The 65,639-nt window shown below is 36.1% G+C and overlaps 1 protein-coding gene across 1 annotated transcript; it reads right to left on the bottom strand.

Annotated features, from left to right (window-relative positions):
* Window positions 1–4,923: 4,923 nt before the first annotated feature.
* LOC113233846 (ETS-related transcription factor Elf-3-like) lies at window positions 4,924–38,326 on the bottom strand. The gene is made up of 2 exons (XM_026469065.1): window positions 37,359–38,326; window positions 4,924–6,373 (listed from the first exon to the last, which is right to left on the bottom strand). Exons 1-2 carry the CDS (start codon window positions 38,279–38,281, stop codon window positions 6,136–6,138), a joined length of 1,161 nt encoding a protein of 386 aa, XP_026324850.1. The 5' UTR covers window positions 38,282–38,326; the 3' UTR covers window positions 4,924–6,135.
* Between the last annotated feature and the right edge of the window lie 27,313 nt (window positions 38,327–65,639).

Below are 65,639 nucleotides of genomic sequence, written 5' to 3'. Positions count from 1 at the left end.
GCATCCCCTTATACCTTGAAAAGGATACCCATATTGCATTTTTTTTGAAAAATCGTGTCCGCCAGCTTGGGTTTACAAATAAGTGCCATATTTATATTGAGCATCACCAAATACCTCGAAAAGGATACCCATATTGCATTTAAAAAAAAATCGTGTCCACCATCTTGTATTTACAAATAAGTGCTATATTCGTAATGAGCACCCCCAAATACCTCGAAAACGATACCTAACTTGCCATTATTCGAAAAATCGTGCCCGCCATCTTGGATTCAGAATTTGCCTGATGACTTGCCAGGGATGGATTGCCCTTATTTGGTCTCTATTTCTGGTTATATACTCGACAACAACAAGCACTACAGCAAAAGTTTTCATTTTATAAGTAAATTTTAGAACAAACTATGATCATGTTGATTGACACCTTTTTGCTTATCAGCATCCAATTATTTAAAGTACTAACTTTTCATTCCTTCATTTGTCTTGTACCTATTAATTATTATTGTTCTTTTGTTTATTAAAAAGGGGAGTCATTAATAAAACAATAGTTAAATTCACATTCATATTCGTATATTCTGTCTGTAACGACAAACGCTCGTTGAATCTACAGATTTCCTTATGACTAACAAAGTAAGAAGACAGTTAAACAGATAGAAGTAACTTTAGTTGTTATGACTTTTCCATTTTGTCAGCTTACACTTGGATTTTTTATACAAAATAAATCAATTTCGAATTCGTATCCCTTTTGATACAAATAGGCGACCAGTTAAGATGAAAAAAGTTATTTACACAGTTAAATTTTCAGTTTGATTTAATTTTAATCAATCTCGTGAAATTGCCAGTTACGTCAATTTTTGTGTTGAAACTTGTTAAATAGTTTGGTTAAATATTATTATTCCTAAAGCTAGGACGTCAAAATAAATTAAAAATAATGTTATGAGTGTCTGTATACATTATACAGACAGTATTATGTGCGTCATAACAATTTTGCTTGAAAAAACAATTATGTATACATGATTTTTTTTTCCCAACATTATCACACGACAAAATCATATACTTATATTTTGAAAAAAATAATAAAGCAATCTAGTTCACATACAATGCTATTGTAATTCATTAATTAAATGTCCCATTGGACATTGGATGTCTTTCCACGACAAAGTTAATAAATTGAAATTTTCACCTAGAAAACTTATTATTATTATTATTATTATTATTTTTTATAGTATAAACTTATTATAGTACAACCTACAACACGAAATTTTAAAACGTAAGTACTATGTAAATAACTTTTTTCCGCCTGTTTTTTTAAATATTCTCTGTGGTTTAATAAACCTTGTATTTGTTTATTTGTCTAAAGTAACTTCTATCTTTTATATATATATATAAAAAAGTTTTAAAACAATTGAGAACAACACTTACATCTATTGTACTGGATTTGAACAAAAAATAAATCCTTTTTTAAATAACAGGGAATCAGGACTGACCATAAACTTATTTGTATAGTGCAATTTTTGATATTTCCTTTTGTAACAAGAAGTCAGTCTTAACTCCGTCAAAATAAATTTTTTAGATTGTTATTTTATATTCGAGTCAAAAAAGCAGAGGACTGAGAACCACAATAACCGAAAAATAAAAACACCCGAAATTTAATTTTTTAAAAAATCATAGATGCAAATTTTTTTTTCACGCTGTATATTATGGTACATGTATGCTGCATGAAAAAATATTTAACACAAACTAAAGAAAGTATAATTTCACGATGTAAACATGTCTTTAAAATTGTAAGAACGTTTCAAACTCAAAATTTAAAAAAAATCACCATATTCAGGTATCATTATCCATATAAACTCGTTGCATAGTAAGACACAGTATTTGTACTGTAAGTTCAACACGATTACGGTAATATAGACTTTAAGACTCATGGTTATTTACTAAACTATTGTCATTAGTCACAGGTTTCTTCTGAATTTTTATTCTTCAACCGATATGGTTGAGCGGATATACGCTTCATGGACAAGTGCGTGGATCCGGTGCTTTAAGTTTAGAACAGCAATAATAAAACAGAAATGTTACCACTTCAATTTGCAGTTAGTACTGTGTTGCGAAAATATAAGTTACAATGGTAACACCGCAAGATGTCGAAATGAAATGTCGTCGACAACGAAGTGTAAGAAACGTATACGAAGACATGTAGCGCTTTCGCATACTACATCCGATTCGTGTTCTTTCCGAATCCGAGACTGTACACATCTAGAAAACTTCGGGCAAACAACGGACACACTTCGGATGTCGCTTGTGCACAAATACCGACCTAGAGATAAAATGATCTTGTGACATTTCGTACCGTCATTTCTCGGATTCGGAACTGGGGTCTACTCTGTATCTCCGTCCGATATCCGTCCGAAACAATTACTGCCAAATAAGCAATACTTGACCAAATGAAAAGACGCGTGATGCGAATGAAGCTTCATACTTGATACTTGTCTTTTAATTTTGTCGAATATTACTTATTTGACAGTAATTGTTTCGGACGGATGTGGGACGGCGATCGAAAGTAGACCCCCTGATACGAATTGGACTCAATCAGATGACAGAAAATATAATACCTGCCTTCCGTATCATAACTAACATATCTAACAAAATTCTTTTTTATGTCAAGGAGCGCAGATATCTGTCCTAAAAGCTATCAACTACCGCTTGCCAGTCTAGAATGGAATCATACTGTGATAAGAAACCTGTAGCTAGTGATAATTGATAATATTACGGTAACTTAAGGGATTGTGACCAATAATACTTATCTTTACTTACTTTACAATTGCCTTAACAATACAGATGAAAGGATTTTCTTATAATACAGAAATAATAAATTCATTCAATATAATATCTTACATCACAGCAATTGCCTGAGAGTCCAAACTTAATTCTAAAAATACAAATGTGGTAACATTGTAAATACTATGAAGGATGTACTTAAATTTTTTATTGTTTTACAAAAAAAAATTTTCGTTTTTTCGTTTGCTTTAAATTTGTGACAGCCTGTAGATCTATCATTGGGATAGTCAAATAGTAAAATAGGGCTACCCAAAACTGCGTAATGAAAAAATCGGCTTTTCGGTTTTCGCACACTTTTGCCGGTATCGTTACGAGAGCTGCGAGTTTTTCCATAAAAAACTATTCGAAAATCTCTTCACAGTATTCACGTTAAAATAAAAATATGTTACACCTTTCTTACAATAAAATTGTCGAAAAATTATATTTATTTCATTTCTCAACCTTACGAATAAAAGACATTTTTGAAACTAATCTTTGGCCTGCAGATCATTTACTTTTTGTCATTTTTTTTTTATTGCACATTTGCGCCTTTTAATCTTCTATATTATTTTAATTAACACTGAGAAGGAAATTTAAAATATAAATATAAATAACATATTATCAAACTCGTACAGGACGACATCTTATTATGCTACAGTTAAATTATTAGGCAATGATGCGCTCAATTTAGGATTAAAAAAATCTTGGCCCTGTAAACTATCAATAACCAATCAGTCATCACCTTTTGTACGCTCTAGTCGTTTCGCTTTGGGAATGGAATAAGAAATTCGAACTAACCAATCACATCGTTTTAATCAACGTGAAAGGAAAGCAGAAAAATCAAACGGACCAATTACACGGCATTAGGACAATCACTTACTGGACTCGCTGCGGTAAAAGCTAATTCTGACTTCGTAACCTCTATTGAGCGTATCACCAACGTCAAACATTGTTGCATTTTCATGAAATAAGATAAAATTAAGTACATTAACTATCCAACTAAAATTATGGCATCTTCAAAATACTTACAGTACCTAAAACTTACAGTTTACGTATAAATAAAATCGGAATGTTTCTTTTGTTCGACTATGCACTAGAGTTTCCACAAAAATGGTAACAACAATCGAAAATATTATATCAAAAACTCCTTAGATGAATCTCTTCGTAAATTGAACGATTTCAGAAAAATACTTAGAAAATAATATGGACACTTTGACAAGGACCTCAAACATTACCACCGTTAATTGACGGGACATACCAACAATATTCAACACCGTACAACCATCTAAATTTGTTCTTAATTTTTAAATCACTTATAATTACACACAACAAAAAATTAAAGCATACGATTCATTTTCCGAATTCGGCCAGGTTCATCTATCTAACAACTCTATATGCCTATAATGGGTACAAGAAATTTTGTAGTTTTCAGATCAGAAAGTGTCTGTCCCTGGCCGTTAATAAGGCGCATTTTGTGTAGAAGACACAAACTCAAGCTATTGGATGCCTCTGTTATACGTTTTTATATTCATACATACTCATGGACACTTATAGAAATGCTAAAAAAGGTTGAATTATGATAATATAAACAACTTCTAAACCAGGAGGTCTACAACGAAATACGAAACAACGCTAATCGTTTTAGCTTCTATCGGACCGGAGGTTACCACAAAACGCATACGAAGATCGTGATTTGACATAAATCCTCACTCCGAAACGTTAAATGACAACTTTCGTATCGAATTTTGACATTACTTTCATCGTAAAACTGACATAATATGTAGTACTTATGAGCTTCGTTGCGAACGCAGTCATGTAATATCGTATGTCGTAGTAGACTTCCTGAACGTTTAATTTGAAAAAAGAATGACTGCAGTCGTCTTTTGATATCGATCTCTTTTTTAGAGTTTCACTAAACATGTGCATAAGTACCAATATGTCGACACTATACTAAATTCTAAAACAAATTTGAAATTGGACTAAAAGGTTTTTAACTACATGAACTATTACCATTATTATAATTTTTTATTTAAAATGTCTATTTAGCGTAGCTTTAGTTTGTGACTTCAATTGAGCAGTAGAATAATCACATCTATTTTTTTGTTTAAAAAAAAGTACATTACAATAATCTAAAAAAAATGGTAATCATAAGTAATTTAAAAAGAAATACTAAATATATTTGAACGAACATCAACTTATGCTAATCACACTCATAATAACATTCGGAAAAACACCTATCTATTTTATCGGTACACGAATAATCGACTTGCCACAACTCTATCTGTTTTCCGTGTCAAAACAACTTTCGACTTTCCTACAACCACTTACGGTTGACCGAAATTTTTTTGTGGTTGAAAAGGTTTTATTTATTACGCTATTTCGCTCTTTTTTCACCGGTCACTATACGGATGTTATACACTTACGTAATCCTGTCGGTTAGTCCTACTAATTGGACTATGTTGCCATTATTTTTCTATTGGTTCGATTATAGAAACAAGACGGAACAGTGTAGAGGACGTTGTCAAAAAATAAGTAGTTAGAATTCAACAACGACAAAAACCTCATGTAGTCCAATTTGAACTAAATGGCAGGACTACGGTGGTATATAGATTATTTTAATCCCAATTTAATTTTAAATTGCTTTTAAAGTCAACAAACACCTACATTTGGCACCTCTATTATTTACTTCCTACCATACACAAGGTGTAAAAATAATGTGTTTTCACCTGTATTATGATCGAGAAAATGAGAAATAACTTTCACTTTCACTAGAGGGCGCTATGTTTAAATATCAAAAGTAGCCAATAAGACATTGCTATTTTGGCGTTACTGACTTAAATACATCATTCGCCCTCCGGTTGGTAAAACTAGATCCGTTTGGACAAGCGAAATTTAATCTTAATACAACCCCAGACAGATTCCAAACTTTAACTATCTATAACTAACTTAGTCGTAACACCGCCATTCGTGAGCTTTACCGACTTCAAAAAAATGTAGGTATCTACTCCGACATGTTGTAGTCTTAAGTAATTTGGATCCATTACAAACATTGAGTATAAATAAATGATTTAAAAAGACACTGTTTTGTTTGCAGTCCATATTGCAACTACATCGCAGTTGCATCACAATTAATTCAACGTGCAACAACTGCACCGAAAATTTCAACTGCACTTTTGAAAAACTCAATCACGAATTGTTCTTACGTAATTCAGTTTCGTACATTCACTAAAATGCAAAAGAGCTCGATATAACATACGAAGTCGGTATAAATATTTAAAACATTAATTAACGACATTTAAAGCTAACCTAATAATAATTTAAGTATAACTAGGAGTAAATATCGTACGTATCTAATTCAGATTTGACTTTGAGGAAGTTGGGATTGTCGGTTTTAAAGTCAGGACCCTTGTGACCAAATTGGTATACGAGACGGGCGGTCGGCACTGAGACTAGGACCGATTGTCTGTAGTGGTACCTCATGGCCCGGCTGAACTTTTCAAAGGTCATGTTGTCATTCTGCTTCAGTCTGCCCCACAATTTGGCCACTTCATCTGGTTTCACGAATCTGTGAACAATGTAAATGGAGTTAGAATACGAATCACATAATCTATTTGCCTAATAGCATGCTCCCCGGCATGACGTAACAAGTGAAGCTATATCTCACCATACCTTCCATAACCTACCATAACCTTTCCAAAAACAATCTTATTTCAATGTAAGCTTAAAGTAAGCTTATTATAATATTACTCATATTCGTTGCTAAAGTGACTGAAAGAACGAATGATTTCCCAATATTGTCTATTCCTTACTAAAAATAGGAAAGACATAACGCTATGCGAACTATATAATGCCATCTCTTTCTTTTTTGATGTTCCAAATCGTCTTATTGTAGTATAATGTTAAGTACGTAATGTTATTTACATTCAGAGAATTTTGACTGTTAAAAAAAGAAAAGATGAGAAATATAATAATAAAATCTATTAATATTACGTTGTTTTCAATAATTATTCCGCATTTCCATCAAAAAAAAATAAATAAAAAAGCTGAGTCATGATAGTCACGTCGTGAATTCGGAACCAAAGTCTAGTGTCAACTGTTAGTTTCGCCAAGGAGCATATAGATGGCGCTGTTATAATTTTACAAAATAAACATCGTGTATTTTTGTGATATAGTATACGTAAATAAATAAGTTCAACTTAACTTTTAATCATTACAAATCAATATTAAGACAATAAAACTGAAAATAATATTGTTTCAATTGCATCCGTGTCATTATTTTAAGATTGCTAAATTTTACATAAGAGCAATATTATTTTAATGTTAAAGTCGCTTCATAGTACGAACTGAGTGAATTAATAGTCACAAAGCTGCCAATAAAACATCATAGTTTTAACATTACAATAAGCTTACTTTAAGCGCGTTACGATACGAAAAGTCAATTTAAGGTAAAAATAATATTGTTTTAAGAGGTTGTGGTAGGCTCCCAGGAGGTCGATTCAGAACTTTATGATAACTCAGTTGTCGATCGATTTGTTTTCTTTATTATTCACAACACCCGAATCGAACGTAAAACTGTCGTATTCGAAACCGAACCGAAATGACGTCACACCCGTACGATTACTCAAACTTCTCGACCGGCAAAGGCAAAGTTACCGAACGTCCTATTGTTTACAAAGCAAGAATGTAATATGGAATTTTCTTATTATTTTAAAGTCTGGATTTCGTTAAATTTTATTAATTTATTTTAATGCAAGCCTATATTTTAGGCCTTTAAACTCTTAAAATTGTATGTAAAAGGATTTCATTTTTCTTGTAATCTATTTCGCCGACTAACTCCGTAAATGCTGTTGGATAATGATATCGTATCCGAATCTAGTTTAACTCGGAATGTTCGGAATAGTTCGGAAGGCGCCCTTCGATTCGAGAACAATACCTATCCAATCGAATGGTTCGGTTAAAATATCAAAGAATTCTGAATCGGGGTCCAGATCCATATCTTACAAAAAGAATTCATGATATTTCATAAAACAATAAGGTGGATAAATTTGGAATATTAATTATCGCTCATTTTTGTGCCAATCTAGGACCAGAAAAGGGCTATAAAATCGGCAATTAAAAGAGATTTCGTCAAAAATTCGTAACCTAACTCCCTGCTCAAAAGTTTCCATTATACTAACAGCATTGCCTCGCCGGATGGCAATAGATGACTGCTGAACCAACCACGACCTAAAGCGATGATCGCAGCTCTTTAAATAAGTCCCGAGTTTCCGAGTCCCAGAGTACGAAATCGACATCGTCTCCTGGGCAGAATATATTGCGTGCCTTCTGCCAATTATACGCCGTTTACAAGACCATGTAAAAGGTGTAGAATTGTGCTTGAGTAGAGTCCCAAAGAAAGGTGCAAAAGTGTAGGTAAACAATCGATGCGCTGGACTGAAAAATTGGATGAGGAAGGCACTAGAAGGAAAAAAGAAACGTATTTTCCGTTAAGCACTTTAGATCTTTAGCCGTTGTTCGTGTCAGTCGTGTATCAGCATAGCAGCTATCCAAACTTCAAGCACAAAGGACTCGTTGCCTTTGTCTCAGGGTGATGGGTGCAGTGACCGTGCTCCTCAGATCATTGCAATTAATAAGACTGAATAATGGCACTGCAAGTGTTATGGGTACGGGTGTCGCTTGCCACCAGACGCACGAGTTATTCGTTCCGTTATCGGATATTATTATATTTGTTGTGTAAGTTCCTTTACAACGGAGAATGTTCGCTTTTGAAAGCTAGGTAAGGTCATACGTCATACGCAATACGACAAAAGTTTCAAATGCGGCAGTTGAGGCACGATATGTCTACAACCGTTCTATCATCACTAGGCCGTTTACCGTATGTGGCTACTTATGTATAAATCCGTTTTAGATTATCAGACAAGTTTGCTTTCTCATTTTTAAGTAACGTTCCTATAGTTTCAATTATTATAAACTTCTATCTTTTCAATTTATCTATCTATCATTTTACCATATTGTGTTATGTAAATATTTTCAATAAAAAACGAATAATCCTCACAAGGTTTCAATGTAATAAAATTCTATCAAGGCTCTTGGTTTTAATATTAAAAAAATCTAGTTATGAACCTGAGTACATAGTGTATTATAGCTAAATAGGAAGTGATTGAAAAACACAGAAACAAATAAAGATTACATAGTACAAGTTCAACCGGCTGCTAATGACACAGCGGCTGGCTCAATTATAAATTATTGGTTTGTTTCTGATAAACATACGAATAGGTATATTGCGCATGATTTTTCGTTATTATTTACTTCTAAACTCGACGAACTCACTCCTTCGAGTTTTTCAGAATTTATGTGCGAAATTTAATAAACTAGCATTTCGGTGATGAAACCGGCATGTAGCAGTAGGTTCACAACCCTCGGATGACGTGTGAAGTCCCCAACCCGCATTGGGCCAGCGTGGCGGACTATGGCCTAAACCCTCGCCTGAGATGAGACCCCTGCTGGGCAGAGGTGTCGTCTCTATTCTACAACATATTCTATTCTATTCATAGGGGTAGCAAAAAAATTAGTTATTAACAGCCGACGGCATTGCAATTGCAAAACAATTACAGCTACAAGTGCAATGGCAGTGCTGTCAACGGCCAGTTGACGTTCCAATTTGTAGCAATCCTGCAATTTTACAATTGTGATTCGAAATTACTCTTACATATTTAAACTGCAAATTCGAACGCTAAACGCCGGAAGGTATTTTTAACAATGAAGCATAATACATTATGTATTATTAGACATAGCCAACCATTACATTACTCACGTAATCTTGCTTTATTACCATATTGTATTCTTACAATTTTTACCCAATCTATGTGGGGCCTATAAAACAAAATGTCATCTGACTTTTTGATACAAAACGTCAGTTGACAAGTCGAATTCGGTCGTTAAGTTGACATTCCTTACCATTATTTTGACTAACAAGGGGAACGTGTTGGCTAATGAATGGATCGCCTAATATGTCGGACCGGACATTACGACGTGTAAATAATAATTGGTGTTGTAAGTGACAATACATACACAAATTCCAAAGACAACGCACCGATATAACTAAAGGCTTTACTAGAGGTAGTATACTATAGTAACTTTGTTTTTCCTACGCTTACTTGAGAAAACAATGTTGCTTCGTTACATTGAGAATGTACTACGATAACTACTTTACTTCTATAACTGGTCATAAAATTATTTTGCAGCTTATTGAATGGTCTATTATTGTCTTGTCTGTTCAACTTCTGGGTCGCATATTAATTACAAATAAATACTTAGTATTAATTATAAATACTTTGTAATACTGGCAATGGATGGATATTTGACTAAGATAAACTGATGTGGAAGGCAATTGAAGGTACCAATATATACTTCTAGAAATATAAATTCAAAATTTGCCATTTACGAGAGTTCAAACTACTTTATACTAAAGGTCATAGTAATGACGTTCAGCTCATTCAGTTTCTGTCTCAACGGAGCTAAAGGTTTGAAAGAATTTGTTCAGGGAAGTACTGCTACCTTACCTATTTCTACACCGCCACGTAGCAATGGAAGCATTACGTTCCGATTTGAAGATTAATGGAGAAATTACAGGCACGTGGGACTTGTCAACTTCTGTCAGTGTCCCTCAGTTCTTTGCGATCAAGGCGCCGCGCAAACGTGGCTTGTGTTGGATACAATTGCTATGAAATCGACACAGTCGCCGGTTGCCGCGACCGCAATAGAATGTTCGCTTCTATTTGCCGGTTGCTTGTATACAACAAAAGACACGCATTTACCCGACGCTTTAAAGCTCCGAGTGGCACTGCAACTACTACACACAGGTCGGTAACACCAAGCGCACAACTTGTTCGTCCCATCATTCACTTGTTATAAAAAAAGATATTTGAAATTAATATGTATAAATGTCTCATTGTTCTCAGGAAAATCTATCTTACCAATGAGTAGTGGAGTTTAATCAAATGTACCGATTTGAAGTGTAATTTGGCTACCTATGAAATAGAGATGTATACATGTTCAGTTAGAGAATAAAGTCTTAGACAATTTTGAGTTCCAGGCATGGCCCGCCCTGCGCCGCTACTTCGTATGATTATCAACTTGCAAATATTGTTATGTGAAAAAATCCAGACAGACTTGTAGAAAGTCTGAATCAACAATTTTTTTCATCTCATTCATAATACATTTTGAAACTTGATTCGAGTCTCATCGACATGAGCAGGTAAAATATTTATTTACACAAGTTTTACAACACGTTTAACGAAATTTGAAATTTTTTATTTTGCGTCGTGTATCTGTGTGATATCACTCTTTGACTCTCTTTTTCTCTCTCCATATTTCGTGCCCCTGGTAAGGCCTGGTATAATAAAGTCACATATCAAAAGTGCTTTTATCACATCGAAGTCATAAAAATAACAAATTACGACATTTTAAAACTCTCGCTATTTTAGCAGCAATTACCTGAAAATTTGTCATTTTACAGTTGTGACTTTTTACGATACAGAGTTGCAGTGCCTCACAACTTTAAATCACAAAGATCTGAGGGGTACTGCCACTGCGCCCGTCACCTTGAGACGTAAGTTGACAAGTGTCATGTGCTTGTCTCATCAAGCCTTATAACACCGCAGCGCAGAAGCGATTTTTAGGTCAGGATTTCTATCAGATGTATACTCATAGAGATAAAAAGGAACATTTATATTAAAAAGGTTGAATTCATCGTCACCAACAACTCATTAAACGTCCCAATGCTGGCACAAGGGATAGATAAAATTAGCGAAATTGAATCCCTGGGACAGGGTGTCCAAAACGACAGCGATCTTCGAAAGACTATGCTAATTATGTCGGGCAACTACCAAGCCTTAGCATTCCATGTCCAATTATCCAAAAATGTCCATTAGGAGGTTTTTAATACGATAGTTTTTTTTGTGCGTATGTTGCGCGATTTCTTCGACGTTTGTGAACCAATTTCGATAATTCTTTTTATGTTAGAAAAAAGGTGCCTCAGGAGTCTGTCATTCAAATTTTAACAAAATATTACACCTCTAATGGTGGCAAATTAGAGGATAAACCCGGTTTATTGGATTTCATCCACGTTCCTTTTTTTCCACTTCCTTATCCGATTACAATAAAACCTGTCAAATAATTGTTAGTACCAGTAAAGCTCCTTGTGAAAGAGTTCGTCAAGGGAAGTACTGCCACCTTATTTATTTCTGCGCCAAGCAGTAATGTGAACATTACTGCGTTCAGTGTCGACGGTAAGGGTGCTGGTGAATTACAGGCACATGCGACTTGTCAACTTATGTGTCAGGGTGTCGGGCGCAGTGGCAGTACCCCTCAGATCTTTGAAATTAAAGCTCTGAGTGGCACTGCAACTGTTAGGGATAGGTCTGTCGCTTACCATCACTTAGTATTATAAAAAAGCTATGTTTGATAGATACACGTTCACCTTAAAAATCATTAGCTCTTTATTCAGTTAGTTTAAGGATGTCAGATTTAAAATAATTTATTAAAAGTGACATCTTATTTATTTCATACAACCCCACCCATGTAATTTCACAAAGTTTTAAGGTCGATTTAAAAAAATATATAATTATTTATTATCTACTATTTATGCAACTTTGCTTTTTAATCCACGACATTACAATGCGGGCCTAAAATTATAAATCCTTGGAATTTATCAACCATGGCATTGACATAGCGTGTTTAGTCTCCACTTTTTGCGGCGCAATTGTCGCGTTTTTTTTGCACGCCATCCAATCGATTGCCTCACTGGCCGTCTGTTGCTGTAGCCGCGTAATGCTTCCTACTGATGATGACGGTTGTCTATTTTTTATGTTCTGTAGTAATATTGCAAGTACTTTTGATTTCATTTTAGTAAATGACAGCAGAGAAGGAATTCTGATACGCTGCCGGAGAAACCTTATTTTAGTGAAAGAGATGCCGCTCTTCCTTTCATAATAAATGGAACTTGATTTGTCTCCTTTTTTTTGTTTAGGCCTAATGGTTTACACAACGGGCGCTAAAAGAGGAGGTCCCGAGTTCGACTTATTGGCACAACAGTTGCAGTGCCGCTTTAAATCGCAAAGATCTACGAACCGCTAGGTCACCGAGGTCGTCAAATCAAAAAGTCGAGGTCAACAAGTACATTTACAAAAAAATCAAACACACGACCATCACTTCAGAATATTCTGAAAGCTGATGTTGAAATTGCGACAAAGATATTAAATGCTACCGTTATGACATCGAGGTAGGATACATCGGGGTATCCCTGACAGATTCCGCGCTACAGCGGCGACCTAACACAATTATAGTTGGAACCAATTATTGTCAACAATACTTATAAACGTTGTTAATTTAAATATCTTATTTTAATTACATTTTACGCTACATATGATTTTCAAAACACATTGTAAGTTAGAAAAAAAAAATTAGAAATAAAAGATTTATTAACCGACTTGAAAAAAGGAGGAGGTTCTCAATTCGACAGTATATTTTTGTGTGCATGTTACGCAATTTCTTGTGAACCGATTTTAATGATTCTTCATTTGTTGAAAAGAGGGTACCTTAGTACAGGTTCCATTTAAATTTGAAGAAAATGTTCCACCTCTAAGGGTTGCAAACTAGGGGATGAATTGGGTTTCACGCACTTTCCGGTATCCGATTTCAATAAAACTTCGTAAATGGATGCAATTCCACAAACTTTTGAGGGAGGTGTTTCTTTTTTTATAAAAATGTTACGATTTATTATTATTTATAATATTAATATGTTTGTATACAACTTATAACCACATCATTAGTTACAAAAAAGCAGCAATTACTGGCCAATTTTGAGTTTCGTGGCCGCGTCGACGTCGTCAAAATTGCCATTCAAATTAAAAAAACAACGAGTGTTCAATTTTTTTATTTTGACTTCGGTATTAGCAATCAAAATGGAAACCAGTTCATAAACCAGTTAGTTTTTGTTTAATGCAAATTATTATATTTTTTATTATAATTTCTAGGCAATGTTAACCTTCCGAGCCAGTTTAAACAACAACACAGTTTTTTCTTTGTCATATGATTGTATCAGTAAATTCATTAACCTTCTCTGTACCGACACATAAAAATTGTGATTCATACGAATTTGGATGCCGTACGCGTGCGTCGTTGGCCTCGCGCGATATCGACTCCCGCGCATCAGGTAGGCCAAGGCCTCGACCCTACGTGACAAGCTGCCGCCGCCACTGGACATGAGCAGTATTTAGGGTGCAGTTTCATGTCCTAAGGTCTTGGAAAAGGTCTCGATGGCAATGTGACAAGAATTATTTTAATATCAGTTTATATTCCAAACGTACAATTAAGTTGTCGCTTTTATTGACATGGTTACATTTTTCATTTTGTTCAATTTAATGTAAAAAAAAGGTTAAAAAATTCTGACAAAAGTATTTGTTGTAGAAGTAAATGTTCCATTTCAGTGAGACTTGTATCCGGGGCTATAATATACTTAAAAAACAAAACTAGCTTAAAATTACTCGGTTAGAATAATGTACCCATGTGCAACTAAAACTGCACGTGAGTAAATTCAAATAATAATACCTGTTACGTTTTTTTTAAGATATAGCACTTGCAACATTTTTTGAAGTTGTAAGCACTATATAGTGTAATTCGGCGTGCGTAAATTCAGCCGTGTTTCCTCGAGACTTGTAAACTTCATGTCCTAGGGAGATGGGCGCAATGACAGTGCCCCTAAAAATCTATGCCATTTAAAGCTCTGACTCGGGTACCACCAGGCGCACGACTCGTTCGTCCCGTCATTTAATATAATAAAAAAATATTGATACGTAATTTTGAGATGATTAACATAAAAGCGCGAGCAGAACTTTTGCAAAATTCATATAGCCAACGCTACAAAAGGCGTTCAAATTGAAAAATCGGGGAAATACGTTAATTCTGACGTAACTTGACGGTACAAGCAATTAAGTTAAGTGACACAAATTATCGTTATAGACTAATCACCCAATTTGAGAATCACACTGTCTTTGTCAAGATGATGAGGTATAAACGACTTTCTAATTTGTTAATTTATATACTGACCAGTTAGCTTTGGAACCTGATATGGATGCGCTAGCATTCATTTTCGATATATTCTTCGTGTTCTTGAAAAAAGTTAGTTCCTTAGAATTCTACAGACAGAGGTCCTATCTAGATTGTCGCTTGACTTAGAGTTGTATTACATATATTTCAAATGTAGAGTATATACAACGTTATTTATATCCTAGGGAAATTGACGTTTCATAGTATTGATGTGTGTAAGTAATTTGGCCATATTAAACATCGTCATTTTCAATTTACATAGGAAGATTTCAGGAAAAATTACTGTTATAAATGAATAACTCGTTGTTACGCCAACAATAACTGCAATTAATGAGTAACTCATAAGTTAATACTTACAATAAATTATGATAAAACGCTTGCGCAGAGTGTTAATAAACCACAAGTATCAAGAATGTCGAGTAAACGACGTTATGCTAAGTGTTGCTATAAAGAAATTACCTAATTTACCCATTTATTATAAGATTTTGGTCGGCACACCCCTAAATCTTATTATATTGGCGTATTAGCCTTCTAGGTCCACAGACAGTTCAAGACTTTTGCCTGGAATTACACCTGCAAATCAGCGATCACAAAGGCACAGATAAGGTCATCGCTACTTGTTGTTAGACTTTATTGTTTTACGACTTACTCTGCACGTAGAACTGTCAAAATAAATAATGACTATATCGCCTCTCCTCTTTATATGCAGACGACGACAGCACGTCAAGTTGCACATTGACGGATCGTATTTCGTTGCATTGGAGGCGATATTCAAACAAAAGTGTATACGACGATGGAAAGGTAAAACTAGAAAGTTTCAGCTATAAAATTAGAGTTACGATTATTTTTTTCTTAAAAAAATTACTTAAAATCGCTTTGCCTTTCCAGCGTGGGTATCTATATATTTTGATGTGTTATTAGCTGTAATTGAACCAAGTGTTTTCAATAATACTTCAAATATATATATAAAAAAAAATATAGGTACCTTTTTTAAACAAACTCGCACTAGAAAAGAAAGACCTTATAATCCTAATGACAGTTAGACACGAAATGATAGCATCATTAACTATAGTTTACAATTGTAGTTAAAACTAACTATAGTAACGATAGTTAAACTGCAGTAAGGTCGTGTCCTTAAACAGGATCGATCGTTAGAATTAATTATGATACTTGACCACGAGATGTAGCTGTTGCAAAGTGAATCACTAATTGAACTTAATAGTTGAGTTTTTAGACATTTTTTATGATAGCAAATAAAAGCGAATAAGTCATGCTCCTGGTGGTAAGCGACATGCCTGTCCATAACAGTTGCAGTGCCGCTTCGCACACACTCAATATAGCCCCGCACTAGGGAAACCCTGTGTCGTGGATACCATGGATACATACATAGACAACCACAAATTACACCCAAATTTGCGAGAAAAATGAATATAGGCCATGCAAATATTTCTCCCGGCTCAAGAATCGAACCTGGAACCTTTGCGTGACAGTCACCGAACGAAGGTAGTTAAAATGAGGTAGAGTTTTAAATGGCTGAGATTTGAGAGGCACTGCTTCTGGGCCTGTCACCCCGAGACGTAAATTGAAAAGTCACGTTTGTCTGTAACTGCACCGGCACACTTACCGTTCAAAACCGAAACGCAGTAATGCTCACAGAAATAGGTACCGACGAACTCTTTCACAAGGGGACCTACTGCTACTGCTAAATATCAGAGTTCTTACGATTGAAAACGCATGTTAAATCGAGAATGTTCTTTAAAAGGCTGGCGAATGTATTGAGAATGATAAATATTTATTGAATATAACTGAAGCAACAGAAATAAGTCGAAATCGTGCGTAATGACGATAAAATGAACACTATTCTGTACGTTATAACATCAGTTTTTTCACAACTTTTGCTTTACTGGCTTGACTAAATACAATTTACATATAAAATGTTAATATACTCTACACAATCTGACGAGGAATGATAGCAAACAAAAGATAAAGATGCTTATCAGTTATTACAATCAAGCTACGCCAATGACATACGATTGCACACACTTAGTTTGATAATGTATTTAAACTTTACAAGATATTTTTATGTAGTCATTGTGTAACAAACTATGAAGCTATACATCACTTTGAAGAAGCAATGTAATATGAAAACAAAAATAAATCCAAATGCAAAATAGACACATTTTTGGCAAATGATATGTATCATGACTCTGGCATCACAGTACATTTACTCAAATATTTTATATGCCCGTAAATAAATATATAATTTAAAGCAGAAAGAAGATATCCATAATATTAACTTTAGAGCCACGTCCAAACTCATAGTACCACGATTTCGTTCAACCAAGCTAAACTACACTTTTATGGGGAACTGTATACGTTTTTACAATAAGATTCCGGAGCATATATTAAGATTATCATTTCCTAAGTGTAAAATCTACATTAAAAATATTTTGATTGAAAAGTCATGTTACAAAATTGAAGACTACGTGTTAGGTAAAGATGTATGGAAAGACGACGTGGTTCAAGATTCCACGCAAACTTGATTTAAAGTGTATTCCATAGCATTTAAGTTTATTTGAAAAGAAAAATCCTTAGAGTTTCTTGCTCGTTCTTCTCAGAGAAGTCAGCGTAGTGAACGAGCAGTAGGTTTGAATGTGACGTTTTCAAATGTAAATTTATTTTGCCTATGTAATAAATTATTCTTTGACGTTGACTCCGATGATCATAATATAATGCTCCGGAGTCTTGGAAAAACGTATACAGTTCCCCGTAAAAGAATCGTTTACTTTAGTTAAACGAAATCGTGGAACCATGAGTATGGACTAAGTTCTAAGGTTTATCATGGATACAACACAACTACAATCCCATAAACCAGCATCAAAAATACACTCGACACGTGTTTCTGCGAGACATTTTCACGCAGTTGTTGATTGTTGTACGCCGTTTATTTAGAAATCTGTAAATTATTTATTCAATTTTCCCTTTAAATTGCAAACACGGCAGCAATGATAATCAATTTTATCAGTAATATTCGATCTGTGCGGGGTGTCCTCTATAACAACATTTTATTATACAGTAGGTATGCAAACAAGCTCTAAGCAAATGGTATATATTAGCAAAAACATGTGATGTTATAAGCGCAACTACAAATTACGGAGATCACCTTGTCCATACATAAACGAGTTATAGACGAAACATATGTACAACTTGTTTATATCTGGTTTGAGTTGTTGTTTTGATTGTCAATTGTTTTTTTAAGATTAATAGAGCAGAGTCTAAAGTCTGTGATGTCAGCGTAAATATGTTTTTTTCTTTTTTTAATTTAACGTCTTGGCGGAATATATATTGAATCTAAGATAATTCGAAATACGGTACAATGTTCATACAGACGTTTAAACATGTTTGAATTATTTATCTACATAAATAAATAGTGATGTTTAGTTTATTAATACTACAATCCGACATATCTTGAATTAAATTAATTCAAGGGTGTCGTGAAATAAGAGACGTCAAAAAATTGGGAAAAAATATAGTAAAAATACAAAACGTTGATATCCCACAAAAATATATGGAACGCTTTTTATTTTTGGAATTGAAATTCACTTAAAATGCCGTGGTAGCCTAATGATTTCAACTATCGCCTCCCAAGCAGAGATCGTGGATTCGAATTCATGCATGAAATTTAATTTGAAATTTACCACAAGATATAAATGGGTTGATGATGATGAACAAATTGAATTAAGTCCATATTACTACGTATTAAAGGCACTTTTTCTTCGAATGTACATACGACAGCGGTTCACGTATGTGAAATCAAGTCATATCATCCTAAGGTTTCTTTAGTCTGAAGCTCTTTTCAATCTTGTTTTGTATCAATAATAACGCATGCACTCAACAAAAGCCCCGCACTAGGGAAACCTTCTGTCGCGGGTGCCATGGACACACACATAGACAACCACAAATCACACCCAAACTCACGAGAGAAATAAATGTAGGCCATAGAAATATTTTTCCCGGCCCGGGAATGGAACCTGGGACCTCTGCGTAGCAGTCCGGCATGGTAACCATTCGGCCACCGAGGCAGTTAGTCAAAGAATATAATATATTTGTACCACCTTACCTATTTCTGCCGCCAAGCAATAATGTGACCGTTACAGCGTTCCGGTTTTGAAAGGTAAAGGTGCTGGTGAAATTTCAGGCACATGAGGCTTGTGAAATGTCTCTCAGATCTTTGCGATTTAAAGCTCTGAGTGGCACTGCACTGCTATGGGCAGGCATATCGCTTAACTAGGCAACAAAAAAAAAATTGTGAAGAAAGTTCACTTTTACAATTTGTGTAAACTCGTACACAGGTTACATTTGTATGTCAGAAAGGCAGTAGAATGATGACGTAGTTTACGTATTTACTAGCAAACTACATACTCTGTATCGTTAGCAACAAACTGTTGATTATAATGTAAAGAACGTCGCTTAAAACAAGCCTCGAAGTAACACGACCAAGAAAAAAACAGTCTCAAAAAACTTGTTTACAAAAGTTGCCATCACGTTTGGCGAGTTGATCGGAGATGGCCATGCGGTGAAGGGGGAGGCAGGGTTTGACCTGCAACAGGTTTTCCGAAACATATGGGCTTTACATACATATGTATACATGTTATGTGATATGCATGAAATGACTGCGAATGACGTCAATATAAAGTATGTGACCAGGGGCGGACCTGTTTTGCTTTGATTACGATTCGGCTGGGTTGAATCAGGTTGAGGTTGCGCAAAACCATAATAATAATAACATTTTCCTTTGAGGAACTTATTAGTGCAACGTGTAAGGTTTTATGAAGTCAATCTAATTTTTATGTCGTTCAACTGTAGCGTCGCTATCGCAAGTTGTGTAATAGCTGTGTGTAATGATGATGGCCTTGCGAGCTACTCCAAGGGAGCCCGTAAGTAATCCTGCATCCCACCTAGCACCTTAGCATCATTTCAACGTCCTAATTTAAAAACTGATTGCTGTCCTCGACCTTAACATGAGACCTTGACAATATCTATCGCTGTTTATTACGACCTCGCTCATTTAATGATAAAGAAAATCTCCTAGGGTAAATAACAAAATGGAGATCGTTTAAGCAACCTCTTATCTGCGTAACATTTATAGTTTTAAGAAGATAGTGGTCAGGGCAACCCCTACTACGAATATTAATTACTCCACTAGTTTGCAGTGAGGCGTCAAAATTGTCCTTAGTAAAGCCGGAGTAAAATAAAAAAACCTAACTTAAGAAAAAGTGGCGCCTTGGCGACACTAAACACAACTTATTAGCACCAAGATACTAATATACTTCATTTCATAGTTAACTTATTCTACACATAAAATTTTGCACAAAATGTAGTATTTGATAATACGTTGAAAATTTTAAGTAAACCGGCGAAAATCGAGTTATATGGACGCCTCGCCACTGCCAATTTGTTATAATTATTAACACAAAGATTGTACACTAAGTAAAATTTTCTCGATCCGGCTCCCAACTTTCCCAACTGAACTACGGAACGAACCAGCAGCTCTTACAAATCTTTCTATGTGCTTGTTGCAGATCTTCGTTTTTAACGACTTTTTGCCGTAGCTCCATCTGTGAGAAATTATGAAAGTTTTTCTTTAAAGTCAAAAGTAAATTTTAAATAGATACATTATATATTGTGCTTCACAAGTTGCAATGATGAACCAATCGTTGCTAAAAACAATTTTTCCGAACACGACAACAATGACGAATGAAAAGTGCCGTTCTTAGGAACGGCATAGGAAATGTCTAGTCATTTCCTATCAAAGCATCATTTGGTATAGTATGGTAATCGTTAACTTTGTGAATCATGTCGAAGAAGTAACAGACACGTATCTAAGGTTTTATAACAAAGACATAACGCGCTCCGACAACACTAACAGACACAAAAATGATAAACATGGCGACAGTTATGTTTTCTAAAAAAAAGATCCTACCGATTATTTATTAAAACTGCCTTCAGACTGAATATTTTTGCTATAATTTTTTTCAAATATTTCATTAAAAATAACTTTGAAAATTATGATTACAGACACTTGAAACCGGTGTGGGATATGAATATTTTGGAAGTGTTAACTATATTTTTCTGTAATGTATTTCTCGAGTAGCAGTGCAAATTTGGTTTTTAATTTCTATCCAAATTATAACTTAGCGGTTTGGAAAAGTTAAAATGATATAGGTTCATGAGACACATCATTAAACAGTGGTATTAAAATATTTTTTTAATGTAGAAGAAAATGCCCTTTGTTTTGTAGAAATCCTTTGAAAAAAAAATTAAAGAAAAGCGACCGGCAAATTTCAAAGCAAAAAGTTAAATAAAAACAGACTATTAAAAAAAAAACAAAGTGCTCATTAAAAATGATTTATTTTTCGGCCGTGTCATCTTGGGGAGGATTTCTTTTTTGCTATAATTATTTACATTCCCTCAGATGTCGCCTTGACCTCATTTCGCTACACGTGTAGTAATAGAACCTTTTCATAATAAAGACAAATGTATATGTTATTATGGGTTAAACTGGGACAGTTCAAATTTGCAAGGTAACCGCACTCACCAAGATAACACCTTGGCAGTAAGCATAAGTTCTAAAAGTAAATCACCTATAAACACGAGACGGTTACACGAGATAAAGTTCTCAGTAATCTTAAACAGTTCCAATTACCCCGTTGTTACAATTGTTTTTGTCCACTACATAATTTGTTTAAAACGTTATCGAAAGATCTGATGTGTATTGCCAGTGCACCCATGTCTCTGATACATAAACTTGTCAAGTCCCCTGGCATGTTGTTTTGCCAGTACAGAACACTGCTTGGCGGCAGAAATAGGGTATGGTGGCAGTACTTCCCCGGACGAACTCTTAACTCTTTCACAAGATGCTGTCCTAGTACTAAAAATGTTTCAGGGCTACGTACTCGTGTTTCAGGGTTCAGTATTTTACTTATATAGCTGTGATTCGTGCCACTCTCATTCTAACAAAGAATCATATTGAATTATTATATGAAAGAGGCAAACGTGCGGTGACTGGCAGGGAATGATTGCTTTTGAAAGCTCAGTAAGATCGACAGTTAGTGAGATAGGCGAAGGCGATGATGAGTCACTTAGTCTCAGACCGCGATTCATAAAGTGAACTAAGCAAGTTAAGCAAGTTTTTCGTATTTTAATACAAAATGAACTTTGCCTAGTATGTTTTTTTTTATGTATGTTACGCGATAACGCAATTTGTGAACCGATTTTGATGATCCTTTTTTGTCGGAAAGAGGGCACTTCAGTAATGGTCCCACTTAAATTTTAAGAAAATATTCCACCTCTAAGGGTGGCAAACTAGGGATGAATGACTGAAGTCGGTTTTCTTTTGATTATGTAGTCAATGTCAAAGTGCTTTTTGTGAATTGTGTGTTTGGAGGCTTTGCGCGTTTACGCACTACATGCCATTCGTATTCGTCCCGAAACCGAGACTATACGAATCTAGAAAACTCACTAAGTCCGATTCTAATCCGAGGAAATACGAATATCGCTTACACACCTGGAGACAAAATGATCTCTGTGACATTTCGGATCGTCATTTCTCGGATTCCAAACTGGGGATCTACTCTCGTGCTTTGTCCGTCTGGAACAATTACTGTCAAATAAGTAGTACTAAGAGTATAGTGCCTGATACAAATCGGGCGTAGTGTGTAAACGCTCTTGGAGTTGAAATACACTTACAAAAAATTGGTTGACATTTTTTTTTTCACCTGGCTTGGAAGGCTTTCTTTTTCATTAGAAATCTGCGCGCAAAAGCGTTTTTTGCACGCTAGCGTGGAAAAGGTTTTTGAAATTCGAACTTGGAATTCGAACGATGGACTATGGTGCGCCTAACTTTTTCTTTCGATGAAAAAAGTTATTTATATAACATAAATCCGTTGGTATATTTTATTCATATTATTGTTGACATTAAATTGACAATGATAACTAATTGTGTTTATAATTTTAATCCGTCGAAGAACTAAAACAATTTCAAAAATCACTTAATTACACAAAATAAAAGTACAAGCAATAATAAAAATTGATGAGGTGTAAATTCAGAACGCATCCGAAGTTTAACTTTTTTTTTTTCATTAAAAAAGATTTTATAGTTCAGCTGTTTTTATTTCATTTACCATTTCCCTCGCTATAGTGAGGTGAGAAGTTGTGTGTTTCGCTCGGCAGCAAAGTTGTTTTGCGTCTCGTGGCTTGAAACACGCGCCACGGTCAGGAACCCTTATTTGAACCAACCGCTTCGCTCTTGGCTCAATTGTAACTTCCTCCGCTTCCACAGGTTTCAATATAAACACTCGCGGCATACAACAACTTTGCAGCCTTGCATAACAAATAACTATTTTCATATATTGCCTAAATTAACTGCAGTCGTCAAATTAATACAACATTATGTTAGCTCCCTAAATTCACTAAGCGTGAACGTAGCTTCAAATAAAAAACAAAACAGCAAGTGATGCAATCGATAATAAAAATATCATACTTCGCAGAAGGAGCATGTTAAAAACAAATAGCAATCGCATTCTTGGAACCAATTAAAGATGAGCTCTGGACCCGTCACTGACCGATCCATTTTCTAATCGTTGTCATCGACGTATTGATAAATAGTGATAAGAACAGTGTTTACGACATTTTTTCGCAAATTTTCCTCAGCCCATCTCTTTCCATTACACGGTGCGTGAGCAGGACCGCGCTAGTCTGATTGCTATGAACGGTATTTATACCGTGACCCGTATATTGTAGTAAAATAGAGGTGTGTTCACTGTGATCAGTTTTTATTTTTTCTCGAAACTATGTTGCTGTGAAAATGTTATTTTCGATAAATAAAATAATTTGTTTGAATTTAAAAATTGTTGCGTGTTCACTACATGCAAGTTTCAATTACGTGAAAATTGTATGAGGTTATTCATAAATTTATGAACAATGATAACGTCTAGATCTAAAAATGCTGGTGGTTATAGCGTTACTTAGGTTAGAGTAAACTGAATAGGAATGTTTATAATAGGTAAAGGTAAATAATAAAAAAAAACTGGAATAATAACACCCCATATATTTTACTGAATTTCAGATAAGGTCATTCATATATTACGACTTGATCGAGTAACTTCAGCATTTATTTATTTAATAATAAAACAGTGGTCCAGGGATCAAAGGTCCTAGGTTCAAATCTCGGAACCAATCCGAGAAACGAACTTATCAAAGTCGTTCTGGGTTGTGCCCCCGGACTCGACTTTATAACTTGGCACAAATAGTATAGGGATTCCCGAGTTTGATACCGAATAATTGGTATAATTAAAAGGAATATTACTATTGTATACAGTGAGAAGATAATTATAAAATTAATTCGCAGTAGATACCAATATGGACACATTGCATTATGTACATGATACGAGTAAATAATGACTAAAGTTGTTGACAAATATGTACGTTCTGATAAAAAACTACGTTTACACAAATATATATTTTTACGAAATACCTATAATAAAATAAATGATATTGGTGATGCAATTATATTTCAAGATTCAGATAGCCATGCCAACGCAACTTTATGCGGATTTTAATATCTGCGCGGGCGCGCACACGCCAAGTGTTGTGCTTGTGTGAGTACGTTGCGTTCACATGTCGCAAACACATCGACAAGCGTCTTTGCTTTAATAATTAGTATCTTTTTCTTATATTGTTTTGTTATTGTAAACTTATATTACGTAAACTATATATTTCTTTGTTATCTTGTGTCTTTCTAGATACTTTCGCAAACACATTTCCGAGAAAGTCTGCAAAGGTCACTTACCTATGGAGCGACAATACCACTCGCAGTTGTTAGTCATTCAGAAATATTTATTTACATTATCTTTATTTACATTAAATAAATGTTTTTCTACGTATCTAAAGTCAACATAAGTGTCACTTGTTACGTGTTCTTTAACACTGTATGACTTTCCATTCTTCTTTTAAAAAAATCTCTAACTAATGATGAGTGTTAGAGAACCACGTCATAATGTTAGGCTGCAAATTCGAAACGGTAATTTGCGCGTACATTGTATATTCTGTTCGATGTATCCAATACAAGACACACGTTGGCACGCAATGTACGCGCACACCTTGAACACCCCGCTGCACGCACCACACCGTTCCGAATTTGAAGCCCTTACTTCTATTACTAATAAAAAAACACTTGTAGATTATATTTGTAAAAGTTTATAAGTTTTATTTGCAAGCAGACTGGGTGGAATATGCTAGGGCAGTGATTGCTCCACTGTTTGGGTCCCACTTTTCAATTTAATATCAAGGAGAGTGCTGTCATTTGCCGCTCGTATATAAAATAAGAAGTGTTTTCAATTTAGTTTTTTATAAACAAACGTATAGGTATGTGTGAATGTCGGTGTGTGAAAGCCGTCCGCTTTCCCGCTATAATGCGTAAGAAAACCATTTCTCTTCTTCATCGTGTACGTGGTAGCCGCAACAGTATCATGATAAAGCTCGTGAACCAATTTCATAGTCCTTTGCAGTGCTGTCTGATTAAAACGGCAACAGGTGTAATTTAAATAATGTCAAGTTTAAATAACGTCAAATGTAACGTAGCACTGGAGAACAATAGAGGGAATCAGTTGGACAGAAAGAAAAACCATTAAGGAGGTGTTGAGATTAACGCAGATAAAGAGAAGCTTATTAAAGACAATAGAGAACCGAAAGATGTTTATGCATGAGATATGTCACGACAGTTTTGTTTATAAAGTTCGAAAGAGGAAAAACGAGACTAAGTTATTTAGAAATCAAAGTCAAAGGGTGCCGGATAGAGATGGTTGGCGTTTGCCCCACCGACACGAACCTAGCTCTTAAATACGAAAAAGAAGTAATTATAATTTGAATTTAAGTTCTAATATAGTGAATAAATTTAACAAAATATGTATTAAGTACACAATGGAGCGTAGTCGTTGACGAAAATACCCGTTTAACGCAATCACCGCAACACACGTCATTGTACACACATGTGAGTTGTATGAGTGTGTATGTATGACATCGGCAATAGTGATACGTAACTCGCTGGCGGGGAAGCCCACCGTGCAAATTGTTGTCCGAATAGGCCACGACGACCGTGAACCTATAGCTGTCGATTAAACTTGGTAATTTACGCAATTTATGAACTGGTTAGAGAATCTGTTCAGACTGCATTTACCAAGCAGTTAAGCGGTGCTTTATAATGTGCTAAATAAGGTTATATTATAATGTATGCGCGTACGCTTATGGCGCCCGCTCCTCTAGTTAGATAAGACGACCTCGGTGGCTCAGCTTTGCACTTGTTTGGTTGCTGGATGAGAAGTTCCCGGTAGGACCAATTTGAGAAGTTAACTTTACAAAATTAGTTCCGGTCAGAAGTTCTAAAAAGTGCCCCAGAGTGAATTCCGTTGTTTTAGTACTCATAGTACAGGGCATTCCCTAGTTGGAACTAGATGATTCGTGTCGGTGTCTGACACATAATTAGGGGATAATGTTATTTGATCCTCAAATATATAATTGATCTATTGTAAATGTGCACTATATATTACTTGTTCCATCTACATTAGATGATCCACAGACAAATTATAAATAAACTGCATTCAAGGTAACACTATCATTATGTTTATGCATTAATATTTGATATTCAGAAATAATATTTGATCCTCTTTTTCCATGTAGGTCAAATCTTGGTTACGCCCTTCATATACTCATCTAACCTACTAACTACCGATTAGGTTAGTTTAGTATATAAGAAAGCAGCATGTGCCGAGTGAGCGAACCTAGCGTGTCTCGGCGGCGGCCGGCAACTGCCAGAAGCGAATTTGCCTGCGTGTCCGAACGTGGTTTCAGGTTTTGTAATGTTATCTGGATGAAATTCGTAATTAACAATAAGCTTGTTGTAGAGTTACTTTATCTTAATAAATCTACATTACTGTTCTGTTAATGTGCAATATTTAATATTAAGTTCATTTCTTTACCATATTTTATAAACGCAAATTGTAAGTTGCCCCCGTTTGAAAATTCCATTGTTCATAAAAACCACAAATAAGTCATTACTAGTGATTCAAATTGACGTCAATGGCCAGCCCGCATAGCCATAAATGTCACTCGGTGGACGAATAAAAATAACGGTAGCCATTTTGAATAAATAAAAAAAATTTGAATTTTCGAAAGCGCATCATTCATTCGAGGTTTGAATTTGAAATTTTGAAGGCAATAAATTTATTGCTTCTTTTGTAATATAGTATAAAAAAGTGGTTGTGTAGGAGGATTTCGCAAGTCGTCTGCCATTGCGAACTTTCTTTGACGTTGCAGATTGTCTTTTATTTTCCTGTACAATAAACCACGGGCTAAAACTCCGATACAAAACAGTATCTCCAACAAATCAATAATATCACCATCTGTAAGCTAACAAATTACAGTTCTACTGTAGAATAGAAAGATTATTTATGATGTGATGGTAAGTAGTTGAGGAATTGTCCTGGTTGTAGCATCAAATCAAAGTTACTTTATTATTGTAATATCATTCATAGTATACCAAATTTTAAGTCGATCAGGCATGTGAAAGTAGTCGCGTCGCCGACTCAGAGATAGGGGCTGCGATCACCGCTCTCGGTCGTGGTTGGTTCAGCAAGCGTCCATTGCCGTCCAGGGAGGCAATGCTGCCAGTATAATGGGATCTTTTGAGCCGGGCAAGATGGTTTAAGAATTGTTGAAAAAATCAATTGCAAATCCATCTCAAAAACAAAATCACAAAAAACAAATCATCTTATATCTGACATCCCTAACCCAACTAGGAAAAGAACTGATGATCTTGAAGTTGAACCGATGTTTATCAAACATAGCTTTTTTTAATATCAAGTGACGGAACGAACAAGTGCGCCTAAACAATACGCCTGTCCATAACAGTTGCAATGCCACTCAGAGCTTTAAATCATAAAGATATTCCCGTTGCCCTAAGACATAAGTTCCTAAGTCTCATGTGCCTGTAATTTCACTAGCACCTAAACCGGAACGCAATAATAAAATGAAATTATTTATTGGTAACAATGTTATACGTTACAAGTCAGTTGTCCATATCATTCAATATTTGTAAAACGGACATTACATCAATATTACATTTCAAATCAGTGTTTATTTGATTCAAAATTAATTATAAAATATACAGTACGTAGTATCGGATTTACAATACATAATAAGACATTTTATAACACATCATAAAAATAAAAAAACAAACAAAGATAAATCATGATACGTTAGCATTTACATTGTGACATTTGTTTTTAATAAATAAGAAATTCTTTAGAGTCATAGAATTGTTTTTCTAGTAGCTACTTCTTCAACTTAATCTTAAAGCTTTTCTTTTATAAGTTGCAGTGCCACTCAGAGCCTCACATCACAAAGATCTAAGGGACACTAGAGACTATAATAAGTTGACAAGTATCATGTGCCTTAATTTCACCAACACCCTTCTGCTCACGTTACAGCTTGGCGGCAGAAATAGGTAAGTTAAGAACCAAATTAGCCATCAAATAAAAAAGCGCTTAAAGATCAGACCAGACATTTCAGGGACACGACGCCACAGACACAGTCGCACAGATACAAGACAAAGGCTTCAAACATACAACTGCCTTCTTTTCAATAAAAAGGTTTAATAAAAGAGCATAAACTAAACAACAACATAACTCATTTTATTGGCTAATATGCAACGATCGCAAAACAATGGAGTTTTTTGCGGTTGTAATTTGGAAGGTGTTCACACGAAACAAGGTTTATAATTCAACATGACCACACTGCGTAAATTATTCTCCACTTAACAATTTAATAGTGTACTTTTTTTAAGTACGAAATAAATTCGAAGAAACAATTAAGGGTAAAGCGAATAACCCTGATGTGGGCAGTCCGGCAAACACGCTTCCTACAAACGAGGTTTAATCTTAGTTTAGCCATTAACTAAACTCCAGTATAGTCAGTAGACACGATCTAGGAAGTAATGTATAGGGTCCTGGTTTATGACTTTCACTATACATTGTATAATTTAAACGTCACATGTTATGTACATGCATTTAGTAGAAGTGCTACTTGTGAAGTTCGTCCGGGAAGTACTGCCATCTGATCTATTTATACCGCCAAGTAGTAACGTGGGTCACTTGTCAACTTGTCTTAGGATGACGGGTGCAATGGTAGTGCCCCCTGAGTTTTGCAATTTAAAAGTCTGAGTGGCACTGCAACTGTTATGGATAGACGTGTAGCTTACCACAGGCGCACGACTTGTTCGTCCCTGTAAGAACTATATTCTAACCTACTACTACAATCTTCTTTTTATGCCTTCAGCATTATGATATAAACCATTCTTTACTCGTCATCGTTTTACGAAAATTTAATATAACAGATATTTGGGTTATCTGGATGAAATTGTTGCTTAACAATAAGTTACTTTATCTAAATACACTTCACGCACTTTCCGGTAACCGATTTCAATAAAACTTGGCAAATAGATGGAACTCCACGAACTTCTGAGATCGATTTTTTTTTTAAATTATTATTCAGGTTATACATATTTTCAATGATAAATGCGTGCAAATTTTTAATAAAGAGGGACGGGTTCCTACAATATTTTTTTCTGACAATCACCTGCCTCGTTACTGCATTGTGGTAAATCTTGGTAATGGAGCTTCACCCCTCGGCGTTACGGTTTCTAATACAATTTCATAATTCCAATAAAACTAAGGACGCAGAAAAACAAGAGAGAGCTAAAAAGGAACGTTTAGCACGTCGCCGTTCTCATTTGACGAGCGCGAGGGCGTCCAGAATTCGCAAAACAAAGGAACGCTAAGAAAAATCCTACCGAGACACTTGAGCAGCTACCCGGAAGGAGGGGGACTTACTAATCAATATAATAGAGCCACTATGAGAAAAAAATATATAAGTATGCTTAGGTTTACGCACAAAGCCCGTACATGCGACTCTCCGACTTATGTACTAGTATATAAAGTATATAACGGCACGCGTAAGCGGCAGCACGAGGCTGCCCTAGTTATAAATAGATTTTCACGAAAAAGAAATGTTACAGGGACTTTGGTGCAAGCCCTCGCGCAGAGTAATGTGTGCTACAGAGGCTAACATGCTTCTTTTACTAAAGTTTAATATGCCTATACTTTCAAGGTATGATAAATGACAGCTATAACGTTTATTGCGTTTTTAAATTAAATTACATTAATTCCAACAATAATCAGGTATATACTTTTTTATATTTTTCCGCTTAATTATAAACATTGGTACCGCAATAAGTACACATTGTTGTGATCCTCATAATTAGCGGAAAAGGAAAAATATATAAATAGTTTAGTTAGTGTCAAATAGATTAACCCGTGTGCGTAAACGACAATATCTGTAAAATGTATTGTTTATTCGCAATATGCGGTAACAATGTGTATAATAATAACGTAGTAATGATTAAATATGTCATTGCTATGGGTTAATTAATTCTCCAGTAAGTATTGTAGTAATTATATATAGTAACAACTAATTGGACGTCGGCTTGACTTGCAGTAAACAAATGACTGCTTGGGTAGTGACAAGGTCAAAATGATTACGCTTATCTTGAACCCAGCTCTGCCGGTCAGCATTTTGAATTGATCCCTCATTATTTTTAATACCCCAATATGCCGTAAAAACTCTTTCGTGTTATCGCCACACTAATGACGTTATACTGTTTTTATACAGTACTAAATGTAATTATTTTCAATTAACAGTAAATGTAAAAGGAAATACTAATAACATGACACATAATATGTATAGAAAATCAACTAAGATAAATAGAACGAAATTGGAACTATTATGTACATTTAAAAAGTGGCGAAATGAAGAAGTCGTGCGCCTAGTGCAAGCGACGTGCCTGTCCATAACAGTTATAGGGCACCGGCTCTACGTCTGTCACCCTGAGACATAATATTGATAAGTACTATGTCATTTCACCAATACCCTTACCCTTCAAAATAGAAACGAAGTATGATGCTCACATTACTTCTTGGCGGCAGAAATAGCTGGCAACATGGTGGCAGTATTTCCCTGGAAGAACTCCTTCATAAGGAGATCTACTGCTAATAAACCCTACAGTTACTAACTATAACCTATTTGATAAGATCATTGTACTACAAAAGAAATGAAAACTAGCTGCCTCTGCATCACAAAACTACTCGTGTTCTAATTTCTCTGGACCACACTCACAGACGCAATTAAGTCGCGTACACGAGCTGTTGGGGGGTGCCGGGAGGCTGCACGAGACACGAGCGGCCCCCCCTCAGAGGGGAGAAAAAATGCGCGTGGAACGAGAGAAAAAGAAAAACGCGGAAAGCGGAAACAAGTTCCCGCGACACGTGACTGGAAGCTTCCCGGGCCCGTTGCCATAGCAACGTTAGGGCTGCTCCGGCATAAATCCATTTTTGTGAACGGATTTTTGTACTCGTACAACGATTTTAATATCCACTTAATATTATTTTCTTGCGTTTATATTTATATTTCACCATCATAAAGTATATTAATTTTGAATATGCATTTTTACGTCATTTATACGTGTGGAGAGTCTTGTATAAACCCTAATCTGTATTCGTTCTTAATACCCTTTGACCTTCATGAAATCCGCCGTAAAACAATATTTAGACAACACTACCCGCCCAGGGGCGGGTCTAAAACGTAATCGATAAAAAATATTATTCCCTTAAAAATAACGATTGGAAAAAGTTCGCTTCCACGTGTAACCGAAGCGAAAGCGGGCAAAGTAACAGGAAGTGAGTGGCGGCCTTGAGCGTGTACTTGCGTAGCAACGTGCCGAGAAAAAAGAAAAAATCTATACTATTACGGGGCAAGGGCGTGCCTACTATAGTTGGGACACCCTGCCATCTACATTCCAATTTTCAATAGTTGGAGCTTAATACGTCTCTTAATTAAGCACGTTCCATATCTAACGCATAAGTATTGTAAAAAATCCAGAACAGGCAGCAAAATATGGCGCTTTAAAGCGACGTTAAGGTGGCAGTTGTTCCCTGGACAATTTCTTTCACTAAGCGTTCTACTGCTACTAGACTTACTCGAGTATATTATATAGCTAGTAAACAAACTCTTTAAATAACATAGTTTCATAATTACACCTACTCAAGACCTCGTTATATCCGATTGAAACAACCCAACTTTGTACTCTTTGATTAAAACAACCCAATTTTAAACGATGTCAAAAAACAATTTATGTGGAAACAGCTGTTATTATCCCCTTACTATAAGCTCTTTAAGAAAATGACATTTAGAATGTCATCCTGTAAATTCTGATTGTTCAAAGAATAATAATTTTCATAAATCAGATGATAAAAAACATAGATTAAAACAAATCTGTCGCCTACCAGAAGTGCCTACTTACGCAATATTTTTGTACCAAATCACAAAAATATACCTCAAAAGCCACTAACATAAAACGAAAATAAAATAAATAAAACGAACATAATGAACATTATAGCTGTTGCTATACGCAAAACTACTACTTATTTTGCTTTCCTCTTAAAAGAATATAATCATTTATTCATAATTTTCCATTACATGTCAATTTAGTTCCGTAAATGTCAATGAAAATGTGATATAAACAAATGTATTAAATAGCATTTTAAACTGATATTAAAGAAAAATAATAACTACATACAATAAACTAACATTATTTAAAATTAAAAAACCGGTAAATTTAAAAAAGCGGCGCTGGATTACCCACATTTTTAGCCTAAACCGAAAGAAAGACGTGCTCTAAGCGCTGGTGAGTTCGTCAGATAGGTGGTGGAATACGCAATGGCTCATTGCATGAGTGGTCCGCATCGCCTTATGATATAAATAAAACATATAAGTTCAAATTAAGTTCTTAAGTTAAAGAGTGAAAATTATTTTCTAGACTCTAAGTTATACATATCAACTTTACATGAATATCAAACAACTAAGTGCCTAAAGCGGCTGTGCCATCTGAAGATAAGCTAACGTCCAGCTATTATTTTAGATAGTGATTGGTATGTCACAAATTATTTTCTCTCTTCACAATCGCTTTATTTCATAAGATCACCAGCTAAAGGATCCGAAGTCTCAGTTGATTCAACAAAAACCTCGATAACTTCTATCAGGCTTTTTAAAATATGTTCTGAGAAACAAATTCATTTTCTTCTTTATGTACCTACTAAAGCAACAGCCTGGATTCACAAAGAAGCTTTCTGTTCGTCTTGTTTGAAGCCTTCTATGACCTACGATAGCTACTTCCGAAAAGGTTCCAAAGGAGTTAAGTTGCGAACCTCGTGTTCGCAATGCCCCAGGGCAGTCTGCTTTTTAACGAGTTGCGTTAAAAGCAGATTTTCTCTCTTATATATTTAAGTATAGCGACGGGACCAAAAAGTAGCACACCTGGTTGTAATCGACGCGCCTATCCACGCAATGCCACTCGGGCTTTATATCGCAAAGATCTGAGAGACACTGCCACTGCACCCGTCACCCTGAGAAATAAGTTGACAAGTCTCACGTGCCTGTAATTGCACCAGCACCTTTCCTTTCAAAAGCGGAATGCAGTAATGCTCACACTACTGCTTGGCGTCAGAAGTAGGTAAGGCGCCAGTACTTCCCTGGACGAACTCTTACACAAGGATCTCTACTGAGCTGAAATTGATCAGTATCATGGACAGAGGTCCCTTGTGTAAAATATCACTTAGGAATTCTGTTACACCGCGTACTCTGTTTACTCTTTATTGCGTAAATAAAGTTTTTATCACTACCTGAGCGAAGAGCACAAGTTGAACTTCAAAACCGGTTCTTTATATTGACCATAAGAGTCTTGGAATTATGTTGTACATGTAGACGTATATATAATAACATAGTTTTTATATTATAGCAGAAATTATAGGAGATATGTACGAGATACATACTTTTAATACTGCTTCACAATGTAGGGGCCATTATATTACGTTTTTGCAAAACTAGTTAAGTGTAATTTTTGAGTGTTGTATTTTTACGCTTTGTTATTTTTCATTACCGAATAATGTCCACTTTTGCACAAATTTTTATATATTTAGTCATTTTATATGAAAACGGTAGTCGTATACGTTAAGTTCGTAGGTTTTCACGATTGCTACACATAAGAAAGAAACTATTTTTTCCCATCTAAATCGTGTATATTTGGTTTTTCAAACAAACCAACGTTTTGTGCTCTTTGCAGTACCACGCAACATGCTAGCATTTCTACTCTAATAATGGAGTACTAAAGTTGTATTTACTGTTTCGATTATAGAACATAATAATGCAAACCCGTCAGAGGTCAACGTGATTATATTTGATAGAAAAACAATTGCTTAAACTATATAAACAATACATAATTCAGATCTAAATAATTACTAACAACGCTTTTAGTTTTTTGTCCGTCTGCGAACTTTGAGATTTTTGATTTACGGATGTTCGTGGAAAAAAAAAATAATTTTGAGATATATTTTGTTGTGCTGATAGACGTGAATATGTTATTTGTTTTATGGAATTTTGTACACCGCGCAAGAACACAAGCTACAACTTAAAGTGCAATGCATCGTGTCCCTACTAGGGGTCTATTAAGTTATTTAATTCAACAGTATTACAAATGTAGTAAAGCAAAAGTAGTTTTTTCTTCAAAAGTATTCTGGTTACATGCACATTAGAAGCAGAAACAGAACTCCTTGTGAGAGAGTTCGTCCAGAGAAGTACTACCACCTTGTCTCTTACTACTGCCAAGCAGTAATGTCAGGATTACTGTGTTTCGGTTTTGAAGGGTATGTCTCTGGGTGACGGACGCGTTAGCAGTGACCCTCAGATCTTTGCAATTTAAAGCTCTGAGTGACACTGCAACTAGTATGGACAGGCGTGTCACTGCATCAGGGGCACGACTTGTTCTTTCTTTCACTTCGTATCATAAATAACAATAATAATAAAGCAACACTGCCTCGGTGGCCGAACGGTTACCACGCCGGACTGCCACGCAGAGGTCCCAGGTTCGATTCCCGGGCCGGGAGAAATATTTGTATGACCTACATTTATTTCTCTCGTGAGTTTGGGTGTAATTTGTGGTTGTGTATGTGTGTGTCCATGGCACCCGCGACACAGGGTTTCCCTAGTGCGGGGCTATATTGAGTGTGTGCGTTATTATTATTATTATTATTAACAGTTATTTTTTATCCGATTACATGCACATGGCAATATTGTAGAGTTTAGTATATTCTGTAGAAATTGAAGAACTATTGTTATAAAATAAGGTCATCTGTCTGAAACTATATTAGACGCCCTTAGTTTTTTACGTGCTCATTATAAATATGAAAAAATAACTTTAATAAAAATTTTCGATTTTTAATTTGAGTTAACTAAAAAAAAACTTAAAAAAAAAGAACTTAATTAAAATGTAATGTTTGTGTTACCCAATTGCCTAGCCTTTAGACCTTTAGACCTTTTGAAAAAGTCTCGAAAATCTCACTTGGCCTGGGATTTTCGAGACTCGATTTTTTTTATAGATTATTCGAGGAAAGTATAGTGTCTCATCTCATTTAAAACTCCAGTTAATGGTGTTGATAGAAAGTAACAAATTTTATGCCAAAAATATTTTCGCTTCCAAATTAAGTACAAAACACTCGCATTGATGATCTAGAGCCAAAGAAACACAACTGTATTTTTTTTGCAATAACACATCGGGAGATAGCTAAATAAGAAGACCGTTAGACCGCTACCACGCATGATGGTAGATGATGATATTGTTGAGAACGGAAATTTTTTGACCTGTGTCCCCACGCATGCATCCTCGCCTTAAAAAAGCCCAAATTCAATTAAGAATCCAAACACAAGCTCCTAATACAGTATATAGTCTCAATTAGGAGACTAGGAGACTCGTAGCATAGGTCTAATCCAGTAACCTTTCACTGATAACGTTACAATATTACCTACAACATGCACGAGAAAATGGACGATTTTACTAGATGAATGAATTATTGTAAGCACGTTTTTTTAAGGACACCTTCTTAAGTTTTACCAATAACACATGCCATATCAAGAATCTTTACAATAACCGTTTGAGCACATACTATACAACCTATTTGAATTTGTAGTTCTCAACAACTCTATCAGGCTTTAAAACACTGTAATTTCAACTTTAAACTTGGCGACTTAGGTGTTAGTAGAGTGATAAGTTAAGGTTGCAAGGCAGACGTGTGAACGATTAACCAAGGCCACGATGTCTGCAAGGTTAAGGCGAGTGATAAAAACGTATGCATAAGAATAAAGCATGGTTTAAGATTACGATAGTCCATGACCACACTTTTTAACAATCCAGTCAACCTCCAGTTTAACTGAAAACACTTTGCAGTTTTCTGAACGCCAGTCTATTCTGGTAATGGGAATTTTTATATGAACTCGTCTGTCGCAGTTCAGAATGTTAACCATAATTATAATGCTTATGAATTGGTTCCGAACTCTAAGTCATTGCATTCTGAACTCACTGTGTATAGGTATAAGGTAGATATGTAGCAAAGTAGACCTACATGATAAAGTAGCTATTTCAAGGATGATGATAACTAAATGTATTTATGTAGCACATTCAAATACATATATGATATATGATTTGAAATGACATAAAAAAAAATGGAACCTCCTTTAAGAATGTCATTTTTATTGAAATAATCATAGAAGCTACAATTAATTTACTACATATGAGCATTACATAGATGAATCATTCTTAAAAACGTAATATCTTGATGTTCACGAAGGTCAAACTGCTTAACAATGTCATATATCAGAAAATATAATAATATTTACAATCAAAGAGGATCGTAAAGATAATAGTGAGTTAAACAATTAGCATACTGAAGTTGAAGCGGTTCACATTGACCCTGCCGACTAATTACACGCACTCGCTTCACAGCGCCTCGCAGACCGGTTCTGGACATAATTATTTAATTGACAACCGACTATGATCTTATTATTACTCTGATAGATATTTTTTCAACAGACATAATTGTTTTAGTTATTTCAGAATTTAGAAGCGCAAAGGTTGAACTTGATTTATGCATAATGACGAACCTTTTGTCACCTGGCTAAACCTATTCTCTATACGCTGTTAACGACCAATTCAACACGCGACACAAACCTGTTGCCTCAATTGTTCTCAATAGTCTAGTTGTAAAACAGTTTATTGCTATACGAGTGCTCTTCCACGTGCCAGCTACGTGACAAACAATGTATTAGCTACACATAGACGACATGCAGCCAGCGACAAATGACCGAGTCACGACACTGCACTTTTTACAACACCCTCATTACAATACGAAGGACAATCTTAATTATGTTACAACGACTTAACTCACCTGAACTTCCCAAGTGAGTGGTCTTCCCATTTGATTATAGACGGGCAATATTTTGGATCCAATAACAGATTTCTTAGGAACTCCGGAACGGAAACGCTACGGGGACGCTTGCAGATCTTTTTTCCGCTGCCCTTGGGCCGACCTGGAGCTCTCTTGAACAACTTTTTCTTATCATCCTCGTCTCCAGACTTGCTCCCATCGCTACCGTCGTATTCTGGAGAGGCGGTTTCTGACGAACGCAGAACATCATATTCAGCGTCGTCACTCGAGTCACACGCGCCTATCAGTAGACTGCTGTCGTTTGGTTTGTAATCTGACAAATATAATCTGTTTTTGTGGTCCTGTGAATCTAAATCTAACACTGTTCCTATATGATCCTGAGAATAGGAGTCACCTTCCGCATAACGGAGAACTGTGGACTGTCTGTATATGTCTTGTTGCAGCAAACTCTGTAGTTTGTCGAAAATATTGTCTCCTATTCTTCTTGTCAAGTTTGGATCAACATTTGGATGTGCAAACCGTTGTATCAAGTGCTCTCTTTTCATATCTTGCAGTTCGGCGCCAACAATTCTAAAGTTGTAATACGGAATTTCATACTCTGTAAAGCCCATGCACTGTGTGCTGTCAATAATCCAAGATACTGTATCTTCTTCGTTCCAGTGGCTGATCATCTTGTTTCTCCAGTTGTCACGGTGGCACTCGCGAGATGAAAGAAGGTTGTGGTAAACGTTGTTGGCTGCGTCAATATCTGGTTCGATGTAGGAGTCGTACGAAGGGTTGCTGTAGTAATTCCCGTAGATGTAGGACGCGGCACCTTTTTTGAAAACTTGGAAGTCGTCGAGGCGAGCGGGTGCGGGCGGCGTCGGGGGGAGGTGCAGATCGTACATATTTTGGTCGTAGGGAGGACGCGCGTAGTCAATCATATTGCGGCGCGGACGGGCGGCGCGGCCGACAGTTCGCGGCGGAATGAGCGGCGGGTCTCGCGCGCACGCCTTAATATCATTCACGCGACTTCGTTCTTGTTTGTTTACAAAATGCGTTTGGCGAGAGTCGGGAGCTGCTTAAGGCAGGGCGCGGCGGGCGGGGCATGGGCCTCTTCGCCTCTACCTTGTGGTTATTTTTCTCACACACGCTTATTACGCAGACAGAGTGCTCTCTCACACTACTCTATTATAGAAAACACCTGACTACTTTGTCAGATCAACGCACACGTAGCTACATCTACAAGTTATTTTTTTTATGTTCATATTATTACATAAGACATACAGTGGGATTAACACATAACTAAAGATACTATGTACACCATTTTATGTTCATAATGATATATAAACAAATATTTTATGCATGCCAAATGGGCATTGTTCTATGTTTCAACCGCAAGAGTTTATCGGAGAGTATAGAGTACGTCGACACCATTAAAAGTATTATACAATAGTCGTTAAAAAGTTTTAAAGGGTAGTGCGCGTATTCGTAAAGTATGTATTACAGCCCGAAAAAGCTTAATGTCCATGGAATAAGAACAAAAAAGACGTTATGATTTTCGCGTCGGCAATCGGCCGTGTTATTGCAAGTACATAATGCTCACGTGTTTCGCGTGTGTGTGAGGTGACTCCTTCAGATTTTAAAACTCGGCTCTTGTTGGTTCTGTCCTCTGCAAATATTTTTTCTCTTCCTCTTTTCAGGTCAAGCCAGTGTGTCCTTGGTATTCTTCCTTCACTTCTGCTCTTCATTTCGGTGTTAATGAGATTCTATAATAGTTGTCAGGGGGCCTACCATAACATTTCCAAAAACAATCTTATTTCAATGTAGGCTTAAAGTAAGCTTATTATAACATTACTCATATTGGTATCGTGACAAACCTGTCAACCAGGTAATATATTATTGCTAAAGTGATTGAAAGAACGAATGATTTCCCAATATTTTCTATTCCTTACTAAAAACAGGAAAGAAATAACGCTATTTGAACTATATAATGCCATCTCTTTCTTTTTTGATGTTCCCAATCGTCTTATCGAGTATAATGTTTAAGTACTTAATGTTATTTAAATTCAGAGAATTTTAACTGTTAAAAAAAGAAAAGTGTGTAATAGTAAAAGCCATTAAAATTACGTTGTTTTCAATTATTTTTCCGCATTTTCATGAACAAAAATAAATAAAACAAGCTGAATCTTGATTTTCACGTTGTGCATTCGGAAATAAAGTCTAGTATCAACTGTTAGTATCGCCAAGAAGCATATATATGTCGCTGTCATAATTTTACGAAATAAACATCGTGTATTTTTATTTAACGAAAAATTATTTCCTATGTAGGTACTATTAAATAAAAAATAAACAAAATGTTGAAGAGATATATGTAAAGAAATAAGTTCAACTTAACTTTTAATCAATATTAACAAACAATAAACAAAATTACTTTAATTGTAAAGTCGCGTCATAGTACGAACTGAGTGAATGAATAGTCACAAAGCTGCTAATAAACCACCATAGTTTTAACATCATAATAAGCTTACTTTAAGCGCGTCATGGTACGAAAAGTCAATGTAAGGTTAAAGTAATATTGTTTTAAGAGGTTGTGGTAAGCCCCTAGGTCCTACAAGACGTTCCGTTATAAATAAATACTTATATTTCTGATCTCAACACAAATGTACAGCAGTTGAATTAAATAAAGACTTTACAATGTTAAATGTGGTACCCGGTAATCCACACTAGGCAACTAGAATTGTATTACATCTCACCGGACTCTCAGTCTATCATTCTAGTAGCAGTAGAGCTCCTTGTGAGAGAGTTCCTCCAGGGAAGTACTGCCACCTTACGTATTTCTGCCGCCAAGCAGTAATGTGAGCATTACTGTTTTTCGGTTTTGAAGGGTAAAAATGTTAGTGAAGTGTTCCTCAGCTCTTTGCGAGTTAAAGCTCTGAGTGACACTGCAACTGCTTTAGACAGGCGTGACACCAGTCCCAATACTCGTACGTCCAGTCACTTAGTATCACAAAAAAAATCAGACTTGTCTTAAAATAAATGAACTTTTAGTATTAAGTAGCAGATTCTTTTGTTCAATGTTGAGTATAAATTAAACTACATCAAAAATCTTAGGCGTGGTCACAGCTTACTATGACCACGCCTAAGTGTGTGAAATATATATATATATATATATATTTGAATATATATTTCTTATCGAGTTCTTAGGTTTTCGCGATTGTTACACATAGGAAATGAAACTATTTTCCTCTAATGAAAAATCCCAAACAGACATAAGACTGCAGTACTAACTAATATGTTTTAGTTTATTCTAATTTCTATTAATAATTAATAATAAATTAAACTTAATAAAAATTCATTCAATAAAATAATTTGTGAAACTTAATGTAGCGTAAATTGGAATGTTTTCTTTGTAAAATTAAAAGTAAGGTATTTAATTAATAACTATTGTAACTATAGTGAGAAAATAGGGTGGTTTGCATTAATATTAGACATAACTGGTTGAAGACTGTACCACCTCAGTCAACCGTGACCATGGGACCTTTAAAGGGCCCGAAACGTCGGTTTGTTTGAAAAAAAAAATATACGCGATTTAAATCCGGAAAAATAGTTTCATTTCCTATATATATTTCTTATAATACATTATTTTTGTGGGCATGTTACGCGACTATTCACTGCATTTGTGAACCGATTTCGCAGATTATTTTTTTTGTTGGAAAGGGGTAGGTACCTCAGTTTTGATCCCATTTAAATTTTACGAAAATATTCCACCTCTAAGGATGGCAAAGTATGCAATGAATCCGATTTCGCGCTACCGATAACCGATAACCGATTTGAATAAAACTTTGGCAAATAGATGTAATTCCAAGAACTTTTGAGGTCAGTTTTTTTCATAAAAAGTTATAACTTTCAAAGCATGTTCTTACTAAATCATTGTTACTACGACATATAAGTTATATTAAAAAATATATATATAGTATTATAAAGTACGTACCGGATATTTACATACAAGTTGACCTTCATAAACTCGTACAAAAATGGGAGAAGATGGTCAAATGGTAAAGCAAAGTGTAGCCATAAATACGTAGCTATGGCTCTAATTCTATCATTTAATAATACATATTTACGTAAAAGCTGATAGGAATACTGTGTTATCAGATAATGGGACGCTTAGGCCGCTTAGGCAAAACGCAATAGGGCAAGGTCGACGAATATAACGTAAAAATAAACCCGTACCCCGCAGTGGGACGTGACGATAGTGTCTCGCCGTGTTGCTTGTTGTGGTTGATGGTTGGACTATAAAAAGTAATATAGTTCTCTTTTTCTTTTACAAATAACACGGACTCAGGTAAACTGTTTAAAAAGTCGACTCAATTCCAAATTCATAGAGTCTTTATTTCATACAATTATTAAGTCTATTTCTCATTTGGAAGGCAGATTTCTCTGAGAAGAACGAACAAGTAACTGTAGGGCTTGCGCTTTTAAACTCTCAAATCTTATTTTACCTAAAATGTCGTAACGCCCCCTCAAATACAAAAAGAAGTAAGCAATAATTTTAGCTGAGAAAAAAAAAATGTTTTGTATTGTGATGTACAAACATCGTAGTAGTCTAATGGTTTGACGAACCGCCTTTCAAGCAGAGGGTTGCGTGTTTGAATTCTGATTTTTCCGGAAATGTGCGGAATTTTAATTTAAAAATTTAACATGAGCTTTTCGGCGAAGAAAAACATGAGGAAACCTGCACACATCTGCAAAGCGATTTAATGATGTGTGTGAAGCTCCCAATACACATTGCGCCCGCGTGATGGCCCAAGCCCTCTCATTATGAGCCTGTGACCAGCAGTGGGACTATATATATGTGTGATGGAGCCAGGTATCACTTCAAACTTTATTGTTTACATAATAATCTTTATAGTACGTGTTGTTTTCTAATTATTAGTGAAACCGTTTACTAAGCTATCTACGAATAACATTGAGAGTGGATACTACCTCAGCTGAAATTAAAATTTTTCCCGTATCAATATGGTACATTTTGCTTGGGTCGCGGCAGAGGCGCTAGCTTTATTTCAGATTTTTTTTTTAAAAACGATATTAAAGGCATTTGAAAAATGTTTACCATATACTATACGTGCTTCAGTTCTGTTGATACAAAAAAAAATTGTATATGTAAATTATGTACCTATTAAACACAGCGGTTTTCCCGCAAAATTCCGAGGTAAGTTTGTGTTTTTTTCCGATCGTGGAAATTTTTAATTTTACTATATATTTTTTCAAAAGTGATTAATTCAACACTTTCACTGTTAGGCGGAATCAACCAAAGCCATTTCAGGTTGTATAAACTCTTAATATCTCTCGATAATGGTTTCTTTGTTTACAAATGCCACGTTAGTTTGACAGCTTTTCAACTGGGTAAGATCGCAGAGAGAGTGGCGCCGGCACCATATGAATCCGTTCAGTTTAATCAATTATCTGACGTGGTCTCATGAAAAGTTGATTAGGTATTGTGATGTAAATAATTTCATGCCTATTTCGGAAAGAAAGAGGGTTGAAGAACGAGTTAACTCCCCTCATTCAAGCATTGCGAACTATAAGCCTAAACTATCTCCTCAAAAGACTTCCTGCCCAGAAGTGAAATTGTAATTGGTTGATGATAGTCGTGCCAATGCTATTCTTTAAAGAGAAACACAATACCTGATAAACGATTTGAAGGTTTAATGTATGCCTCGAAGTAACTGTGCCGACTTGTTAGGTGAGAATCAACAGGTTTGGAAAGGAGCCTCCATGTAATGGAGAAACTGTTCATGTCCTCTGTATTTCTGGTGCACCTTGTGCAACAGTCGGTGGATAGGTTACGCTGATTGGCAAATCTTTTCATCGCCATGGCAAACACGTCTCATACTGACGCGGGTAGCGGCAATGACTTCTGGGCCACAACAATACAGTTGATCCGATACGGTAAGGGGAAGACTGCAAAACTTAAAAGAAATACCTGGCCAACACAATCATTTATTTGTCATCGTCTTCATGTGATGCCATTGTGGAGTGAATACACGCTACGTACGGCTTCAGGTAATCAGACCTGTCAGATAGACCTGGGCGTGTATAACCTACTATTATATTATACGACCTGCGACTTCGCTTCTCGTGCGACAATCTAGCGAAAACAAGTTTCATGCAGCAGAAGAGCTCCTTGTGAAAGAATTCGTCAAGGGAAAAACACCCACCTTACCTATTTCTGTCGCCAAACAGTAATGTGAGTATTCTGTGTTCCGGTTTTAAAGGGTAATGGGCTTTTTTCTCTTTAAAAAAAAATAAGTGCACTAAATGCACGTATAAATTGTAAACAAAGAACAATATGATTCAGGTCAACTTCATCTTGGCAGACAGATCGACTCCACCAACGTCATAACCGACAAACGCATTGACGCAATTGCGCACGAATTAACGCTTTTAATTAGTACGCATTGTTTTCCCTTACCACTGTAATAGAAATTACGCTATCGCTAACGATTTTGCCAAACATGACTTCATACCATGGTATTATAAAACCACATGTCATTTTACGTTAAAAGCAATTTATCACATGACTTTCATAAAAATACAAACAACATTAAACAAATTATTTAGGTAGATATACATTTTATTGCTCACACACAGGAACAAAAACAGTACATTCTTATTGCTAAGAGCGATCTCTTCCAGACAACCTTTGAGATATAGGAAAACTAATCAGAGCGGGATACGTAGTGTGCCAATAGCAAAATCTGAATTGTGTAGAGAAACAATAATTAACATTATATTTTATCAAATAAAAAATAACGTATATTTGTATATATAAATATACCTAAATAAACTTATACTTCAAAATTTTTAACCCTCCTTTTTTATAATGACAAGCGACGATGGGACGAACAGAACGTGCGCCTGGTGGTAAGCGACACGCTTGTCAATTGCAATGCCGCTCTGAGCATTAAATCGCAAAGACCCGAGGGACACTGCCATTGTGCCCGTTACCTTGACACAAGTTGAAAAGTCCCATGTGGCTGCAATGTCACCAGCACCTTCAAAATTGAAACGCAGTGATGGTTACTGCATGGTGGCAGAAATAGGTAAGGTGGCAGTATTTCGCTGGCCGATTTCTATGACAAGAGGCTCTACAGCTACTAAAATCTCTTATTTCGATACCTCCAATGAACACTTCGCCAACTTTATGTTTTGGTCCTTTTCTGTTATTTTTATAAACAGCCATATTTGTATAATAAAATTATGCTCTCCGAATTTTGTGAAAAAAAAATAGCAAAATAAAAACAGAACAAGTTCAAAAATTAAGTTGGCATAGTGTTCATACGAGGTATCGATTTAAGCATAAAAAGTTATCGACTAAATTCGTTCGTAGAATCTTTAAGCCTGATGGAGATGTTATTTTTAAATGACTTCAAAAAAAGGAGGAGGTTCTCAATTGGACTTTTTTTTGTATGTATGTTACGCGATAACTCCGGTATTTGTGAACCGATCTTCATGATTCTTTTTTGTTGGAAATAGGGTACCTCCATAGTGGTCCCATTTCATTTTGAAGAAAATCATCCACCTCTAAGGGTGGCTGTTCACGCATGAAAATTCATTTTTACAAATAGCGCCTAAATTTTATTATAAGGAGCAATTATTTTAATAGTTGATTTTGCTATTCCCCAATTCAATTCGTTTTTCTCTCTCAATATACTTTGGGTAGTGAGAACCGATTTTTATTATCTCCTGTATCAAGTTCCGTATAGTGGCGAACTAGGGGATGAACCCGGGTTTGCGCACTTTCCGGTAATCGATTTCAATAAAACTTGGCAAATAAATGTAAAAGTCGTTAAAAACTGAAAACAAAGATCTCCAACTAGCATATAGAAAAAATCGTAAGGTCCGCTGGTTCGTTCCGTTGCTTAGTTGGCATAGCGTCTGGCACGGTTTGCTAGAAGACAACGGTTCGAATCCGAATTTCTTGTAAGTGTTCGACCTTTCTTATTAATAATTATAACAAACTTCTGCTAGCAAGTGGATCTATTTCACAATAAATAATTTAATATCATGATAGTAAAACATAGTGACGTTCAATGAAAACTTGAAAATTAATTTGAAATTTACAATGAGCATTAGGAAAATATCGTGATAAAACCTGCATATCGAAGAAGGTTCACAACAGTTCACAACGTGGCGGACTATGGCTTAATCCCTCGCCTGAGGGTTTAGGTCTAGGCTTTTAGAGGGAAATTTAGTAAATAGTAACAATTTAGAGTCTCAGTGGCCTAACGGTTTGCACTGGTGCTTTTTCCGGTTACTTTGTCTACAAGTTCGGTCATCACGCATTAGAAATTATAACAAAGTAGAATCGTAAACTATTTATTTGTTATTTTTGGAATATGAGGTAAACCACTGGTCCCAAAATACTACCTTGTGGGACACCTATATATTTCGGGTAGAGCAACGGTCCCAAAATGGTACCTTATGAGACACTGTACACATTAAGGGCAGAGCAATGGTCCCAAAATACTACCTTGCGGAACGCCATGCATTATAATTTTAAAATTATACTTATATTCTGCTTTTGTCGTAATGCTGATTCTATTATGATATTTATAAGTTGGGTCTTAATTTTATTCTATATTCATTGTAATGTGACGATGCTGACCTCCTCCATTGTCATCCCACCTTTTGATCACCCTCTTTACTGATTCCTGGCCACCTACTTTTAAGATTTTGAATCGTTCACAAACTCCTTCTTCCTTTCACTATTCTTAGGTTGATTCGTTTCATCATCATCTGCGAATAAAGTTTGTTAAATGTTTTGCTATACTTTTTAGTGAAGACCTGTACAACTAGACGCTCTTTCTCTAAGGCCACTTCAACGACACAGCCCCAACATCCATTTTACATTTGGTTGTTTACATTTTCATAATAATGAAGTAATCTAACATGTTAAATGAAGTGAGTTTTCCTTGTCCATACAGGAAATTTTATTAAATAAAATATAAAGCTTTAATAATCCATGAGCTGAATTTCATGGCTCGATGTCCCATGGCTCGCTGGTTTTTCCTTCTGCGTATTATTTCAGGATAAATTTATCCTATAACTCTTAACAACTTGTTTTAATGTGCCAATATTATGTTTCATATGTTATTTTGTTATAAAATAAGTAATTGGTATTATTTGGTACCAAAAAACACGCAATGATATGGCGTATAAATTGAATCATATATTAATGAATCCGTCGTGTATTCTGTAATAACTAAAAATAACATTTAATTAGCCACCATTTCAATTTCACAGAATATCTATTTTTAACTGACTTCAAAGGAGGAGATTCTCAATTGAACTGTATTTTTCTTTTTTGGTGCAAATTACGCGATTATTCTGTCATTTGTGAAGATTATATTTTTGTTGGAAAGGGCTACCTCAGTATTGGTTCTGTAAGCTTGGACGTAGCTCATGTTGCGTAGCGAGAGGTACTTTTGTAAATATAAACTGGGATAATCTTCAAAACTCGGATACGGGATAATTTTCTGCCTCGGGTTACATCTCGAACTTTCTATTTCATTTTTTCAAACACATTCTAAATACAAAACTATATTCACTCAGCCAGTAGTTCTACTCATAGAGTAGAGCCTAGACTACAGTTCCATTGAAATTCGAAGAAAATATTCCACCTCTAAGGGTGGCAAACTAGGGGATGTCCGGTTTCGTGCACTTTTCGGTAACCGATTTCAATAAAACTTGGCAAATAGATGTAATTCCACGAACTTTTTACGGCGGTTTATTTTTTTTATAAAAACGGTACAATAAAGCTTATTGTACTCTAAATAACTTGCTCATTTTATAGTTCCTATCATTCGTTCAAAAAGTCTTGGTAACCTAATGGTTTGTCCTACTGCCTTTCTAGGCTCTGTTTTGAATCCGAACTCGCACCTCTGAGTTCCCGGAATTTTGTGTGCGAAATTTAAATTAAAATTAACCACGAACTTTTCGGTGAACGAAAAGATCATGATGAAGCCTGCACGGCGAAGAAGGTTCACGATCCTCGGAAAACGTGTAAAGCGCCCGACCCGCATTGGGCCAGCGTGTCTGACTAAACCTTCGCCCAAGAGGAGACCCGTTAGTTAATGATGATGACCATTCATCCTATCTTTATATACGTACTATCGATTTGATCTGATAGTTTTAGAATCGTTTTTATATTGTACTAGTCCCGCTAGTCCCCCCGGCTACACTTAACCTGACACTTTGTAAACCCATTTAAATAAACTTGAAGCAACAAAGGGTTTTTATTGGACATAGTGCGTGAAAGGAACCTCTTCGCGCGACATACCATTCCTACCTTGTACGTCTGACGCACGCCGGGCAATAATTGGCGAGTACCTTATGCTACTGGTAAATTACGACTGGTAAATCCTTTCTCCAACTTGGCAAACATTATTATGTATTTCATAGCAGTCCACTCGTCCAGGGAAGTACTGCCACCTTACCTATTTCTGCCGTCAAGCATTAGCACTTTTCAACATATGTATCAGGGTGATGGGCGCAGCCGCAGTGCCCCTCAGATCTTTGCGATTTAACTGAACAGCAATGCAACTGTTATGGACAGGCGTGTCGCTTACCAGCAGGCGCACGACTTGTTCATCCCATCACCTGGTATCATAGAAAAATGCCACAATGCAAAGCCACCAGCCGGTCCGGACAAGTTTTGCCGCGTGTCAAACGAGCTGTGGGCAAAGATCACCACGGAGTGGATCCCATTCAACGCAAGCCAAAAACCTGGAAGACCCGAAAGGAGTTGGCATGACGAGCTAGATGCTCAAATGATCTTTGCTTGTAACGGCGCGGCGGAATTGCATAATTAGATTCCTCATTCCCCTTTCCATCATCGGGGGACAAGACGTGGGCTGGGGGGTGTGTAATGGAAGATATAAACAACAAATAATCTATTTTCACTTTGTATAACAACATTTGATACAATTTCTAAGGATATAATCACTCACTCATCTAATCATCTCATCAGTATATAATCAACAAAGGTATAACAACAAAAAGCCAAATTTCAATGTTAGATATAATGATTAGGTGACATAATGTACAAACGGTATAAGTTCTACCAGTATAATGTATTAAATAATATAACACAATATTTCGTTTTGCGAATAGTTGAAGCGCTTAACTAAATAAATTAGCAAATATATATAAAAAAGAGAAACATGACAATTCTTAATTTATTTCTGTTTATGGGTGGTTTTAATACAATATATTTGTAAAACTTTAAGCAGAATATGTAATTGCATATACTAACCTAACCTAAACCCACAGGAGGGGGTCGAACCAACTAGCAAATGCAAACAAATTCGATTCTGGGAGCTTTGTCATATACTAACCTAACCTAAACCCACAGGAGGCCGAGCCAACTAGCAAATACAAACAAATTCGATTCTGGCAGCTTTGTCATATGCTAACCTAACCTAAACCCACAGGAGGAGGTCGAACCAACTAGCAAATGCAAACAAATTCGATTCTGGCAGCTTTGTCATATACTAACCTAATCTAAACCCACAGGAGGAGGTCGAACCAACTAGCAAATGCAAACAATTTCGGTTCTAGTCCAGATTTGTCATATACTAACCTAACCTAAGCCCACAGGAGGAGGTCGAACCAACTAGCAAATGCCAAAAAATTTAATTCTGGTAGCTTTGTCATATACTAACCTAACCTAAGCCCACAGGAAGAGGTCGAACCAACTAGCTGCCAGACTAACAACTAACTAAGACTTCGATAAGAATTCGGTTCTGGCAGCTTTGTCATATACTTACCTAACCTAAGCCCACAGGAAGAGGTCGAACCAACTAGCAAATGCAAACAAATTCGATTCTGGCAGCTAACCTAACCTAAACCCATAGGAGGAGGTCGAACCAACTAGCAAGTGCAAAGGAATTCGATTCAGGCAGCTTTGTCATATACTAACCTAACCTAAACCCACAGGAGGAGGTCGAACCAACTAGCAAATGCAAACAAATTCGGTTCATTCACCGTTGCACCTAAACACCACTGGAATTATATTAATTTTTTTTTTCACACATACGCATTCAACTTTATACTCAGTGAATATCTGAAGTGTTTATATAAAATGAACATTATGCCATCGATATATCAGATTGAAAGTTGTTACATCAAGCGTCTATTATATCCAGTGACCTTTATATCAAGCAAGAATATGTCAAATGTCTGTATACCATAAATTAATTATATCTGTTGAGAGCGTTATATCGACTAAAAATATGTCATTTGTTGTTATATATGACGAATCGCACCGGGGCTGGGGTTCCACCCCTATGTTGTGGATATTCTCAGGATTCGCAAGTAAGCGAATCTTTCGCTTCCACATTTATATGGCGAGCAGCTAGAGTGGAATTCCCTGCCTGCCGACTTATTCCCCGCACGCTATAAGTTGTACCTCTTCAAGGCGACAGTGAATAGACATTATTTAGGTGTGCAATTATCACTTTCCATCAGGTTAGATGGAGGTCAAACGCGCACTTATTGTTTATATAAAAAAAGAAGAATCGCGATGAGTGGAAGATGAAAACGAGGTCTTTGCCCTATAGTGGGATAGTAAAGGCTGAACAGACTGAAATTTGTACCATGTACCAAATGTCAAACAACGCCCTCTATAATACACAAAAAACGCGCTACAGCAAAAAATCCATTTAAATCATAAACAAAGATTGGCTACAAGCACATTGAGAAGTAGCTCAGTTGGGAGAGCGGTTAGCCCCGGTTTGGCAAACAGTGCTGGTTCGAATCCAGACCCTTTTCTTTGGGTTTGTTAGATATTTGTATCAAAATAAACCCCTCTGTAATAATTTAAAACAACATATTAAAAAGAAATGAACTTCCCAGCAACAATTTTACAAAATATTTCTATTAAAACATGTAGAATATAATTGTTTATTCGTTTCCATTATCCTTGTTATTGTCCTTAACCTTTGCTAATTAATTAATTGTTGAATAAATAGTAAAAGAATTTCAAAAATGTATATAAGACATCCTTTGATTTTTGCGGCAATGAATCTAAGTAGAAGTTTTGAGCGTATGATGACGTATAAGAAAACCTACCTAGAACGCTCAGACCTAAAACAAATTTCATAAAAAATCTTTAATTGGTCCTACCAAGAATCAAACCCAGAATCTACTCATCTACCGCGCAGATTGCGAATAGCTAGTACCAAGGTCATCAGCTATGACATTTTACGTTGTATAAATTACGTCTTCAAGCTTACACAATTTTGTAACAAATAAACATGACACATATAATTTTTTGGTCCATTTTAACGCGAGTAGATATAACAAATTTGGACAGAGAAATAATCGTTTACATATCGCACTTGACAAGTAACATAGTATTATCTTAAAAATTGCGTATATTATGTTTTACCTCAAAATTGCGTTATATTAATAATTTATCTCCAAAATTCCGCTATACTGATGTGTCATTCATATAAGATTTAATTTCAAAGTGACAGGACAACACTGTCGCTTAAAGCTGTTTTCAGATAATACTATGTTAATTGTCATGTGCGATACATAGGGCGCACTATAAGTTTCCGGAACTGGCCATTTACATAAACAATATTTAAAAATTAATTACAACATTTGAAAATGGAACTCTTTGTCTGTAGAATACAGTTCGTTTCATCTGACTGTCACTTGTTTTTGTGACGTCATGTTAGAAATTGGTTGTCTACATCACCATGTCTTTAACTCGTAAAAATTTTCGTAGTATGATTTTGTACGACTTTAAGTGTAATTTAACAGCTCAGCGGAGGTTCGCTCGGCTTCAAACTGCTTTTGGCGATGAAGCACCATGCAAGACGACTATTTATAGTTGGTTTGCAGAATTCAAACGCAATCGTGTGGATCTCAGTGGCGAATTTCATGATGGCCGCCCGTCCACTATGAACAACAAAAACGTCGATGGTATGCGCCGTATGATCAAAACAGATAGGCATGTGATATAACATGATTTGGGCATCTTTTGTCATAAGCATGAGTCAAATACAATCAATCCTACACAAATATTTGGGTGTGAGAAAGCTGTACTCTCGGTGGATCCCACACAATTTGACTGAGGCTCAAAAAACGGATCGCGTCACTTGGTGCAATGCCATGCTTACCAGATTCAACGAAGGGGCGTCAAATTTGTTGTGGGACATAGTAACAGATGACGAAACATGGATTTATAGTTACGATCCCAAAACAAAGGAGCAATCGAGCGTATGAGTTTTTCGAGATTTGCCGAAACCAACCAAAATGGCGCGCGTGCAAAGTGCTCTAAGCGGGTGAATGCTTCTTTTTTTAGTAAAACTGAACATGTGGCTACTGTTGCTTTGGAGAATCGTTGTACCGTGAATAGTGATTGGTACACGATCATTTGTTTGCCGGAAATTATTGACGAATTCCGTAAAAATAACAGTAAACGCCGTACCATCTTGCACCATGATAATGGCAGTTCTCGTACGGCCAGACAAACAAATGAATTTTTGAAAGTGACAGTGGCGTAGCGTGAAAATTTTCCCTAGTAAAGCCGAAGCTTTAACTTTTTGAAAACAACAATAAACATTTACTTTACAAAAATTTCTTTTCCCGTTAAAAGGTGCTTGGCGACATTTAAACAACACATATTAGGACACAAGACACTAGTTTACTTCCTTTCACAGGGTAACTTATTCTACATATAAAATAATCATAGCTTTTAAAGTAATTTTACATTTTAAGCTGCCCGTCGCGATACGAAAGTATGTAAACAAACACCTACCTACGAATTACCATGACCCTCTACATACATTTACGTAGTCCTATTAGAAAGAAACACTCCGTTAAATATAGATACATACTTAACATTATTTATCGTTAAGACATACAAAATAGAAATTAACCATATTTTCTATTCATTTGCTTTTGGTACATTATTTTAAGAAAGTTTTACATCTGGCAACGATTCTGGCATTAAACCAAATTAAACTATAATGTGTTGGAATAACATTTAAATTTAAGTGTATGCTATTCGACAATAACTTGAATTATTGCGGCTTCTCGGCCGCCATTTCTTTATATATTATAACGCGGATTTTTGCGAATTAATGAAATAGAACTCGCCGATCCGCAGGTTTACCTCGCGCTGATTGGTTGAGATGCACCGCGACAAATTATTACGCGTCTAATAGTAAATATTTTGAATACATTTTTTTTAAGTGGTGGGGTACGCGCGATGCAACTGGTAATAGGTATGCGGGAAATTTCAGGCAAGCGGATGGGAATCGAGTTATATAGACGCCTCGCCACTGGAAGGTGAACAACGTTGACTTTATGAGCCATCCCGCGTCCAGTCCCGACCGGGTACCTTGTGACTTTTGTTTATTTCCAAAAATTAAGAACCAGTTACGCGGTTAACGATTTTCATCACCTGAAGAAGCTGTCGTAGAGTATGAAAAATATGTTTCAGAGATTGTCACGGAGGAGTGGCATAAATGTTTTCAAAATTGGTTCATTCGTATGAAAAAGTGCTTAACGCTAACGGAGAATATTTTGAGAAAAAAGAAAATAAATTCATTTATAGTACTTTTTTCTTATTCATTCCGGAAACTTATAGTGCGCCCCACATATATCGTTTCAGAAAAAAAATTAAGTAAATCGCCTTCCCACTGAACCCAGTGAAGGTTAAATCGTGTAAAATACGTAGTTACGTTTAAACTGAATATTTTATCAAGCAGTTAATTTTTTATAACTATATTAATTCAAATATCGAATACTAAGGAAATTTCTTCGATCCAGCTGGATACGAACCAACGTCATCCAGCAAACCGTACCAGATGCTATGCCAACTAAGCCACGGAACGAACTAGCGGACCTTACGAATTTCTCTATGTGCTTGTCTTTGTTTTTTATTTTCAACGACTTTTATGCCATAGTGTAATCTATGAGAAATCTATTTGTTCACTCTAGCCATATCGAAGGAATTTTTAACATGACTTTAAAAAAAGAGAAGGAAGTTACTCGTTCGGCTGTATGTATGGTTTCAGATTTCTCCGTCAATTGTGGACCGATTTTGAAAATTCTTTTTTGTTTGAAAGAGTGCATTTTCATGGCGGTCCCATTGTCACCAAGTCAGAACCTGGTGAGTTCATGGAAATCGAGGAAAATCCTCAAATGTTATAGGCACGTCAATGTACTTACCGATTTCTCCGTCAATTGTAGACTTATGAAAAGTAGAGATTATGAAAATTATTTTTTTTTTATTGAAAGGAGGTCGAGGTGGTCCTTGATGCCGACGATGCAGTTCCGAGTTCGTTTCGGCTATCACAAATTATGAGATTATTTTCCGCAAATAAAAGTTGACTTTTCAATTGACACAATACCTGTAATTAACACATAACTGCCACCGTGATAACCAGAAAAAGTATAAAATGTACAATAGAGTCCGTAACAGTCCCATTGTCACCAAGAAGTGAGAATCTGATTAGGGGATCCCATGGAAATCGAAAAGAGCCCATAAGCAAACTTTTGAGGTCAGTTATTTTTTCTTAGTGTTCGATCTTTTAATTAACATTATAACAAACTAGTGGAGTAATTTCGCAAAAATAATTGACATTCAATAAACTTAGAAATTACACTTAATTTTTAATATAATCAACAACAAGCGCAGCTATTTAACCTTTACTGAAATCGGCCAGTAGCAAGCTAATTTACTGCCATTTTTATTAACGCTTGAATCCAAAAAGGTGTCAACACACTTATTCGGCTCGAACTGGTCAGTAAAAGCTTTTACGTCCATGCAATAAGGGCGAAAAAGATGTAGCGCTTTCGCTTCCATCTATACACACGTCATGCCTGCTCGTATTACATAACAACTTACACTACAAATTGTACCCAAAAAATGTGTTGATCGTATCGAAGATCCAAGGGCTGGCAACAGACATACTTGACGTTAACTATGACAACTTCAAAGGTAGTTTATTGGTTTAACATTAACAATTTATTGCGCAATGCCAAGAAGACAAAGTGTGTTAAATTTAAAAAAACCTAGTGTAAAATCGATTAGCCCAATTATAGAAATAAATGGAGAAAAGTTGGACCTTGTTAATAAAGCTGTCGTTTTGGGAGTGACCTTAGAGAGTAAACTCCAATGGTTTCCACATATCCTCCTTGGCCAGCAGATTAAGCTCTGCTGCATGCGCAGTCCGTAGAATACGTGAACTTACCGATGTTGCTACTGCTAGACTAGTTTACTTAAGTTACTTCCATAGTAATATAAAGGCCTACGGCATTCTCATGTGGGGTAAAGCGGCAGATATACAAACCATATTTGTGTGGTAAAAACGAGCGAGTCGTTCTGTGTACCGTTTAGGTTCTCGGGTTTCTCTCAAAGAAAAGTTTAAGAAGACTGGTACCATGACTGTGATGCCACTCACAGTACATTTGCTCAAATATTTTGTATGCCCGTAAAAATATACATAATTTCGTTAAGAAAGAAGATATCCATAATATTAACCTTAGAACTAAGTCCAAGCTCATGGTACCACGTTTTCGTTTAACTAAGGTAAACGATTCTTTTATGGGGAACTGTATACGTTTTTACAATAAGATTCCGGAGCATATATTAAATTTAACATTACCTAAGTTTAAAACTGACATTAGAAGTATTTTAATTGAAAAGTCATATTACAAAATTGTAGACTACGTGTTAGATAAAGATGTATGGAAAGACAACGTGAGTCTAGATTCCACACAAATATAATTTAAAATGTATTCTATAGCATTTAAGTTTATATGAAAAGAGCATTTCCCTAGAGTTTCTTGCTTGTTCTTCTCAGGGAGGTCAGCGTAGTGAACGAGCAGTAGCTTTAAAAATGACGTTTCCAAGTGTAAAAATTTTACCTGTGGAATAAATAGTTGTTTGACTTTGACTTGAGATGGGAAATCCGCCACAGCTTAATCCATTTACCGAATCTAACCCTAGTTCTTGTGTTAAATCTGCGTATTAGATATTTATTATAAAAATATTTTAAATATATAAATAATTTAAAGTTGAAACCTTACTCTACCGCAACATAAACCTACAAACTGCAGTTAATGCAAGGGTGTCGACCGATTGCATAACTAAGATACGAGATGGCCAATCCGCTGGGAAATCCGCAGGGGAATACCACGCACTGACTTGAGCAGTCATATGCTGCATGACGACGACGACGATAAGACGACGCGAAATAAAACTGGTCCAACGAGAGGCGGGACAAGTGGGTGTACATAAATACTCGCGCCGCTCTAGTCATATTTCATGTTCTAAGTATGTTCGTTGTCTAATTATTGCAATATTGTAGGCTATTCCCCTTCGAATTAAAATCAATTTTACTTACCAAACACGATATAAAATGCTAAATGCTTTTCCTGTAATAGAATGTTAATGTCCGTTACTTTAAGAGTCTATACGACCTCGAATGGGTTTGGTTTATTCCACATAATAGTGAAAGTGTTGAATAAATCACTTTGATATACACTGATTACTTTACGGTGTGAAAACAGGATTTCTAAAATTTTCACTATAGAAAAAATTACGTGACTTATGAATGAATGAATGAATGAAATAATTTATTATCAGACTTACAATAATTACAAGTCCATATACTGTTAGTAAATACTTAGACACTATGTTAGTAAAACTTAAAATTTTCATTCTCTTGGATGTGAATGGACATCCAATGTTTTAAAATTGGACTGTCCATCCTCTCCGCAATCACCATCAGAAGACTGTTGGTGCTGCCCCGCACTCTGATCATCAGGGATGCTGTTCGCTTTCGAATGACAGCTTCAAAGCTATCAATTCTAGTTGCGGCAAACATCCCCGACGCGCTACAATATCGGGGCAGCCCCAGCAGTCCCCTGAGGGCATTGTTGAACTGGATACGCAAGGCACTGTAGGCTTTTTTTAGTAAAATATTATATAGGGTTAAAAAAATCTTCTAGTTTATTAATGCACAGACGTAGTCAGGGTGGCAGGTGCAGTGGCAGTGCCTGAGGGGGAATCAGGGGAATCTTTGCGATTTACTGAGCGGTACTGCAACTGTTACGGACAAGCGTGTCGCCTAATACCAGTCGCACGACTTGGTCGTCCCGTCACTTGTTATTACAAAAAAATCATGATTCAAAAAAATCAATAACTGCCTCTGTCGCCAAACGGTTACCACTCCGGACTGCCACGCAGAGGTTCGGTTCCCGGGCCGGGAGAAATATTTGTATGGCCTACATTTATTTCTCTCGTGAGTTTTGGGTGTAATTTGTGGTTGTCTATATGTCCATGCCACCCGCAACACGAGTTTCCCTATGGGGCTATGTTGAGTATGTGCGTTACAGTAACGTATCCGACGTTGTCTAATTAGACTCCACTTGGCAAGAGTCAATGTTTTCTTTAATGTGAATGTGTTCAAATATCGGTTCATCTGTATGAAAGCAAAAGGAATATGCAGCAGCATTGTAGCGCCGCGCTATTTGGCACGGGACTTGGTTTTTATACAGCTCGTATGACGTAAGCAATAACACTGAAAACGTTGATTACTGTCGTGTCTATAACAACAGGGCCCCAACTCTCTGCTAATTTTCATGAAACCAGTGGTTATTGTAATGCCATTGAGACTCCACTGAGGTCATATTGCAATTGTGATAATATTTGTTATTTTGCTAAAATCTAGTTGCAAATGCAGTAGAGTTTCAATAGAGGGTTAAAGGGAAAGGTAGTGACGGCATTCAAACACTAACGTTCAATGTAGCCTTACTAAAACCACCATGGAAATTACTACCCATATCTAAATATTTGACGCGTTTAATGAGCAATTAAGTCTTCAAATTAAATAAATATATTATTAGTAAACTTTCCATCGATAACCCATTGAAGAGCAGAATACCAAAATATTGCAAGGGCAGTTGAATAGTAACTTGATGGCTAGCCGACAAGCCACTGGTCTTAATTTATAGTAGAATACCAAACATGCAAAATTCTAAATGATTGTCATTAATTAGATAATCTCAGTACAGAGTACTACGAAAACCGACCTCCAAAGTACGTGGAATTACATATAATTACCATGTTTTATTGAAATCGGTTACAAGGTAGAGCGCAAACCCGGATTCATCCCCTAGTTAGCCTCTAAAATATAATAAAAATCGGTTCTCACTTCTCAAAGTATATCGAGAGAGAAAAAACGCCTTGAATTGGAGAATAGCAAAATCAACCATTAAAATAATTGCTGCTTATAATAAAGTTAGGCGCTATTTATAAAAATGAATCTTCGTGCGTGAATAGCCACCCTTAGAGGTGGATGAATTTCTTCAAAATTAAATGGAACCACTGTGGAGATACCCTCTTTCCAACAAAAAAAGAATCATGAAAATCGGTTCACAAATACCGGAATTATCGTGTAACATACATACAAAAAAAACATATTTGAATTAAGAACCTCCTCCTTTTTTTGAAGTCGGTTAAAAATAATAGAATATTCAAGTTTGCAACGCCACAAAACATAGATATTAAAAAATATTGATAACACTTAGACAAGCAATACAAAATATAACGACTACACATTTTGAAGTCATTTGTGCTGTTGTGGCGTAAGCAAATGGACTTTCTTCAGCTTATGCCACAGCCATAATTAAATGTGGAGCTGGTTTTCAATGAGCCCTGAATAATATACAGGTTTCTTATCACAGTATGAGTACCTTTTGTTTTCCCGATATTTCGGAATCTTTACACGCTCCATGGTCACGGGTTGACAGGTCGAATCAACCCGTAGCCATGGAGCGTCTACCCGTTCCGAGTAAGAAACCTGTGATTATGGATAAATATTTAGTGAATAAACACGCCTTAGGAGCCTTAAGAGTCGACACTACCTCTGCTCGAATTCAAATTGTACTTACTAATACGGTTGTTCATATTTCTTAAGTCGAACGGCAGAACACTGGCTTTTTTTTTTACAAATGTAATTAAAGCCATTTCAAAAATGTATATCATACGTCTAAGGAATGTGCTAATGTGTTACACGATAGGATGTTGGATTTAAAAATAAAAATTTAATTCACGTTTATCCCAAAACTTGCAAATCGCCCAGCGGTTTAACGATACGCCGCGCCGCCTGCTGCCCCGTCAGTCGCCATCGGGCGTTTGGCGACGATGAATCTGTGTCAAATTTTCTCCGCCTGTTCTTATTTTATTAATATTAATTTACAGCGCGCGGATTGTACGGCGCAAGGGGCGACCCCCACCTTGCCCCTTAAAATCTAGTCTCGCGTTGAAATACCACGCCTTATGTCGACTATAGCCCTTATTATTTAAAGCCCCGGTTTGGCGCAAAAGTCGCTGGTTCATGTCCAACCGGATCGAAGGAATTTTTCTGTGTTTATTCGACCTTACTAACATACAATGTTTTAAACCCGTCCATGGTTCTTGATCACGAGCATCCGCGGCGGTGACTCGACGAAAACTAAGCGACTAAAGACTTTACTTTAGAAAAGTTCGACTTAAATACATGAGTTGTCTGTTAGTTTAGTTAATACTCAAATTTTTCCATCACTACCGCTCGTGTCGCCACTTTTAACCGACTCAAAAAAGGAGGAGGTTCTAAATTCGATTGTATTTTTCTTTTTGTATGTATGTTGTTGATTTGATGATTTTGACGATTCTTCTTTTGTTAGAAAGAGCGTACCTGAGTATTGGTTCCATTTAAATTTGAAGAAAATATCCCACCTCTAAGGTTGCCACCCTTAGAGGTGGGATATTTTGTGGGATGAATGCAGTTTCGAGCACTTTCTGGTAACCGATTTCAATAAAACTTAGCAAACAGATGCAATTCCACGAACATTTGAGGTCGGTTTTTTTGGGACTCTCTACTGAGATTATACTGTTATCGATTCTACTCAAATGAAATGCGAAGTTCGTAACGAATGAAGCAATAATGGCAATTACTTTGAAGAAGAATGAATAAACTTTTATAAAATTAATTTTATTAACCATAAAATTACCTATATTTTCTCGTTCTACACCTACACCTACCCGAGGGTGCTCACCCAAGACACCAGCCAGATGAGAACCGGACGAAGTCTGTGTCAACGGGCTGATCTGGGGCCAAGACCTAACTGACAGCGTCACTGTGTAGGCTATTGGTGTTCTTCCCATATAACCAACAGCTTGGGTAGGGAGGGCACTATAATCAAAACTTAATAGAACATATGGGACCGTTCTTAACCTCCTAAAACCCAGCAATCCAATCTTACCGAGAGTCTATGGTTAGCCGTTTGGATTTGATACTCACGGCAGTCTCCGATTGGGATGATGCCAATCTCGTCAAATTTAATGCTACCAAAACGCAGGCGTATGTATTCTCCACAAAACTGAGTCCCTTTGAGCTGACTCCGACTTTTCGTAATGTATCCATACCTATAGCCGACTTTCTCCAGCTAATTGGAATGGACCTGTCGTCCAATCTGAACTTCGGCAGATACATTGAATCCATGGCCAAAAATGCAGCCAGGAACTTTGGCATTCTTTCCACGGTGAGACGTTTCTTCGTACCGGGACAGTTGCTTCAGTAGTATCAAGCACAAGTCCGGTCGCGTGTGGAGTACTGCTGCCACCTTTGGGATGGCTCTGCTACATACCAACTAGCCAACTTGGACTCAATTGACAAGCGTGCCAAGAGGCTTATAGATGACTTAGAATTAGTAGAGGCGAAGCTGCAGAGCTTTGAACACCGCCGTAAAGTTGCCTGCTTATCGGTATTTTACAGGATATATTACGGAGAGTGTGCGATGGACTTACACGATTTAATTCCGCCTTCCCCTTTCCATCATCGGGGGACTAGGCGTAGGCTTAGCTTCCATCTCTATGTTGTGGATATTCCAAAGATTCGCACGAAGCAGTACGCTTCCAAATTTATATGGCCAACGGCAATAGGCATTATTTAGGTCTGATTACCCCATCGTCGACCTCATCACTTTCCATCAGGTGAGATGGAGGTCAAATGCACACTTACATTTGAATAAAAAAAGCAAACTAGAATGGGAAAAACGCTAAACACCTAATGCACATTAAAATGTACTAAATATAATTACGTGCTTCAGGCCCAAATACGTATGCCCTCAGTAGAGATAGTACGACGCGCTAGAGCGAGATGTTGCTGTTCTCCCATAGAGGTCTCGCGTTTTATGTCGCACTCGCGCAAGTCGCGCCCTGTCGTGCTAGCCTAAAGTTTTGTATGTAAAATATTGATATAAATATATTGTTATATTAATAAATTTTTTTTTCAAAATACTCTATGGTCATAGAATATACTCGTAGAGCGCTAAATTTGAATTTTTAACGTTTACGTGGAAATTGGGATAATATTGTCTAGGTCTAATTTCACACTATATACATTTTGATGTACATGGGGCCATAGGAGGTTAAACTTAAGGCCTTTGCTATATTTATTAATACAAAGTTTGAACACTTTACGACAAGGAGACACAAGGACGACGCCGCGAAGACGCATGTTGCAAACGAAAACGATCCAAGAGCATCGATTGCATCAATTATATTTCTCCTTCATATTTCCTTCTTAAGACTAGTTAAGTTGTATAAATTAAAAACAAGTTACGCACGTTGACCCTTTTTGACGTTGACCCTTACTGCTACAAAACGTAGCAAGTTTCGTGAGTCTGTGCTACGACAAATGTACAATCTGCCGACTAGTGTACGTCTATGGTGTTTGTGATCGTCGACAAACTGTACAGGAATGAACTTCACAGGGCAAGAAGAACTCTAGCGCCCTAAGTACCCTAACTGGCTCTAACCCTAACCATATAAGTGTGCTGAATCAATATATAGATAAGTACGGCAACAGACGGACGGGGGGAAGGAAATAAGGGTGTACTGGGACGGATATTCTCACAGACTCACGAGACCGATCTACCGATGGCAGAAGGTGTCTTGGCCACAGTAAGAGGATACTAGCAAGTTAATTAAACCTGTTGAGACTCATTTATAATAATAAATGAATTGCTGTTAAACAAATTTAGATTAACACACTCCAGCGACGAGGCGTCCATATAACTCGATTCTCACCGGTTTGCTTACATTTTTTGCTCCTTTCGTGTACCCCATTATTTTCCTACGAAGTTTAAACACTAATACGGTTCGAAACCGAAGCTCGTACGTAACTTAAAACTTAACTTTTAATAGCAGTAGAGTTCCATGTGAAAGAGTTCGACCCATTTTTGCCGCCAAGCAGTAATGTGACTTGTTTACTTATGACTCAGGGTGACGGGCGCAGTGGAAGTGCACCTAAGATCTCTGCGATTTAAAGCTCTGAGTGGCGCAGCAGCATTTTATGGATAGGCGTGTGTAAGAGACACGACGCCCGGCGCACTTCTTGTTCGTCCCGTCACTTGGACAGACATGTATTGTAACTAAATATAAACATGTGGCTTGTATGTGTGCACGCCTGCCGTACGCATACATAAGCATAATCTCGCGCTGCACTCGAGTTGCAGAGTGTCACGCGCCATTCATTATAGAATTGAAACGTTGACTTGGCGTTAACATTATTACAGAGGCCGTGAAGTAAGGGATTACTACCTGGAAGTAGTTTATATTACGTAAGTGGCTGTGGATATCAATCAGTTCTTCTTTAATATGAAGTAAAAGTAATCAGTTTTTTTCCTTGTAACATTATTCAAATATTGACATGAGCTAAATTTTTTTCTGAACTTTGACAAATATGCATATCAATAGCTGGCATTGTTTGTTACTAGCTAGTTTATAACTTACCGCTTGCTAATGTGTATACATGGCGCTAGTCCTAAACAAAACAATAGCCGGCAGTATTCTAAAAAAATTTATGAAATAAGCGCCATGTAGTTGATTTGCTTGTTATCAGTAGAAATTAGAATAGCTTTGATAGAATGTAGCTCGTCAACGTAAAACAAATTAGTTATAAAAATCGTTATTTCATACATTTATTTATTTATTTATTTTCAAGGGATAAAAAATAATTGTACATGGCATGATTGCATTTCCAGTGATGTTAAGTGACATAAGTACACGTAGAATCAATAACATCCACTTATTAATATTAAAGTTGAAATTGCCGTGTGTGATAAGGCAAAACTGAAACAAGTAAAAAGTAAACAAAGAAATTAGCTCAGGGCTTCAATAATAGCTTTTGTTTTTAGCTTCAATAAAATTTTGAAGCAGGTAAATAAAATATGTCAATAACACTAAACAATTCGTTGTACTGACAGACTCTCGTGGGTACATTGTGTCTAATATTTTGCACAAGATCTGGACAGTCAATCAAATTGTGACAAAGTCTATGAAGTGTTTCAGCTTGAAGAAGTATTCGTCTATTCTCATCTGGACATCGACATCTGGAGTGCCAATAGATACTAAATACCACTAAATACCTAACTACGCTGTCTTGTGTTGTGTTATTGGTCTATGATCATACTTAAGATTTATCTAGACACGTGTCAGGTCAACAGAAATACTTACAAAAACATATACATATGAGTACGTATATATTATATATGTACATTTACACGTATAGATACGGTTTAGAATAAGTAAGGAACCGGTTCTTGGGGAATATCATCGCGTGTCATAATCGATAAATAATGGATCTCCCACTTAGCCATTCGATTATGGCGGGCGTTTTGTGTCCAATTGAATATATCATTAAAATAAAATATAATAATTATTATTATAATAAAATAACATGAATAACTTCGTAATTTGTGGTCCGATAAGTGCGTCGTGCAAGAGATAATTTCAAATTTAAATACTTTTATTATTATTTTATGATACCAAGTAACGAGACGTGTTCAACTGTTGGTAAGCGACACGCCTGTCCATAACAGTTGCAGTGTCGCTCAGAGCTTTAAATCGCAAAGATCTGAGGGGCACTGCCACTGCGTCTGTCATCCTGAGACATGTTTGAACCTGTAAATACTCACATTACTACTCGGCGGCAGAAATAAATAAGGTAGCAGTACTTCCCTGAACGAACTTTTTTACATAGGAGCTTATAATATAATATTTATAATAGCAAATATTTTTTTTATAATATCAAGTGACGGCACGAACGAGCCGTGCCCCTGATGGTAAGCTACACGCCTGTCCATGACAGTTGCAGTGCCACTCAGAGCCGCAGGCACTGCCATTGCGCCCTGAGACATAAGTTGACAAGTCCCATGTGCCTGTAATTTCACCAGCACCCTTACCCTTCAAAACCGGAAAGCAGTAATGCCCACATAACTGCTTGGCGGTAGAAATAGGTAATGTGGCAGACTTCCCTGGACGAACTCTTATGTACTCTAATATACTTATGTAGTTAGTTTAACTGTTGTGGCAATCTTCAAGTGAGACAACCATGTTGCACGAAGCCATTTTGTAATGTATAAAATTGATGTATAAAATGGATATGATTTGTTGGTTGTCGTGAATAAATTCATAATTAACTACACAAGTCAGAGTTCAGAATTAATATCGTCTTCTGTTTTGCAACATATAGAGATACAGTGCCGCGGAATGGACTGGAAGCTTACCTTTGTACAGCATAATGAAATATCAATTGTGTAATGTACAAACTAGATGCGAGCCAAAAAACAGTTCTCGCGTCTTGCGGAGAATTCTCGCCCAGTCTCAGAAATTCCTGCAGCTAACATATCGTGTCTAGTTTGTACATTACACAATTTATATACAGGTCATTCATTATGCTATGCACAAGTTCGTTACTAAAAATCTAATTCCGCTGTAATGTAGATCAGTGTTTGAAGTGATAATTACTTTGATTATTCTAAAATTAATTGGAACAACAATTCCTAACACTAGTACTGTCGTGCCATGTGTTTGTATCAGTGATCCAAACATATGAAATGTCAATCTCAAAAATAATTTCAGTATACAGAGTACTAAAAAAAACTTGCTACACTTAGAATATTTTCTGCAAATTTAAATGGGACCACTACAGTACTTTCAACAAAAAAGAATCATCAAAGTCGGTTCATAAATGCCGAGTTATCGCATAACATATATACTAAAAAACATACAGTCGAATTGAGTACCTCCACTTTTTTTAAAGTCGGTTAAAAAGTAAGTCACAAAGCAAACTTCCCAAAGATTTCTTTTCGTGTTAGTTTACATTTCTTACTGTTTGTCATTTTTAGTAAAAAATTAATGAGACAAAACTTCGCACGGTTTATCCGATCGATGCAATTTTGATAATTACGATCCTTGAAGAAAATAGAGCCATAAATGTACTAAATTCAAATTAAGATTAATTTGCATTATATAATAATGTTAAAATAACGTAATTATAATGACACGTGTACATATTATGAACAGTGAAAAAAATACAAAAATATTCATCTCGTGTATGTCTTCTAGCCGAAACTCGTGACCCAAAACCGGCTCTGACAATCTCGTTTCTAATTTAATATTTTATTAGCTTGCCGTGATTTTGAATAATGATGTTTTGTGAAGATAATATCATCATTTTTACAACCACAGACCGGGTTGTAAAACAGTAAAGTTTCAAACACATACCATAGTGCAAATTACGCTCCTAAGTAACGCTTGATTTTGACCACGGAAGAAAAAACAAACAAACAAAAGGCCTCGATTAAACTCACACTCTCATAATGTTAAACATTTTGATATCTTGATAATGCTTGGTCGTAGTTTCTAATTTGAAAAGACGACTGTTAATATAATTTAAACTTTAGCCTGACGGCTTATGGTTGAAAGTTACTAGGAGTGTAGTAGATAGTAATCTACTACCTATTATTGCAAATTACGACGTTCTGATGTTACATTTAAATTTTATTCAATGTGCTGTCATCTAGCGGCAATAGCTGAAAGACGACAAACGATTACTGCCTATTAACGTTCTCCAAAAATTGATGAAAATTTATTAAAATGAAATAAGGCTTAACGATGATATATATGAAACACCACCATGGGCAATATTATAGATACGATTATCATTTTTGAATCCAAAGCATCAAAATAAGGCATTTTCCACGATTTTTGCTAAACTCCGCGTACATTCACTAAGCACTTCCATTGTTTATATTATCGTTCTGTGATTGTGACAAATTAATATAGGTACATACATTGTAAGCGCCATACTAAAACATTGTATTCTTTATGCGTTACTTACTAAACTTAATGTACTACGTATTTTCGTCTTAATTATG

The sequence above is a fragment of the Hyposmocoma kahamanoa genome, unplaced genomic scaffold, assembly GCF_003589595.1.
Source record: "Hyposmocoma kahamanoa isolate Upper Pololo Valley unplaced genomic scaffold, ASM358959v1 80, whole genome shotgun sequence".
Classification (NCBI taxonomy): Eukaryota; Metazoa; Arthropoda; class Insecta; order Lepidoptera; family Cosmopterigidae; genus Hyposmocoma; species Hyposmocoma kahamanoa.
Note: the sequence above shows the minus strand (reverse complement) of the source record. Positions and strands in the feature narration are given on the sequence as shown.

Coding starts and splice junctions, on each gene's coding strand:
- LOC113233846 (XM_026469065.1), bottom strand. CDS start 38,281: ATGATTGACTACGCGCGTCCTCCCTACGACCAAAATATGTACGATCTG. Junction 6,374..37,358: donor CACTCACTTGGGAAGTTCAG/GTGAGTTAAGTC, acceptor CATTGTTCACAG/ATTCGTGAAACCAGATGAAG.